The sequence below is a fragment of the Vicia villosa genome, linkage group LG6 (genome assembly GCF_029867415.1).
Source record: "Vicia villosa cultivar HV-30 ecotype Madison, WI linkage group LG6, Vvil1.0, whole genome shotgun sequence".
Taxonomy (NCBI): domain Eukaryota; kingdom Viridiplantae; phylum Streptophyta; class Magnoliopsida; order Fabales; family Fabaceae; genus Vicia; species Vicia villosa.
Genome location: NC_081185.1, coordinates 154,164,452 through 154,235,973, shown reverse-complemented (window position 1 = coordinate 154,235,973; position 71,522 = coordinate 154,164,452). Strand labels below are relative to the sequence as shown.

Here is a 71,522-nt window from a genome sequence, read left to right as displayed (position 1 = left end):
CCCAGCCAAACTTGTCTACCCCTTTTCTTATGCACCACGTTTTTTCAAGTTTGTATATAGTCCCCTGGCTGCCGAAAACTTCTTTCTTTTTTCTCCGTTTGCAAATGTTGTTCAGTTATATATGATTCAATTAGGTTAACAAATTAGTCATTGAATCTTTAAAAATCCATGATTGGAATATTGATTGCAATCACCATAGAAACCTTCCAAAATTAGCTCTAATTCCTTCTTCATTCTTTTGTATTTTAGTTTTTTTTTTAATTTAATATTTAATTGAATAGAAATTCAAATAAATATAAATAAAAGCCACAAAAATATGAAAATAGGTTTAGAGATTTTTATTTATGTTATGGATGTATTGAATCATTTAAACTAATGAAAAAAATCAAATCTTGGATTTAAAACAAATTATTTCACTTTTATATGATTTATCCATATTTACATGAATTAAAACTCAAATAAATAAAAATAAATAAAAAATAAAATAATTATTTTAAGAGTCATCGTAAAGCCTATAAACAAATTTGTAATCCACATCATATGTCCATTGGTCAAGAAAACCAAAATCACTTAAATGGAGGACCTACAATCTCTTGTACCCTTTAGATGAAATGAGATGGGCAAATTTCGGGGTATGACAGCTGCCCCTGTTCAATCTTCTTGAACCTGAAGAGGTAGAAGATGATTGGACACTGAAATGCCCTGAAATTTGCTTGCGTAGGGAAAGAGTTTTGTGGGAGATGGGCTTATAGATGCCATCTATTTGCCTGGAAGGGTATTTGTCTAAAGCGTATGCTTTTCAGACCTGGATCATTTGATTGTATCTGAGGAGAGAGGAAATAATGTCTTACATAAGACTACCTGAAGAGGTTCCTGAATAGGGTATATCGAAAGTTGATGTGAAGAAGCTTAGGCTTTGAACAATGCTTAGGAAGAATGTCTTGGAGAAGACTAACTGAGGAGTTCTTTAAAAGAACTAAGCGTGCCTTAGAAAAGAATGGATAAACATTTTTAAGAAGGCTACCTAGAAAGGCATGATATGTCTTAAATAAGACTCACCTAGAAAGGCTCCTAAAAGGATATGAAACGTCTTGAACAGGACTACCTAGACAGGTTATGGTACGTCTTAAACAGGACTAACCTAGAAAGGTTCTCGGGAATGATACGATGCGCCTTAAATAAGACTATAAGGTTAACTTGGATATGTCTCAAACAAGACTGACCTATAGAGGCTCCTGGAGAGGATAAGGAGGGATTGGATACATGTCTTTAAGAAGATTACCTAGAAAGGAATGATATGTCCTAAACAAGACTAGCCTAGAACAGTTTTTGGAAATGGTGTGATGCGTCTTACACAAGACTCACCTAGAAAGGCTCTTAGATAGGATACAGGATATCTTAAACAAGACTTACCTAGAGAGGTTCCTATAAAGGGAACGATACGTTTTAAACAAAACTATCTTGAAAGATTCCTATAAAGGATATGGTATGTTTTAAACAAAACTACCTATAAAGGTTCCTATAAAGGGAATGATATGTTTTAAACAAAACTACCTAGAGAGGTTCCTATAAAGGACACGATATGTTTTAAACAAAACTACCTAGAAAGGTTCCTATAAAGGACATAAGACGTTTTAAACAAAACTACCTAGAAAGGTTCCTATAAAGGACATGAAATGTTTTAAACAAAACTACCTAGAAAGGTTCCTCTAAAGGACATGAAACGTTTTAAACAAAACTACCTAGAAAGGTTAGGATATGCCTTAAATAAGACTGCTTGGAAAGGTTAGGATAATTATCTTGGACAAGACTACCTGGAAAGGTGAGGAATTCTTAGATTGCTTCTGGATTGCCTTTGAAGAAAGACTTGGAATGAGCTATTAGAATTATATCTGTTAAGATTTAATCGTTGACACGATCATATTTGCACCATATTTGGATGATAACATCCTTTTGATTATGAAGTGACCTGAAAAGGTAGCGTTAGTTTTATGCAATGTCATGATGCATGCGTCATGTAATGAGATTCTCAAAATAAATGAGAATTATGCATGTATGCCTATCCCACACTGCGGGATGTAAATAGTACAGGCGTGGGAAGATCAATTACGCAACAATGCTCTTTGTGTGATACTAGTGTGACTTCCCGAATATAAGAAATTTGGAGACGTGCCCCTTTATCTGAAGGAGGAACCTTTAGAGAGAACTCGAGTTTCACCATGTCTTGCCTGATATGCCTTGCCCCAGTGTTTGAATTCTTGAAAGATATGCCCCAAGTTCATAGGATCCTTGATTGTAAGTATTGATTTGAATGTGAAGCGGATGCTTTTCAGAGTGAGTCATGCGTTTTGGTTGCGTCCTGACGGACAGTGATTTGCTGAGTACTCAGAATGAGATGATGTCTTCTATAAGACTACCTGAAGAGGTCCTTGGGAAGAATGGGAAATTGTCTTAAACAAGATTACGCTTTAAACAAAGCTCAAAGGGATGTGTTGTGCAGAGGGTCAAAAATATTCCTATAGAGGATAAAGACTGTTTTTTGTGATGTTTTAAACAAAACTTAGGAAAAGACATCTTGAAGAAGATTACCCTAGAAAGGATGGTGAACTGTCTTAGAAAAGACTCGGTACTTTAAACAAAGTTTGATAAGGTTCTTGGGAGCATAAGAGAAGTTTTGAACATGTCTAAAAAAGACTAACTGAAAAAGTTAAGAGATGTCTTACAGAAGACTACTTAGAAAAGGTTCTTAGAAAGGAATATGTCTTAGAGAAGACTGTCTGAAAGGGTTTGAAAATAGAAAGGATAAGAAGGTGGGTCTTTAAAAGACTGTCTGAAAAGGGCTCCTAGAAAGGGTAAAAAGTATTTGAACATGTCTTAAAGAAGACTATATGGACAGATTGAGAAGTGTCCTATAAAGGTTCCTGGAAAGGACGTGAGAGTGGCATTGACGCCATCTGATACTAAGCGATCTTTGCAACGTGCCCCCAGGTGATGGGCTTGCCCCATGGGCTATTCAGCATCCTTGAGAGATTCCATGGATCTTGATTAGATTGCCCCATGTAAATGGGATAATGACGGGTTATGCCCCGTGTACACATTAGCCATCCCAGTCATGCGTAAGGGATGTTTCTTCTTTTGACGAGTTTTTAAAGCTACTTCGTCAGTCAGTAGGATTTTTAGCCGTTAGCCATGCCCCATGCAACTTCTCCCTGATGTTAACATTTAAATCTATATAGACAAGTGTACTTTGTAATGAAATTCATAAGATGCGAATGCATATGTCTGTCTTGAAAGTTTAAAAACATTTTTTGAGTAAAACGGAGTTTTTTTTTTTTAAGAAAGTGATATCAACTCAAGAGTTATAGTAGACCTTAAGGAGTCGGGATACCTTTGGTAACGGTATGCTTTCGAACTAACCATGCTTCAGTTAGGACTTTTAAGGGTTGTAACGTGGCCTGGTTCACGGTTTAAAGAAACAAAAGATAGAGGCTCAAAGTTCATTTGTACCCATCCCAATCTTCGTGATGTTCTCCAGTCCTATGCTCAGTTAACTATGCATTTAGTCTCCAAAGGAATTTGGGGAATTATGACATTGACATTTATGATGGTTCAAAAACCAAAGGTTTATCTGCAAAGGCAGTCATTCTCCTTTTTTTGTAATATCTTTCCTTTTGTCGAAGGTACACAGTGACCTCTTTTCGACTTTGTTATCCTTAACTTTTGCCTGAACTGTTCATTTTAAAACTACAGTCAGCGGGATGCCCCAATTTTGCCTAAGTCTCCTTAATAGGTTTTGACTTAGCAGGCCTTGTGTTGTTTTTCTTTTTCTTTGCGGACATTGACTGCCGGACTTAATTGATGACGGAGAACCATCAGCGATTATGTTCAAAGGAACAATTTGGAATGATTAAGTTAACTGAGCAGCTACCCTACCCCAGGTTATATATGAAGGGTTTTATTTTATATGAAGGAAAACTCCTACTTCTTTAGGCTCAAAGGGGTTGACGAGGGATTAACATCCTTATATCTCCATTATTTAGGAATTGAACAAATGCCTGTACATCGTCAACATGGTCTGTTCGAAAGCGTAGTGTATGAAATTGTGGTATCGTTTTCGTCATTCTCCCTCAAAAGGTGTACGACTTTAATCGAGAGTTGAATATCACAAAGAAGAAAACCGAGTAAAAACACGGTTTTAAATATAGTGAGAACACTAGGAATGAATCAAGACAAACGTAAGCAATGCATTAATGATTGTTGTAAAGTACATAGCATATGTCATAAGACTAATGTTTAAACAAACGGAAAGAAATTGCGAATGAAAACAAAACTAATGATCTAAGAAATCCTTCTTCTAGCCACCTTGATTTGTTCACTGTCCTTGGAGTCTTCCCCAGAGTTAGGGATAGACTGTTATGTCTGAGGTGTTTGGTCTGTGTTGTCCACCTCTTGCATACCGTATTGTAGATCCAGGTAATCATCATCCCTAGGGACATTGCTAGCAGGAATGCGAACTATGCGGGTTGTCCCTTTCGTTTGTGGAGTGGGGACAAATCCTTCTTGGGAGGTCTCTCCTTTCTCTTGGAACTGAATAGCTCTCCTGACAGATCGGGCCTGAGGTTTGTCCTTAGCTGGGCCAAAGCCTGAAACAAATCCTAGCAGCGGGTTTTCGTCGTTAGGGATCTCATCCTGAACCAGGGTATCCCCAGACTGAACCTCTTTTGCTTTTTCTTGTTTATCCAGGAGGGCCTTCATGAATCCTAGCATCTGAGTCATACCTCCTTTAACTTCTTCCATACTAACCTTTAGTTGATCCACCTCCTCACGAAGAGCGGCTTGATTCTGTTCCAGCTGATCCATTGATCTCTCTTGCTGAAACCTTATTTGATAACACGGTCGGGATGTTAGGTTATTCTTCCCAATGGTCCCTTGTTCGTGAGATAGAAGAGAAATCTTCTCTTAATGCCATGAAAATGATGTGTATGCCATGCATGATATGCATGATATCCTTTTTTCTTTCTTTTTTTTTTTGAATAAAATATGATGCAAGAATGCCCATGATGTATGATGCATGAAAACACAAAGATGTAGCAACAAACAAAAACCAAAAACAAATCATATAAGGCAAAGATGCAAATCATATCATGATATTTCAAGAAATCCAGGTTCATAGGTTCGACGTAGCGGCTCTTGGGAGCCAACCTTTTTTATGGGGGTTCTAGAAGGTCTCATGGGGTCGTTCGTAGCCTCCGAGACTTTTTGTCTCTTCGGATTTTGGAACAACTCATTTTATCCATGAGGTTCGAATTTTTGGGGTAGGTTCCCGGAGAGATCAGCTAAGTATCCAGTCCAGCCCTCCACAAAGTCAAGCTTCGTTTCGGACCTTTCCAAATATCTAACCCACTCCGAGTGGAGTTATCAGTGAGACTCGTAAGGCGATTCATGTCCCCTTTTGGTCTCAAAGTTAACTCCCACACTTAGGGTTTTAACACTACATAATATATCCAGCAGTATATAAAAATATAATAGTCAATAAAAAATATAAATATATTCACATAAGTGATCAGATATAAACATATCCTGAATAATTAAATATTTTTTAAATAAAAATAAATAAATAAACAAATTTAAAAAAAAGAAATAAAAAATAATTACAAACCCTGAAAAAGGCGCGTTAGCCAAACCCTAAAAAGTTGCCAAACCTAAACCCTGCCAAAGCCTAAAGCCTATAGGAGCATAGTAATTCACCGTTATAGTTATCCCCAGCAGAGTCGCCAGCTGTAGCAACCTGCCCTAAAAATTAAGCTTTTAGAGTCGCCACCTATTCTGAAGGGCGAATAGGAAACCCTACGCAGTATAGAGATCAGGGTAAGATACTATATTCAGGTCGAGGGAAGGTGTTAGGCACCCTCAACCCTTTCCTAAAGGCTAACATCTCAAAGATAAAGGTGGCAAGGCTTATAAAGAAAGGTGACAGACAGTAAATAGAGTTAAAGGCTAATTATTTGAACATGAATAGAGTTTGGAAGAGGGGGACTCGCCTTGTTGCCAAGTGCCTACGTACCTCCTTAGGGAGGATCAGAGTCTACGTAGTTCGGGCCACAGGATTGTACGCCTTAGAATTAGAATTGAATGTATTTGAATTTGTTTTGAAGTTGTTTTGAAATGCGAATGTTCGAAGGTATTTTGAGTTACCTTATCGTAGTTGTGAACATCCAGTGTTGAAACACCGTAGTATCGTGGTTTAGTGTGTTTTGAATGTTTGGGAAGTGTTTTAGGATATGGGCGTACAAACCTGATTTGATTTAGCACTATTAACCGCAACGATCAATAGATTCGATCGCCATAGTTAACAGATTTTAAATTGCATCACTACCAATTTTAATCGATTGATTCGATTATCACTAATAATGAATTAAGGTATTTTTTAATAATTTTATAGTTTAATTTGTATGTATCGTTACCCCTCGTAATCGATTGATTCGATTACAAATGATAACGAATTTGATAAAGGAAAATGCTAATCATCGTAACCAATAGCTTTGGTTAAAACCATTTAGCAAAATAAATATTATTTTAACTTATAGGATTTGATTAATTGAATTAATCGATTATTAACCATTGCGACTAATAGATTTAGTCGGAACGAATAATAAATTAAATCCTAATATCTTTGCCGAAAAATTAATGGGATTGGACAAACCCTAACGTATGTAACTTTAATAGGGTTTTTATTGTGATTTACAATTAAATATTAATTAAATTAATTAACTCGAATAGTCGAGTAATCAAAAAAATCGGGAAAATAGTATAAGCCTAAACCTAATCCTAATTTGATTATATTTCCCTAATCCTAATTTAAATAAATAGATTGAATTAAACCATATTTAATTATTATTTAAATTCTAAACAATTAAATAATAATAATACAAATTATATGAAGAAACCTGGCTGTGATCCTATGTGGTACGCTCTCGAGGATCCATGGTGGAGCCTCATGCTGTGAAGCGTCAGATCTGGTCTGCGTGAGATCCGGTGGTCTTGGCGTGAGGGTGTACGAAAGATGCATGTAGTCTCGTTACACCAGATCTGCAGGTGTGAATTCTCAAAGAAAAATAGAAGAAAAAACGCGTCCTTGGTGAGGATCGATCCCAGGTCACTGGGGATAGGTACACGCGCCTTTTGCCATTCGGACCAGATGCGTCTGTTGTCAATCTCATCATCGTAAACGTAAATAAACGAATTTAAACGGAATGAAAACAAATTGAAAAAAAAACCAGCGCCCAATTGCTCTTCTTCTTCGTGGTTTTTTTTCCAGAAAACACAGCAGCGTCTTCTTGTGACCATATCACCTGTAACATAATCAAATGTTAAATACGGATTATAAATTAAATTGAAGGGCATGGATCAACTCGGTTTGATCCCATGAGCAAGATAATAGCCTTGGTTTCATCCAATTTAACCTGTATTGAATAGCCCCAATTTAGAGCTACAAAACCCTATCTATGGCAATTTCTGGTTCCTGCGGTTAAACTCCGATTGAAGCATTACAATAGCTTCAAAACATCATTCTAAGCACAGCCACACAATCAAATCGTATCAGATACGCGTATATATATGAAATCGACACTAAAAAAAAAAGCTTAAACCAAGAGTTATGGGATTCGCTTCTGGGCGTTTCAGTCAATGATGATGCTCCTGTTGGCTTCAGAATACATCCAGGCACCTGACTTGATCCTCAAAATCGCTTGAAACCCCAGCCAAACTTGTCTACCCCTTTTCTTATGCACCACGTTTTTTCAAGTTTGTATATAGTCCCCTGGCTGCCGAAAACTTCTTTCTTTTTTCTCCGTTTGCAAATGTTGTTCAGTTATATATGATTCAATTAGGTTAACAAATTAGTCATTGAATCTTTAAAAATCCATGATTGGAATATTGATTGCAATCACCATAGAAACCTTCCAAAATTAGCTCTAATTCCTTCTTCATTCTTTTGTATTTTAGTTTTTTTTTTAATTTAATATTTAATTGAATAGAAATTCAAATAAATATAAATAAAAGCCACAAAAATATGAAAATAGGTTTAGAGATTTTTATTTATGTTATGGATGTATTGAATCATTTAAACTAATGAAAAAAATCAAATCTTGGATTTAAAACAAATTATTTCACTTTTATATGATTTATCCATATTTACATGAATTAAAATTCAAATAAATAAAAATAAATAAAAAATAAAATAATTATTTTAAGAGTCATCGTAAAGCCTATAAACAAATTTGTAATCCACATCATATGTCCATTGGTCAAGAAAACCAAAATCACTTAAATGGAGGACCTACAATCTCTTGTACCCTTTAGATGAAATGAGATGGGCAAATTTCGGGGTATGACACTTTTAAGGTACCTCATGCCTCGATCAATAGCATGACATTGCTCGTTACTCGGTCTACTCGTAAATTTGCATAGCAATTCTACGACATATGCAATGTCGGGTCTAGTACAATCAGTGGCATACTTAAGACTGCCAACGATGCTCATATACTCTGTTTTTCTTACACTTTCACAAGTGTTCTTAAACAGTTTCACACTTGGATCATATGGTGTGCACACAGGTTTACAATCAAATTATTTATATTTCTTTAAGATCTTATCAATATAGTGTGATTGATCCAAAGAAATTTCTTGCTCGATTCTCGTGATCTTGATACCAAGAATCACACTTGCTTCTCCGGGATCTTTCATATCAAATTTATTGCACAATAATGATTTCACATCATTAATGGTTTGAATGTTTGATCAAAATATGACTAAATCGTCTACATAGAGACATATGATAGTGTAAATGCGATTATCAGATTCATAATAAACGCATTTCTCACTTTCATTCACTTTATACCCATTTGATATCATTAAATTATCAAAGTTTGCATGCCATTTTTAAGGGCTTGTTTTAATCCATACAGAGACCTGTCTAACTTACAGACCTTGTTTTCTTATTCGTGTATCACAAGTCCTTCTAGTTGTTCCATATAGATTTCTTCTTCTAAGTCACCATTTAGAAAGGTTGTTTTAACATCCATTTGGTATACTATTAAGTTATAAATAGCAGTTATTGAAATAAGTACCCTAATGGATGTAAACCTGGTGACTAGAGAGAAGGTGTCAAAGAAATCTATATTTTCTCTGTTTAAAACTCTTGGCTACAAAGAGAGCCATGTATTTATCAATAGTTCCATCGGGTTTTAGTTTCTTTTTCAAAAACTCATTTACAACCGATTGGTTTGCAACAAGGAGGCAAGTCTACTAAATGCCAGGTCTTTTTAGATTCTAGAGATTCTACCTCATCATTAATAGTTTCTTGCCATAAATCTACATCCAGAGATGACAAGACTTCTTGAAGATTTATTGGATCTTCTTATACATAATCGGGCCCATAGTCTTTAGAAACTCTTACTCATTTACTTCGTCGAAGTTCTATTTCTACATTGTCGTTGCTTTTTGTGCTTCTTATCACAGGATTATGACTCGATTGAGTACCCCCACTATTTCTCGATTTGAAAGGAAATTCGTCTTCATAGAAATCAACATCATTTGATTCTATGATCACTTTTACATTCAGGTCATAAAACCTATATGCCTTACTGTTTGTTGCATACCCGATGAGTACACATTCATATGCTCTACTAGCAAGTTTAACTCGTTTTGGCCAGAATTCTGACATAAGCTAGACATCCCCAAGTTCTCAAATAAGACAAGTTTGGTTGTCTTTTCTTTAATATCTCATAAGGAGAGATATTACTTTTTGACTTGGGAACTCTATTCAGGACATAACAAACAGTCAATAAAATTCCCCCCACTAGTGAGGTGCAGCACCAGAATTCATCATAATTATAACAACAAGTTCAGTAAGAGTTATATTCCTTCTTTGTGCTTTACCATCCATTTCAGGCGAATATGGAGCAGTCATTTCATGTACAATTCCATGTTGTTTATATAAATAATTAAATAAACTAGAATCATACAGTTTACCTGTCACTACAAATTCATACTAAATCATTTTCAAATTCTTTACAAAGTTTTTAAACTTATCAATTTCATTCACAAAAATATAATTATTTATGATGATGGAGTACAGATCTACCCTAATAAACTGACTAAATCTTTTCTTATTTATAAGAAGAGAAAAAAAAACATAAACATGATTCTTTATAATCTTAGAAGTATACTTGACATCCTTCAAGATTAAAGTCTTTTCATAGGTGGACCATGTTCCACTTCTCCAATATCGACAATATTAGTGGTGTGGACATCTCCTAACAACACTTTATTATATTCGTGTATGTTTTAAACGTAACACGATCATAACAAACACGACGGGAGAAGCTAGTGTTTGTCCACCAACCATCAGATTCATCAACCATGTTGATTTCAGTAATCATAATAATAAATTGTCCATTAGCCAGGTTAACCTAAGCGTTATGGGCTACACCAGTTTCAAGGCTGCTTCTACATCTCTTAGTCATATGACTTAGTTTTCCACAGTTAACACAAAGGGAAAACAATGTCATTTCTTTGAGGTGGTGGTTGTTGTCTAATTGAAGCAATTGGGGCCATAAAAGGGTTCCCATTCTTAATTTGGTTCACAATATTGCAGTTCTAATTCTTAAATGATTTGCCAAATGGCTTCAGAACCACACCAAATTTCTTTTTGTTGTTTAAAACAACTAAGACTTTTCTATTTAATCATGTCTCTGATATTCTTCTTTAATGAGAATAATCAGTCTCTCAATTAAAAATTATTTTATTTTGTAACAAAGCATAATTTTTAAAAACTTTGAAACTATGGGCAGTTTGTCAATAATAAAAGAAATTCGAATTGTTTTTATAAATACATACCTTCAGAGATGATCTTATGAGAAATCTTTTGAAGTTTGTGACTTTGGATTTCTACGGACCTTTCATCTACTATCTGATACTTCACGTAGCTGCTAAAATCTTTCTTCTGTTCTCTAGCTTCTTCAATGTCGTACTTGTTTTTTAGATCCTCTTAAACATATTTTGAAATATCGCAGTTACTGTAATAGTCATACATATCATTTGCAATTCCATTTAGAATGTTATAATCATTCTTTCTATAAGGTGATTTCTTTCCTAAGCTATAAATTGTCCGCTTTATTTGTGCAACAGATTCAACTTCAACACTATTACGTGTTCCTTTTGAATCCTCAGATTCTTACAGTTAGTTTATTCGGTTGATCCACAAGGAGCAAAAAAAATTCCTCAGTCAGAATGTTAGCTATCTTTTTCAACATTAAGAAGAAAATCATCATTTCTTAACAACATTTGAAGTGACATCTCTCAAACATGGACGGTTTGTCAAAGAAAGTATCCGCAGAAGTACCAATAATTTCTTCAGTAGCCATGGCAATTCGAAACGTCTTAAAATTTTTGGATCACGATTCTAAAAAGTTTGGCACCGAAGAAATTACCGGGTCAAGTCGCGGACTAGGTCGCTCTCTTTAAGACATTTCGCGGTATTGCCCAAAATTATGCAAAGCAGTCGAACTACCGCGTCGCCTCCAGGATAAAACAGCCTAGTTTTATACTGTACGATTATTATTTGCACTATAGATAATCGGTCTAGAAATACACTTTCAAATGGTACTAAGACCATTCAAATATGATATAAATACCATCTTAGTATCTGGTATAACGACCAGTCATAGTAATTTCTCAAACCAAGAGAAATTTCAATATTTCTCTAAAGAGAATACAAGAAAAAACTATACTTGATAATTCCTCAACTCAAACGAGGAGAAATTAACATTATTCTCTAAGGAGAACTCAAGAAAATACTCGGAAAATTCAACGAGTAGAAAGAAAGGGGGAGAAGTTGGCGCTTCGACAATTCGAAAGACGCGGATTTATGAGAGTGAGGAAGGAAAAACTCAAAATAAGTTTTTGGTGTATTTTGGAATGAAACAAGTGACTTCCTTATATAATGAAGTAAACTAGCCAAAATTTATAATCTAAGCAATGTGGGACTAAGGAGTTTTTTCAACTAACATACAATGTGGGACTTTAACTTTTTCAATTCATCTCCCAATATTGGAATATATTCATAATGTTCCAATAGTTTTCAAGGTCATACTCCGCCTTTTCACTTACAAATGAATGTTAGGAAATAACTTCCGTAATTTCCCTCCTCCGTAAACTCAAAAATAGGCATTAGCGAAAATGTAAAATATAAGCTTAAAGATACGAGTAAATTTCAGCGTGAAAAGTCGTCTCAATATGAGAAAGGAAAAATCACGGAACTCTTATAGCATAATTATCGGTGGTTGCTTAATAAATAAGGCCACCCACCCAATATCATAAAATAATAGTATTTAAATAAAATGGTTATGATATCAATAAACCACGTTTCCTTATGCAGCACGTGGCTTTCGCAGGTTTTTGCAAACTTTTTTTCCTTTTAACCAATCACAAATTGAATTGGAGTATACTGTAGTATTAGTGGGACCCAATTTAAAATTTTAAATGAGTTTATGGATATTTGAAAGATGTATTTTAATGAATTAAATAATTGAAAACTATAAAATAATATAATTTATTGAGTGGGATCCATTTATACCATCTAAATTGAGTGGTATGAATGTGGATGCTCTTAGGCCGCTTAAACTTCCACTATAATGATAATGGGAATACAACAACTTCACCCTTAGGTGGAACTCACTACAATGTATCTCTCAATTTACAAGAAACACTCTCACAAAGAAACTCTATGAAGAACAATTTTCTCTCATGAGCAAGGCTCTCTTTCTCTCTTGCTTCTTGTTCTTCTCTTTTGGGTTGTGATTTAAATGCTTTTATTATAGTCCTATTTATAGGAAAGCAAGCCACAGGTACCTTACATGCATTAAGACACTTATCTTTTGCCTTCCATGCAAAACACCAAGTGTTCTTAGCAAAACATGTACCTTAACAAGTGTTATTTGCAAAGCATGCACCATAACATGTGTACACCATAAACCTTTCTACTTGTCATCACATGAACCTTCTATTTTGTAAAATGTATATTGGTCATGTGGAAATGGTTGGACCCCACAATCAAGTGATGTTTAATTAAGTTAACCTCACTCATTATGTAATTTATGTTTGCACCTGAGATATCTCAACAAATTGTATAAGAAAAGTTTTAAAAAATATTTTTTTAAATGAAATATCTAGTATGTTAGAATTTCTATTTTGTCATAAATGTGATGAGGAATGTGAATAGGTTAGATCGGCCTACATAGGCTTATAGCTTGACCTACTTAAGGACATGTCTAATCTATTTACTAAAAAGGTTATGTGTCTTTTTTAAAAGTCTATTGTTTTACACTATTAAATAAGCATATGAAGCCTTATAATTCGGTCTATAATTCATATATATCAAAAAAATAAAAATAGCACAAACATTTCAAAATATAGATGCTAACCCTCAAAAATCTTCTCCTTCCCTCCAAAATCAAACTCCCAAACGGATCCTTAGAGAAGTGATTGGATCCAAATGAGCTCTGAAATTGCAAGAACTACGCTACAATATTTAAGCTTTAGTGTTAGAGTGAGAGATAATCGGTTGCGTCTATGTCCACCAAGAAATAAGTATGTGACCTAAAACAAACAGACTCTAGAAGTGTAATGTCTATCACCAGGTTCAAACCCCCAATAAATATCACTGAGATATAAGGGTGTGTGGTATGTGCTAGATGAAGACTCTAAGATATGACGACCTTAAGAAATTTGAGGATGTGTTTGACAACATCCTAATTAGGGTGTTGTCATGAACTGACATACTTTGTTAACAGCAAAGAAAATGTCAAGTATAGTGATGGTAGCATATTCTAAGGCTCCAACCACAGACCTCTTGTTTGAGACAAAATTAACAGTAGGAAAACCAACATAGGTGAGACATGAGGAAGCTTATGGTTGAGGTGACAAACTTAGAAAATTTTAAAGGCCATCATTGCCCAACCCACCAAGAAGTAGGACTTCTTTAGTGGCATGTGGTTTAAGAAGGCATGTGTCGGGATTAAATTCCAATAAGACTTTGTTGTCTTTTGTAAATTTACTCACGCTCATTAAATTTCTTGTGTTAATAGGTACATAGAGTAAATTATGTAAAATGAGTGTAAAGGATGTGTGGAGTGGTGAGGTAAACTTAAAAGTGTCAATCGAAGAAATAAAACAAATTTTGTCCATTGCCAACATAGATTTGATCTAGGCCTTCAAAGTGAGAGAGTTGTTGAATGTTGCCACCATTAGTAGTTACATGGTTAGAAGCACCATAATCTGGATACTTATTGGTAGCAGAAGTAAGATCTGAGTTGAGATACAGTGCCTGAGGAGCTGGTGTGAAAGCCATAGGATTTGTGTAAACATGTGGAGAGGTATGGGTTGCACTTGATGTGAATTTAAATGGAAAAACCAGACTGTTGAACTAAGCGTTATGCAGGATTCATGTAAAATGGATGAGGTGTAGAGTTTTGTGCAGTGTTGTGAGGCATCATCAATTGAGGCATATCTAGAAGTGACATAAGGGGATATGGCATGTGGAATAAGGCCATGGCGGAGGCTTAGAGTGAGCATGTGGAGTAGGAAATTGTGTGTTATCTATTTTACAAGGAGACCTTGGGATGACATATGCTTGTGACTTCTCTTAAAAATTGGTAGGGAAGAAGTCTCTGTTGAAGCGATGATAGCATATGGATGTCTCATGGCCAAATTTTCTGCATACTTGACAGTGAATTGTGCCACCTCTACCATGGCAACCTCGATCACCGTTGCCTTCACGTGATTCATTGATGTGAGGGTTGAGTTCGCCTGATCAAAGGAATTAGAGTTTGTCGTAATGAAGTAAATTTGAGGATCAACTGATTGAGGTGTGTCATTCGGAGTAGATGACTTAGATTCGCAATCGCAATTGTGTTCTTGTGAAACTGATTCAGTCACGACTCATGACAATGAGTTTCAACTTCTTCGAGGGAGACAAAATTGAATTTTATTATGATGAAGTTGATTATATATTTGAAATCTTGAGGTAATCCTTCGAGGATAACATCAAGGTGTTTATGTGATGAAATCACTTCACCAAGCCTTGGTATATCCAATCAATATTTAAACACGATGGAAGAACTCAAAAATTGTGTTTTTTTTTTCAGTTTTCTAGCTTCGTGTGCCTAAGTTCAAATTGAAGTTGGTTGAGCTATGTCGTTGTGTGTTGTTGAAAGTATGCATGAATGTTGTCCCAAAGCATCAATGAACTATTGCATCCATTGACATGATGAAGTATATCAAAAGAAATAGTTGATTGCAGTATTTAAAAAATCGGACCGAGCCAATCAGACCAGACCGGGAACCGGAGTGGTCATCAATTTGGTTTGATTGTTGGACCGAGTATGTTATTGAACCGGTGAGAACCAGCCAAAACCGGTCGAAATCAGGAAAAAAATCGGTGAACCGACATTTTTAGAAAACCGACGGTTCAAATGCGTGTTATTTATTCAACACAAAACGACGTCTTTCTCATAATTTTTATTAAAAAATATAATGAAAATATAATTAGACTTTATTCAAAATGTATATGAAACAACTTTTCCCCTTTTTGCGATTAGACTTAGTTTAAAATTTATTTAAATTTATATTTTGTATTATTTTATTGTGAGTGATGATTATTTTTAGAATTTGGATGTAAAGAATAACCATGTGAAATTATGATATTTTGAAATTTTAAACTTTTGTAGGTGTCGTGACATTTGTTAGAGATCAACCATCAAGTCATCTGATTCAATTTATTTAATAAATATATAGTTTTACAATAGAGATCGGGTTATTCAACCAAGTTAATGTCTCAATACTCTCACCGGTTTGATGACCGGTCCGATTTTTAAAACACTGATTAATTGCATTCAATGTGAAGAGTAGTTGATCTTGTTGTTCCCATAGTTCAAATTTAGGAGAAATTCGATTCTGAGTCATATCATCAAATGGATCAAACTTGATTGGAATTGTTGGATTAAGCAAGAATCTTACCGAGATCGTAAGCTTTTGATTGCATGTTTTACCCGTTGGCACTACATAAGAAGCTTTTGATTGCATGTTTTACCCGATGGCAGTAGTTCTCTAAATCAAGCTTTTAAGAGATGGTGTAAACTTAGTGTTGGGGGGAGAAGGTGTAATATGTTACACTAGCGTGAGACGACCAGAAACCTCTGGATAAAAAATTTGAAAGCATTTTATTAGAACAAGACAACTTGTATTCTATCAGTATTAGGGATGCACGTGAGAGAATCCAATTCCGTGACAACATTGGGAAAAATGCAAGATTGTTTAGTGGACTCATTCCACTGCAGTTGTTCAGACGGTGAGATTGATTCTTTCAATCATAAAGAAGCAAAACTTAGCCAACAGCGAGTGTTTTGGAGGGTTGTACCCTTTCCATCTATCTCACTCTCACAAACACACCATGTTCACCCTAATTTTCTTCCCTTTCTCACTTCTCTCAATTAAAATCGCCTAAAGAGGGGTGATAGAAAGATAAAGGATTCATTTCACATCTACATGCAATATGATAATGGCAAAGCTAACTTAAGGTCAAATGTCATTTGGTCTGTAGAGCTGAGCAGGGCAAGATACTTAAAGCGTTGGCAAAAAGAATTATATAAAACAAAATAGTAATTCAATTATATTTGATGAAACAATGTTTTCGTTTAATCTCCTTGAAAGGTTATAGTACAGAAACTACCAACTCCATAGAGAAGCTGGATTTCTTTGTTATCAGAAACATAAACCCAAAAATTGTATGTTACAACTACACGGCAAATTAAAACTACTACAACTACTCAATAACAAACAGAAACCCTAAAATTCTTGAGAAGCAGATCCAATTTCTCCTTTCCCCTTTCCAACCTTCTTAGGAAGTAAAGTCGAGTGAATATTAGGCAAAACACCACCATTGGCAATGGTTACAGCCCCCAATAGCTTGCTGAGTTCCTCATCGTTCCTAACAGCAAGTTGAATGTGCCTTGGAACAATTCGGTTCTTCTTGTTGTCCCTAGCAGCATTCCCAGCCAATTCCAAAACCTATATCACAAAAATCGAAGAATTGAGACTACAGTTTACAAATACATCAATAAACCCTAAAATTCAAAAACCATAAGGCCCGGAGATATAATAAAATGAAACATACCTCAGCGGCAAGATATTCAAGAACGGCGGAGAGGTACACAGGAGCACCGGCACCAACACGTTCGGCGTATTTTCCAGCCTTCAAGAATCTTGCAATTCTACCGACTGGAAATTGAAGACCGGCCTTTGAGGATCTTGAAACAGATTTGGAGGCCTTTGGCTTGCCCCTTCCACCCTTGGTTGTAGAACTCATTTTTTCTGTTGATTGAAAAAAGCGAAACCCTAGAACTTTAATTCGAGATTGGAATTGAGAAGACGAAAATACTGAAGAAGAGTGAGAAAGCAATAATAGATTATTTGGAGCTTCGCTTGTTAATATATAGGAGTCCTTAGACTGTGATGATTGGTTGAAAATGTGAGACACGGATTGCCAGCGTGTCGTTTAACTCAGCCTCGCGGGAAACTATTTCCTTACATTTTATTTTCAGGAACTTTCGAACTAGCCGCGCCCTATTATTTCCTCGGATGCGGTTTTAATTTTTGAAAATAAATTACGACTATTTTTTTATTGAGGTGAAAATTAATTGAAAGGGTGAGTAAATATTTAAATTTGCTCCCTTAAACTATAAGATAATAAGAATATCAATATTATCAATATTATTAGGGAAGAGTCTAATATTAGAAAATAGTTGTGACTTTTCCAAATTAGCGAAATTGGTCTTTATCTCCATTTCTCCCCTTCAAAAACGGTGATGTGGCAAACAAAACACGTATATGGCAGTGCTTATTTGAAAATCACATTTTAAAATTTAATCTCATATTTCATAAAATAAAACATTTGAAAAAATATGAAAATTTGATACAACCCTAATCTCTAAATTGGTTCATAAACGTTGTTCCCACCCTCGTCTTCCTTCAGTTCTCCAAGTTAAGTCGTCTTCTTCAAAAATGTTACTATCCTCTTCAGAAACGTTGTTCTTCATCCTCGTCTTCCTCGTTATCTTTGTCTTCATAAATGTCACAAGCATATTATGTGTCGAGTAATAGTTGTGCTTCACGAAGATGAGAACTTAGTTGCTTATGTGACCTTGATTCACCTCTCACTACTTCGTGGACTATTGAGAATCCTGGGAGGAGGTTTAATGGTTGTGGGTTATACAAGGTAAATTCAGTTGTTAGTTTGTTTGTGCATGTGATGTCTGGGAATCTGGGCGCATTTTAACAATGTCAATCTTGTTTGTGAATGCAGTTGCAGGGAAGAAAGTGATGTAATTTCTTCAATTGGTACGACGAAGAAATATTTGTGCGTGCAAATGAGGTTATTTTGTCACCAATTAAGAGAATTACTGAACTTAAGAAGAAGGATGATATGAATCTGAAACAAGATGAGGATTTGAAGAAGAAACTAAAGTTTTGCCAAGGATTGGTTGTTGCATCTGTTGTGGTCACCGTGGGATTTCTCTGCATTGTTACCTTCAAGAATTGAAGGATGCTATTTAGATGGTCTTGTTTAGGTGTTATGTTTAGTAAGGATTGTTTAAATATTCTGGTCTAGGAAGGATTTTTTAGATGATCTTGTTTAGGTGTTATGTTTAGGATTGTTTAGATGTCCTAATTTTTAAACCCTGATTTATAAGACTTGTTACATGCCTGAATGTGTATTTCAGTTGCTCTTATCTTCCCTTGGATGTCATGTTATTCTCTTCACTCGTACTTGTTACAACATTTTGATGGAAGGAAGGAACAAAGTTGTTACAATGATTGAAGAAAGTGTCTTTCTCGGTTCTATGGATCGTATTTTGCAGGATGTCAAAATGGTTTAGGGTGTTTGTGAAATGGATTTTAAGGATGTTTTAAGGTATTAATGAAATGTTAAATTGTTAAAATGTTTTTCCCATAATTAAAAAATAATTATTCTAAATTTTAAAATGTGATTTTCTAAATAAGCACTGCCATGTATGTGTTTTTCGGCCACATCAGCGTTTTTGAATGGGGAAAATAGAGATAAGGACCGATTTCGTTGATTTGGAAAAGGCATGACCATTTTCTTAAGTTGATCAAAACACGAGGACTAAGAGTATATTTAAGCCAAATAAATAAGGTTAAATGGAATTTCGGTCCTCCTATTTTCAATTTTATGAAATTTTAGACCTTATATTTTAGACCTTATCTCACTTGGGATTTTTGTGGTCCCCCCTCCATCTGAATGCTTCATTAATGGCATGGCAAGGGATTTGTGCAGCCGCGTCAAATATGTTTATTTTTTATTTTCAAAAATCCATTATAAATATTAAAATTCATTCTCATTTTTTAAAAAACAATTTTATTTATTTGTAATTGACTTAAATAGAAATCTAGGGTGAGAGGACGATTTCATCACTTAAACCTAAAACTCTTTCGTTTCCATCAATGTTACAGGCTTCTCCATTTTGCACTTAAACATTGCATCTAGGGCACGAGGACAATTTGGGGTGAGAAACTAAGAACCTTAATCCTGATCCTCTTTTGTTTCCATCAATGTTGCAAGCTTACACATTTTTCAACCGAAACGATTAGAGGGAGATTGAATATCACTAATGGACCAGTAAAATTTTGCTTAAGGTATGTTTTCATGTCTCTTTTGGAATGTTATGCTTAATGTGGCAGTTATATATTGTAATGTATGGTCCACCGTGTTTATTCGTGTTGTTTGTGGTCCACCGTGTATCTTTGTGTTTGTTTGTGGCCCACCATGTTTCTTTGTGTCTTTTTGTGGTCCACCAAGTTTAGTTATGTTTGTTTGTGATTTAACTTATTAAAATTGTATTTCAAAATTGTTATTTCGCATGCCAAGTCAAGAGACTAAAGTTAGGTTAAGACTTCACCGTATGGGTAGATTTTTAACAGAACCTGTTAAGTTGTATGTTGATAGAGAGGTAACTGAAATGGATTGGAAGCGAGATGTTGATTTCGTGTCATATATGGATCTGGAGGGACTGATTTAAAGTTATGCTTATGTAGACATTAATAATATATGGTATAGGAACCCCATATTAAGCTTTACTCATGGTCTTAATCCATTAAACAATGATAAGGATGTGCCCCAGTTTGTTTTTAGGCCAGAAGGTGATAGATGTTTATGTTAAGCACAATGTGTATACACCCTTTGAGATTGTGGATCCAAGTGAATTGGATAATATAATTGTTAATGATGATGTAGAATGTATTGGAGTGAATGTGTCTAATGATACAGTAAGTAATGATCAAAATGTTGTGAGTGAGCCTAACTACGAAGATGGTGATGACCAACCTATTGTGAGTGAGCCAAATGGTGAACATGTTAATGACCAATATGATGTGAGTGAACCTAACTGTGAACATTTTTATGACCAACCTATTGTAAATCAGCCTAACTATGAAGATTCTAATGCACATCCTACTGTGAATGAGTCGAACTGTGAAGATGAGCTTAGTGAAGATAATGATTTTTGTGAGGATATGGATTGGACCAAAGTTCCACCTCCTGGGACATTAGGTGAGGTTTCTAGTGGAATAAATTTGCAACATGAAGACGAGGATCATTTATACACACCCCCTAGAAGTGACATTGAAGAAGATGTATCAAAGTTTCCAACATATAAGACTGGTGAGGGATGTGCTTTCAAATTAGGAATGATGTTTACAAACAAGGTAACAATAAGCGATGCAGTCAAAGAATATGGAATGGAAAACAAAAAAATGTGTTCATTAAGAAAAATGATGTTGAGAGGGTTGCAATTAGGTGTATGGGTGGTTGTAAGTTTTACATAAGGATCAGTAAGAGGAATGGACAGCAATATTGGCAAATTATTAGTTATCATAGTGAGCATACATGTTGCAGAACTGTAGATAATATGAATGCAAAGAAAAATTGGATCGCTAAAAGGTTTGCACATGTGCTAAGGCACGGTCCTTATATAAAGCCAACTAGTTTAGTGGCTGAAGTACTTCAGAGGTGAGGAGTGAAGATATCATCAGATCAAGCATTCATGGTTAAATTAGGCCATTATATCTTATTCAAGGTGTTGGTTTTGACCAATTTAGTCATTTGAAAATTTATACATAGAAATTACTGAAGTCAAATCCCAATAGTACTGTTGTAATAAAATTTGCATAAAATAATGGAAGTCGTGTCTTCGAGAGAATATATATTTCTTTTGATGCTTGTAAGTCAAGATTTGCCAACAATCGTATGCCACTCATTTACTTGGATGCTTGCTTTTTGAAGGGGTAATATGGTGGCCAATTGATGTCAGTTGTAGGCAGAGATGGTAACAACCAAATATTTTCAATTGCATATGCAGTGGTTGAAGCAGAGACCAAAAATTCATGGGACTGATTTTTGCATCTTCTTCTAGAAGATTTAAGTGCATTCAATCAAAGAGCTTATGGCTTTATTTTTTACCAACATAAGGTATATGACTTTATTCATAATGTCTTTTGTAATTTGTTGATGTAATTTTTTCTCTGTTATTAATGTTGTGTTCCATTACATGTGATAGGGGTTGTTTCTACTATCCAAAACTTATGTTTCCATGTGGTGCATAGACTTTGTGTTAAACATCTTTATGGTAATTGGAAGCATAAGCATCCAGGTTTAGAGCTAAGAAGGAAAATACTACACACTCTACAAAGAAGCAAAAGACTACAAAGAAGGTGTTGAGAATAATTCTCGATAGGTATTTTTTTATCGTACCCATAGAGATTGAAGTCATATTACCTCCGTTCTACAATTTATAATGCTTTAAGTGAGGGTTTCGTTTGGTTTTGGTTTGGTAAAAGTAACATTCATAAAAGTTTGTAGCAATAAGTAAATTTATAGAAAGATATTTTAAAAGGCATATCAAGACTATATCTCATCAACCTATTTTGTATGTATTCGATTATTAAAGCATATGAATTTGTTTATAACCAATATAGCCACGTATCTCTCATCCATACCGCTTATGTATAAGACGTTATTGTGATTTTTATTGTATTGTTTAATTGATGATATCTCAATCTATTAAACAACACAAATAACATTTACGAACCTATGCAAAGTGAATATTAAATTCCACTTTCATATCTAGACTTGGTCTTTGGTAGATACTAACATTTATCAAGACCTAAAAGATATATCTCACAATCCTTTAAACCATAAATATTCAATAAAAGAAAATATTATCATCTATATTGATTATCAAGTTGTTCACACACAAAAGATTAAAGGAAATACATACAAGCGAAGTTTGATTACATTTAATCTTTATACAAGAGAAGTTTAGTTATCCATTGACATGGTAGCTTTCTTGACAAGGAAAGGAGAAAGATTCACAAGCATCAAATTCGAAGGATCGAGGATTGATGCTCCAAATTGTTGATTCTGATTTCCTATGGTCTTTCTCAAGTGTATTCACAATTTCTTTAGAAAGAACACCAACCATCCATTGTCTCACCCTCCACAAGAGCAAAAGCAACTTGGAAAATATTATTGTTGCCATCTTGTGCTACCGCCATTAGTAGAGTACCCTTGTACTTACCATACAACCAGGTACCATCAATCTTAAGTATAGGTTTTCAATATGCAAAGCCTTTTATGCATGGTTGGAATGCCCATAATAGTCGGTATTTATTTCCCATTGACAACAGTTTTTTCATCTGTATATATGGGAAGTGTTTGCAATTTAACCACCGTACCAGGAACAAATTTCTTAAGTGCTAACAAGTGATGTGTAAGGTCACTATATGATTTCTTTCAGTTATCGCATACCTATTTAATTGCTTTATTCCTTGCAATCCATTTTTTCTGCACGACAGAGTGAATTTGAATTCAGAAACAATTTTACTGATAAATACGTTCACCTTGGTTGATGAATCCTTATCTACAAGGAGCATTAAACGTTTACACATCAGTTGAGAGCTAAGTTTTTGATGATCATGATTAAAGATAGTTGTTGAACAACTGTGCAGGGGGTTCATAATGCTTATCTCCCATAGGTCATTTCTTTTTCTATAGGACGCCAAAAGACGAAACTTGTACATAGGGTTTCTATAGCATATTTGATATCTCTTCTTGTTATAAATATTCACCTTGAAATTAATACAGTGTTTCATGTGATATTTAGAGATGGACATAACACAATTAGCTTTGTTTTTTTAACTAGTTGCCCACGACTATGTCACCCTCCATCGGAAGACGGGGATTGCATGGCCATTCAAATGATGATTGGTTTATAGTTAAGCACAGTATTGTCATGCGTGGAGGTGGATAGAATACATTCCCAATTGGAATGTGTTATTCATCTTTATTGATTGCATCTGGCTTGACATGGTCGCCTTCTTCGAATAAATAAGTAAACAAATCATCAACTTGTGCATCAGTTTCTTCATCATCGTCTTCAACATATTTGTTGGGAATTATTTGTGGAGTCTCTTCTTCTCATTCATTCATAATATGTGATAACTAAGATTGTTGACATTGTTGAAATTTTATGTATAAATCAATGAAATAAAAACCAGATAATTCATGATTCCCAAACATTGTTTCGACATCATCGTCGTCTCGGACCATCAGTGGAACATATTTCACATGATTATTTCTTAAATGAACAAAATTTCGACAAATAATTTGTGAAATTCATCCAGATTAAAGCTTTTATTCTATCCTACCCCTCAAGTATTCAAAGTTAACATTTCTGCTTAACTTGAAATGACAAATTTTTGTATTTTCAAATATAACGCCAACATCATCAGTTGTTTGAATCTCTACTTTGTGATCAGTATTCACTACATACTATAGCGAAATGATGTATTTTTTCAACAACAATACTGAAAATTTGTTGATCTGGTGAATTGTGTGAACAACTAAGGAAAATGTATTGATCTGATGAAAAAAAATTGGAGCAAGAGTGTATATTAAATAGATGCGTTGTCTTTTGAGTAAATGATAAAATACTATTTCGTATGCTGGTATTAATTCCATTTGCACTACTCCGCCCAACGCAGTTTTGGAAATCAGAAATTTTCAACACCTCGACAATGCAGTAGTGAAAGTCAACAAAAATTTAATGCTTCCGCGCATTACAGGTGCGGACTACGATAAATGCTCAATAAAAATGTCACTCTTCCTCCCATTGCATGAGCGAAAGTCATAACAACTTTAATGCCTCCGCCTATTACAGGTGCGGACCTCCCTACGACCAATTCATGCAATCAAACACCATTAAATCCCTTTATTAACTTCTTCAACAAACTATTTTTATTTTTACCTCTAAAATCCCCCATAAATACCTTCCTCATTTCAATTTTTACTACACAACATTTTCTTCCTACACAATCATCTAACATTTTCTTACCTACATTATATATATTTGCAATCATGTTGAGAAAATGTCTTTGTTAACTTATGGAGAAGAGCATCGAGGAACACCAACAGACACTGCCGCATATTTAAGTGTCTTTCTTACTCATAATTTTTAGTTTATTATAATTTTAAATTGTCTAATATTTTTTTTCTTTTAGTTTTATATATGTTTCATTGTTAATTTTAATTTGTCTATGTTTGTTATTTTTTTAATGATAAAATGCCACGACTTGTTCTAGTTGATTAAAATTGTCATTGTTTGTTATAATTGTTTTTAGGATGAAAGAAAATTTCAACTTTGTTCACATACATTTGTGCCAGTCAATGACATGATTTGTTCGTATTTGATACAAGCAGAATTTGGTCATGTTATCAACATAACCTTATATGGTGTAGATAAAAAATTTATTCTCTTCTTATGCAAAAGGTGGAGACTAGAAACACACACGTTCCATCATCCAATATGTGAATGCACAGTCACACTAGAAGATGTCCACATGATGTTGGTTTTACGTGTCAATGGTATCGAAGTTGTTGACCAAACAAGTGTGGCCTATTCTAAGGCTGAAGAACTATTGGATGAAAAACCGACGGACGCATAAGAAAAGGCCAATTCATTAAAATAACTTTGCTCTGGAAAAATGTGACGCCATTGAGTTAGACACTAATTCCACAGTCAAAGAATTACTTAGGAAAGCTAGATTTTACATTTTGTTGCTTTTCGCTGGTTTATTATTTCCTAATATTAATGGTAACACTATACATTTTCAGTATTTACCATTATTATCCGAGTTTAATTAAATAGGTAAGTATAGTTGGGGAGCTGCAACTTTAGCGCATCTATACAGACACTTGTGTAGATGCGTTAAAAAGATACGCATAATTTTGCTGATTGTGCAGTCTTACTTCAAGATTGGGGATGATCGAGCATGCCAAGACTGGCGCCAATGAATCCTAACCCATGCCAAATTCCATATTTTCCAAGTAAGTTTCAATCATTTTTTAATAAACATGTTTATTATGCATATTTTTTAAGTAATAACTATTTCTTTTTTAGGTGGTCCGCATATGGGATGAATTACGAAAAAAAAGCTCACTATCATTGTGCTCCTGGATATCGGGTGTTCATCGATCATTTTGAGTCGGTTGATGTAATATCTTCAAGACTTAACTTAATTAATACTTATAATTTATATTATTTTTTAACTAATCATTTGAATTTATGTAACAATTTACATGGAGGCCCTATCCCGGACTTGAAGATTTGGATCTAACTAATAATGACGTGTGAAGTTCAATTTTTTTTATAATTTGCTTCACTTTTGTTGAAATGCATCATTCAGATAGGGTTAAACTCCAATTTGGCATTCAACAAGACATATCGGGTCCTCCAAAGTACATGGATGAGTATCATGGAAGTTAAGTGAACGATCAATGGCAATTCAGTAATTGGAAAAACCATTACAAACAAAAGCATCGTCCATCGCAAAATCGCCATAGCAGTGTTTTACAAGGCAAAATCATGTCAGGAGAATATAAACCTAGCAGATAATACATGGAATGGTATGCATATGTGTCAAATTTGTATCCATCACAAAATAGATTCTTATTCTCATGCACTAATATTTGTTTTATTTTTAAATTAAAATTTGTTAGGATATAATAACGATTGTTATTCTCACCGTGGTGATAAAATCCATCTTTCATGGGTCCGAACCTCAGTGTCCTAAATTTTTTAATCCTTTAACGTTAAGGAGTGAATTTTCTTTTTTTATTTAGTTTAAAAATATATATAAAAGGGATATCACTACGATTGGTAATGAAAACCGTTGTGACAATTTTACCTATATATAAGCGAATAATCTTTCCCTTCTGGACAATATCGCCGTATCTTTGACAGCAAAATTCTAGTACTCATTTTTTCTCTTATTCGTCATTATCTTTCCTATTCTACTGAATAAACGTCCATCTTGTTCTTCATACATGAAGGTATTCTTCTTCTTCCTTATACTCCCGTTTTCGTGAACGTTGTTGTTATGTTTCATAGGATTTTCATAATATTTTTCTCTTCTTTATTGTCATTAGCTTTGATGTTGTTATATATTTATGTTGATAAATGTAGATAAATGTTTGTTGACATGATTTTTTTCAAATTCGTCTTCATCACCTTAACAAAGAGTGTGCGTGGCTATAGTACATATGGTCTGCGTTGCTATAGAAACAAAATACAAGAAGTATGAAGTTATTGTGGAAACTTCATCCACCTTGTATTTCTTTTTTATAACATCACAAACTAGATGAACTTCTTAATTTGTTACAGTTCCACAATCATTTTCAATAAAAGGTGTGTTGTTGAAACAATTTAGTATATCTTGTGATGTTGTATGCTATTATTGTTTTGTTTATAAAATGTATGTTTTTTTTTATGTTGTTGCATGTATTTGTTGTGTTGTTGTTGTTGTTGACAAATGTTCTCAAAACAAGAATAAAACATTGCTAATTCACAAGAAAATAGGCTTTTTGTGACTTACCAATATTTTGTTCTTTTAATTTTTATACAGGTTGACAATGAATGAAGTATAGTTTATTATATGCTGCATAAGATTGTTTGTTTCATTAATCTTTCACTGGAAATACATTCATTTAAATTGAGATAGAAACTTATAATCTGAAAATTAAGTTGTATTTGAAAACCAACTTATATAAATCAATGTTATCTGAATTGCATCCTTCTCATCATTTGTTTCACGCCCTTTAGCATTATAATGTGAATCAAAGGCTTGATTCCTTCATTACATCGATATCTTCTCTTATAATTTAATTAGAATAAAATCTAATTTATTGACTAAATCTACCTCATTGTCATCGCTTATCATCGTGATTGTTATGATGATAAGTCATCATAACAATCACGATGATAAGCAACGATAATGATGTAGACCCAGCCAATAAATTAATGTTGTTCAAATTAAAGTAGAATCGAAGAAATCGATGCAATGAATGGATAATACCATCGAAGCACATTTTATGTGTTATAAAGCGGAAAATGAATGATGAGAGGCATGCAATTTAGTAAATGGTAGTTTGTTTTAAGCTGGCTTTCAAGAATAGTTTAATTTTCATATTATATAATTCATCAATTTGAATGGTTGTATTTCTTTAATGAGGTGTATGGAAAAACAAGCAATCTACTTAGTATATAATAAACTATGGGTACTTACCACAACTGTTATCTAACATAATCGTGATGAATTGTAATTTATGTTCCGAAAATGTCGCTGCTGAGAATTGAACTTGAGACCATTAGGTCTATCACAACGGTTGGATTAAATAACCGTTGTGATATTGCGCACGCTTTTCTATAATATAACAACGGTTCCAAGACCGTGATTGTAAGTAACTCATTTACAACAACACTCTACATAACAACGCATGGACCCGCGTAATTATATTTACTTTCCAATCGTTGTTAAATGGATTTTCCGTAGTAGTGATTTGACCCTTGTAACTAACCCTCATCTTCAAACTTCCAACAAACTCGACAACCTTTCATTAATAATATTCAATAACCATTCACGAACACCCAACAACATTTCTTTAACACCCAACAACCTTTCATTACAACACAACCAACTTATACCCCAGGTTAACACCATCATCAACGAAACTCATATACATCATACACCAAACCATAAACACCATTTCCACAACCTCCCACTATCCAACATAACCCATCTACATGATACATTCAACCACAATACCACAACTACCAAACACTAAAACACACCCAAACACAACCATCCCCTATCCAACATAACCTATCTACATCATACATCCAACCACAATACCACAACTACCAAACACCCCAACAACAAATGTCTTTTTTTCAGTCACAACAATTTACCTCAAGTTCACCAAAAGAGTATTATGTCCTCATGCAAAGCCCAATGCCTACCAACCACCACCCACCAAAACTAGAATAACGAGGAAACCAAATTAAGTTATGGCAGTGCGACGACGACTGACTTTATCGGTGAAGAAATGGTCGACAAATTGTATGATCGTGGATATGATGTGATACATTCTACTTAGCCATCAAATGATGAAGTGTCTCATAGAATGTCTACGAGAATTGGGCTCGAACCAATCATTTGTTACACCGACCAGGTCAAAATCGCCACTAAATATCGTATCTTATTTTTATGTAATAAATAAATAATTTTATCCATAACTTTTTTGTTTTAATTGAATTATTATTTTTGTTTTATTTATCACATAAATATATGTTAATTATATAAAATATTTTTATTATAAATCATTAAAAAGACATTAAATTAATTATAACTCATGTTTATTTAAAAAATATTAAATTAATTATAATTCATATTTTATTTTAAATATCAATATGAATTTAATTATTGATTTTAAAAAAGTCGTGTTTAAGAGGCTTCAGTCATATCAATGGACCGAGTCTTTTCTTTCAACATTTATTTGGCGGACCCTATTTATTATGGGTGCTCAAAACGAATCCGACCCAACAGAAAACCGCAAAATCAAACCTAACCAAACCGAAACCGAAAAAATGCATTTGGTTCGGATGTTTTTGGGCCATTTTTTAACAAACTGCGCGGTTTGTATTTTACAAACTGAACCAAACCGTATTATGTTACAACCTCAAACTTCAATTAACTTATATCCAACCAAAACACAATCCTATTATGCCTTAGCCTTTACGATTACGAATATTTTCTCTTCCTCTCACTTAAGGTTTCAATTTAAGTCTTCTCAAAGCTCTCATATCGATATTGCGCCTTCTTCTCATCTTCTTTTCTAAGTACACATCACTTATTCTTTTCTAGTCTTTCATCTTTTAAATTCTTTCTTTTTCATCTATTATTTTTATTCTACTGTTCTCTGTTACAATTACGTTTATAATGTTCCTCTTATTTAATCTCTCCTCTCTTCTTCTCTAATCTTTCATTTCCTCTTTTTTTCTATTTCATTATAATTTTTTTTTTATATTTTTTATGCTACTCTTTTATGTTTTTTATTTCAATTTTATCTAATATTATTTTTGTATATTGAATGGAAAGTTGTTATCCAAATATGATAAGTTTTGTTATTATTTGATAACCCATAAATGACTAAATACAAAATTATGTTGTAATCTATATGTGAATGTATGACTCAATAATTTTTGATAAAAAAACCGAACCAATTGAACCAATTCAAACCGCATTAGTTTGGTTTGATTTTATTTTATTTCTAAAAGTTAACCGAACCAAACCGAACCACACATTTTTTCTCTTGCGATTCAGATGATTTTTTAAGTCAAAACTGTCCAAACTGTACCGCAAACACCCATACTATTTATTTTACACTCTTCCATCCATCCTATTGGTGGAGATTCTTTTATTAACTATTGAAACTTTTTGAAACCATAGTATTTTGAAATTATTGATGAAAAGAGTGGTAGTTAAGGTAGTAGGTCAATAAAAAATTCCGATAATGCTGCGCTTTATTTTAAAGAAACTATAAACTCTATTGCAACCTCTATTTAAATTAGATTACTTTTCTTAAAAAAAGATACGTAGACATTGTCATAAATAAGCATTTATGTAATTTTTTAATTGAAACTTGTTCATTAGAAAAACATAGTAATCCTACTAAGAATTCATTTTTTTTTTAAATTAATTTCTCTATGAAACATTTTTCAACAAGTGTGTAATGATAAATTAGTGCCAATCTAAGTTTGTGAAATTCGAGTACACGTGATATAGATTAAACCATAATGAAACCTTAAAAAGAAACATTCATATATACTCCCGTTTTATTATAAGTCGTTTTAGAAAAAAAAATTGTATTTAAATATAAGTCGCTTTACAATTTCAATAAATAATTAATACTATTTTTCCTATTATATCCTTAAATATTTATTATTCTCTCTCCTTTCAATTATATAAATTTATCTTCCATATGTCATTAATGAAGGATAATTTTGTAAAAATTTTCATACAACAATTATTATTTTTCTTAACCTGTGTGAAAAGTCTAAAACGACTTATAATAAAAAACGGAGGGAGTATTTCTTATTAAGATATTCAATTATGGTCCCATAGTTTTTAATACAAGTTTAGCGTTCGTTCAACAAAATTATTATTTTGGCAGAATTTTAACATTTAGAATAGACTTTCAATTTACTTAAGAACAAAAATATGTTTTAAGTTGCTTATGATATTTTGTCAAAATAAAACTATGACTACTAAAAAAACACAGAATTCCTAAAATTCTTGAGAAGCAGATCCAATTTCTCCTTGTCCTTTTCCAGCTTTCTTAGGGAGCAAAGTGTTATGAATATTGGGCAAAACGCCGCCATTAGCAATGGTTACAGTTCCCAAAAGCTTGCTAAGTTCTTCATCATTCCTAACAGCAAGTTGAATATGCCTTGGAACAATACGAGTCTTCTTGTTGTCCCTAGCAGCATTCCCAGCCAATTCCAAAACCTAAATCACACATAATTGAAAAATTGAGATTCCAATTTTCAAACACAATAATAAAACCCTAATATTCAAAACATTGCAATCATAATTGATCTAATCTAAACCAAAAAGAAACATACCTCAGCGGCGAGATATTCAAGAACGGCGGAGAGGTAGACAGGAGCACCGGCACCAACACGTTCGGCATATTTTCCGGCCTTCAAGAATCTTGCAATTCTACCTACTGGAAATTGAAGTCCGGCCTTTGAGGATCTTGAAACAGATTTGGAGGCCTTCGGCTTGCCTCTTCCACCCTTGGTTGTAGCAGTGGAACTCATTTTCAATTGATGGAGAAAAGAGAAAACCTAAAAATCTTTGAATTGGAAATTAGATTTGAGAGAGCGAGAAGAGTGAAGACTGAGAAGACGAGTACGGATTGAAAAATCAATCGGTGGAATTTTATTAAATAGGGCGAAATACTCTGCGGTGATTGGTTGAGAAAGTGAGGCGCGGATTGCCAGCGTGGCATTCCCACTCAGATACGCGCGAAGCTATTCTTAAAGTTTTAGAAAATAAAACTATATATGCGCGCCATATTATTATTTACTTTTTGATAGTTGCTATTTCATTTTAAATTTTAAGGGGAAATTACCCATATTTTTGTATTTTTAAAATATCCATTAACTTTTTTGGAAGCCTATACAAATAATACCAACACCTTCTATAGTTAATAGTGAGCCAAACACCATATTTGTAGGTGGTATTTGGACTTTTTTTTTTCTTTCTTGTCACTAGAAATTTATGTTGTTATATGTAAATTTAAAGGAGATAAGAGCATATATTTTAACAAACCTCGGATGAGGTAAATGTAGTTTTCGAAATTTTAATAAAAACGCTTGATGAACAAATTGCTTGGACTTCTTTACTAATCGGTAATAAATAAATTCATTTTTTGAATTTTTAGTATATAATGATAAAAGTATCAATTTTCATATTGGTGATTTGAACTTTATGATTGTTGAAACTTGAAACCAGTGGCAGAGCCAACACCTGGTTAAGTGGGGCAGTTGTCCATACTCGACCGTCTCGAATCACTTTCATGGAACTCTTCTCTCCCTCAACACGATGAACAAGATGACAACTCTTTTCACTGGCTCTAAATCTCTAATGAACTCAAAGGAGGTTTGTTTCGTTTTAATTTGATAGATTTCATTTTACCAATCTTAGCTTTCCAACACAATCAATATGACAGTTTCTACCCTTAATAGGCTTAGATCAGATCATTATCCTCTTCTCCTTGAATTTAGTTTCTCCCAGAGTCAACATTTTTTCAATTTCAAGTTTTTAGAAATGTGGACTCTTCATGAAAGATGCGAGGCTTTCATTGCTAAAAATTGGTCTGTTCAAGTCATTCGTTGTCCAATGTATGTCATGTCAAAGAAGTTACAGTTGCTCAAATTTGATCTCAAAACTTGGAACAAGGATGTTTTTGGTAATATTCATGTCCTTGTTAAAAATGCTTATGCCTCTCTTGCTAACATCCAACTCATTGGAAATGGCACCAACAAGGATATTAAGGATCAAGAAATTTTGTCTCAACATGAGTTAGAGAAAGTTCTTTCTATGGAGGAAATTTTTTGGAAAGATAAGGTTAAAATCAAGTGGCATATGGAGGGTGACAAAATTACTTCTTACTTCCATAAATGTTCTAAAATCAAAAAGGCCAAAAACACCATAACCCACATAAAAACTGCTGAAGGCACTCTTCATGATCCAGATGAAATGGAAGCTCATGTTGTTAGTTATTTCACCAACCTTTTCCGTTTTAAAACATGTACTCCCAATGACTTCTCATTAGTGGATGGGGTGATTCCTAACTTGATGGATGCTAATATGAACAAATACCTGGCCGATATTCCCTTTGAAGATGAAATTAAGAAAGTTTTTTCAATTTCAATAAGGTCGGTGCTTCTGGTCCTTATGGTTTTTGTGGGGTTTTTCTATCATTCTTTTTGGTCCATCATTGAGAAGGAGGTTATTGGTGCAATCATTCAATTCTTCAGGTCCGATGGATTTTGCCCAAGTATAATGCTAATAACATCATTCTCTTGCTTAAATACAAGGATGATGATTCTGTGAATTCTTTTCGACCAATTGCTTTGGCCAAATTCAAATTCAAGATAGTCACTAAGATCTTGGCAGATGGGCTTGCTCTTTCAATTTAATTTCAAAATAACAAAGAGGTTTTATCAAAAGAAGATGCATTAAGGATTGCGTCTACACAGCTTCAAAAGCCATTAATCATTTACACGGCAAAATTTTTGGTGGCAACAATGCTCTCAAAGTGGACATTACTAAAGTTTTGATACTATTAATTGGAGTTTCTTGTGGTATGTTTTGCACAAGTTTGGCTTCAACTCTGTTTTTCGTAATTGGATCCAAAATATTCTGCCTTTCTTTCAATTTCATCAATGGTGCCTCTAAAAGTTTTTTCAACTGTAAGAGAGGGGTTGGACAAGGGAAACCCCTTTCCCCTCTTGTTTTGCCTTGCGGAAGAGGTTCTTAGCACAATCCTATATAGGCTTGCAACCAATGGTAATCTAAAGCGCATAAAAAATTAGCTGCAACAATTATATTCCTTCACATGTCATTCTCTTTTTTTGCAAAGCAAAATTCTCCAATATTAATGTGTTGATCATTCTTTTCAAAAGATACTTCCTAGCATCTGATCAAATGGTTAACTCTTCCAACTTTGTTTTAAATTCCATTTATGGTTTGCAACCTTTTATTATTCATTCGATTGTGGGGTATCATTAATCGATAGAAATTTCCTGATTTCTCATATACAAATTGAATATAAAGGAAGTTCGAGAATAAACGATAATGAAATTCTGTAATGCTCTCAATTTTCTTAAGAACAAAGAATAATTTGTAAATAACATTATGATATACGGCCAATAAGACTAAGACTAAAATTGTTGAGAAGCAGAGAAACCCTAAAATTCTTGAGAAGCAGATCCAATTTCTCCTTGTCCCTTTCCAGCCTTCTTAGGGAGCAAAGTGTTATGAATATTAGGCAATACACCGCCATTAGCAATGGTTACAGTTCCCAAAAGCTTGCTAAGTTCTTCATCATTCCTAACAGCAAGCTGAATGTGCCTCGGAACAATACGAGTCTTCTTGTTGTCTCTGGCAGCATTACCAGCCAATTCCAAAACCTAAATCACAAATAATTAAAAATTAGAGATTCCAATTTTCAAATACATCAGAAAAACACTAAAATTCAAAACAAAGAAGGAATCATACCTCAGCGGCGAGATATTCGAGAACGGCAGAGAGGTAGACGGGAGCACCAGCACCAACACGTTCGGCGTATTTTCCAGCCTTCAAGAATCTTGCAATTCTACCTACTGGAAATTGAAGACCGGCCTTTGATGATCTTGAAACAGATTTGGAGGCCTTTGGCTTGCCTCTTCCGCCCTTGGTGGTAGCAGTGGAACTCATTTTCAATAGATGGAAAAAAGAGAAACCCTAAAAACCTTTGAATTGAAAATTAGATTTGAGAGAGCGAGAAAAGTGAAGACTGAGAAAAGTGGGATTTTATTATATAGGACCCAGCACTCTAAGCTGATTGGTTCAGAAAACGAGACACGGATTGCCAGCGTGGCATTCCTATTTAGATTTGCGGGAAACTGTTGTTTCAGGCGATCAAATTAAGTTCTAATTATGCGAGCCATATTATTTTGCCTTTTTCACCACAGTGGATTTTTTTTTTTTTGGATAAGGTGGGCAAAGCCCCCCACAAAATATATCAAACCAAAATGAAGATACAGGGGAAAAGAGAATGAGAATGGGGGACCAAACCAAAACTCCTTAATGAGTAAATTTATAGTTGGGAAGACCAATAGAATTTCTAACAAGTCCATTAGAATCTCCTTATGAGCAGCATCCCACCAAATAAAATCATTTACATATAATCCTATGTTAGCCAGCCTATCCGCACATTGATTCTCCTCCCTATATATATGTGTTATCAAAAAATTAATCGAGTTTGTATGGTGAAGCACATTCTCCCATCTATTCTGAAGTTCCCATGGAACAATACCAGGTTTAGAGAAAGCTAGAACCACTAGCTTTGAATCCGACTCGAGCCAGAGGTTGCACTAATTATTCTGTTTTGCAATTTCAACCGCAATAATAGCTCTGCTAGAAAAGAATTACCAACTCCAATGAACTTGGAGAAACTACTTTTATGATTTCCCACATGATCCCGGAAGATACCACCACAAGCCGCACGGATAGGTATTCCCGAAGCCGCAAATAAACCAGCCTAATAATATATGGGTTACGATTTAGTCTATATAGGCTTAGATCAACCGAACTTCATTTTTAAATAAAAAAGATTTAGACTATTTTTTAAGTCTATTTAATTAAAAAGATTAGACCACAAATTATTAAAAAATCTTTTAAATCTATCTAATACCTATTAAATAAATATAAATAATTTTATTATTATTATTATTATATTGTATTTGTACTTTAAATAAAAATACAAATATAAAGTTTTGTTATCTTGAAAATTTTAGAAAAATAAGATAATTTTTTTTATAAAAATATCAAAAATTATTTTTATAAGTTCTCTCAAATAAATATTATCTCAAACTTATGTTAATAGGTAAACATAAATAAATCAATGCAAATAAGAATTTAGATTCTTTGATCTATGAATTTCTTAGTTTATTTAAACTTTAGTTGAATTTCTTATTTACAAATGTTCAAATAAAATAGACTTTTATGTAGGCTAATCAAACTTTTGAAAATGCAGACTCAAGCCTAAAAATAAGCCTATGATAAGCCGTAAGCCAGATTTAAACTTTAAAATTTTCAAAAGGTCAGATTCAAACTTGACAAAGTCTAACTCAGCATAGCCTAATTCCAATCATACTTTTCACTGATGCTATTTTGTTTTAATTTTTAGATATAATTTTTTGAGTTTATTTTATAATTTTTTGCGTTTTGATATGAATGTTTAAGGTGAGGATTAAGATGAAGAAAGAAAAGTTGAAAGAAGATGATGAAATGTCAAAAAAAATATTAGGTGTTGGTGGTTTATTGTTAAATTCAATAGAATTTTAATATTTTTTCAAAAAATATTCGGTGTTAGTGGTTTATTGTTAAATTCAATAGAATTTTAATGTTCAACTATTTAATATAGAAATAAATAAATACATAAATATTTAATTGAATTACTATTAAACTAATTGATAACTATTTAGTTTGAATTAACTAAATAATTTTAAAAATTAATTGATTAAATATTTTAACAATTAATTGAATTACTATTTAATTAATTAATTATTATTTAATTCGAATTAGTTTGAAATAACTAAATATTTATTTATGTGTTATTTAATTTCAATTAAATAAAATATAATTTATTTCTATTTGATTAAATATATAATTTTATTTTTAAATTTGTGTATTATTTGAAATTAGTAAATATTTATTTGTATGTTATTTGAAAGAAGTAAATGTTTGTTTTAACTTATTAAGTTAACTATTCATCATTAAGAATATTAACAATAGAAATTGATCATTTGTCTAGTTGTAGAGTGATTATCATTTAATAGACTTAGATTCGAGACCCCACTTATACAAATTTTGTAATTTTTATTTTAAATTTAGAATTATTAGTATTACTAGAAATCATGAAAATTATTTGTCATGAATGGATATTGATCAAGTGGTAAAGACTTAAGACGCTGTTTAAAAGTCTTGTGTTTGATTCTTTATAAGAAACAATTTTGGCTTTTTTTGATATTATTAAATTAGTATCCGTTTTTTTATATTATTAAATTAGAATCCGGTTAAATTTTATAAGGGATTAAATCAATTTTTTTTTGTGAGAGACTAGTTTGGATTGTGTAATTTTTGTAAGCGGTCAAAATGGATCTTCACTCTTTAATATATTTTAATCTGTTCAAATGGTTAAATCTTTTATAAAAAATAGGGTCTATGATAAACACTCAATAATATTGCACCACCTTACACATTTAAAGTTGAAATTTAACAAAATGAACTAAATTTATTAACATGCTTAAATTTAAGAGACTAAAATATAACGTTTATCAACCAAGGACTTGGGCTTCAGTGGTAAACGAGTTCCTGCTAAGGGACGAAGGTAATATCGAGTTCGATTCTTGGTGGGAATAATAATTGACCAGTGTCGTGAAACCAGAGTGCGAAAAAAATAAATAATATAACGTTTGTTAACTAAGAGATCAAAATGAAATCATAAATTAAGTTAAAGGACTAAATGTCTAATTAAGCCTAAAAAATAAATTTGTTTGAGCTTTAAAATAAAAAATAGTATTAAATATTTCGCTTGATTTGTGTCAAAGTTTTTAATTTAATTTTAGGTTTTACTTTAATTTTTTATCTCATAAACATTGTAGATTAGTCTCTTAATAAGAGTTTTGTTAGTTAATTTAACCACTTGTGTTAAATTTTGAGAAAAAATGTTAACTCATGGTGATGTGGTATTAGTGACTCAACAAACATGTTATATCAATATTCTATCATTAATTCAAATAAACTCGTTCGTTTTCTTAAGTTTATAAGATTTCATATTTATCTTCTTCAACCTTTGTATTCTTCCACTTTCATCTACATAAATATTCTTCTTCTTCTTCTTCAGAATTTAAATGTTTTAATGTCAGAAAAATTCAACACCTCTTCAAACAATCAAAATTGTAGGACATTTAGATTTATGCTTAGAAGAAATAAGAGGATAAGTGTTTTTGTTAAGAGGTGTGTGTTCTTCGTACAATTACAAATATGAACAATGTGAATGTTGGGAAAATAGTTTTGAGTTTGTAAAAGTTATGGAAATCAAATAGAAAATTGATGTAACTTTTTCAAGTGATTGTGAGATGAAATTGTTAATGGAAGGGATATGAAGATTGAATGACAAAAAAAATAAAATTTTCAAGTTGGAGAATGAGTTATGAGATGTTTTAGATTGAGATAATATATTTTGAATTTCCACTATTTTGTTTTAATTTAAGAATTATGTTGTAATGAGAAAGGTGCGACACAATGTCACTAAATTTAAATTATGATGCCTCCAGAATAATTGATGTTTCAGTATATATTTGATGCATCCGGAAATATATTTTTTTTATGTGGTGCGATAGAAGATTGGGAGGTGTATTAAGAAACTCTATAGGCCCATTTTTTTATGCAAACTCTATAGGCCCATTTGTTTCACTATAAAAGTATCAATTTTATCATCAACTCATGTCCTCTTGATTGAAGGAGCAACCTTACATCCTTCCTTTTCGGTTTCATCGCATATGCTTTGTTCCATCTTGATTTGCGGTGAGTCCTTTTTCTTTTTTCTTGTTTTGCTTGCATCTCCTGCGTTCTTTATTGCAAGACTTTTCTGTTATTTTTCCAATTATTTGCATTTTCTATTCTTTATTTTGTAAGGTTAGCTTTTTCTTTCTTAAATATTGAGGAATCTAAACCAAAAACAAAAAGACAAGCTTAACTGAATTTATTTATTTATTTTTGTTGAAATGATTTAGATCTCAATGATTTCTTACTCATGATTTATGTATGTTTAGATCTGTGATATGTGATCAAACATATTCATAAATAATATTGTTTACAAATAACATAAATTAAAATATGATGGAATTTATTTCATCTAATTTAATTAGATCCTCCAATTTTTTTATTTGATTTGATGCAATTGGTAAATACCATTTAGCCTATTTTTGATAGGGTTAAACAGTGTTTTAAAAATCGGATTGGTTATCAAACCGGTGAGAGTATTGAGTCACTGGTTTTATTAGTTGAATCACTGAGTCATTGGTCGAACCGCATGAATAAATCAAAATTAAATCGGATAACTCAGTTGAATAAACTGGTCTCTATTGCAATACTATATATTTATTAAATCGATCGAACCAGACGACTTAGTTTCAAAAAAATATCAGAACACCTACAAAATTTTACAATTTTAAAATATCATAATTTCACATGTTTATTTTTAACATTCAAATTCTAAATATAATCATCACTCACAACAAAATTATGCAAAATATAAATTTAAATAAATTTTAAACCAAGTATAATAGCAAAGAGGGAAAAAGTTGTTCCAAATAAGGTTTGAATAAAGTCTAATTCTATTTTAAAAGAGTATCCACTTGAACCACCAATTTTCTAAAATTGTCGGTTCTTGTTTTTTTTTCTCTGGTGTTGACCGGTTTTCTCCGGTTCAATAGCATATATAATTCAGCAATTAGATCAGACCGGTAACCCCTCCAGTTTTCAATTTGATCGGTTTGACTGACCGGCTTGATTCGGTTTTTAAAACACTAGTGTTAAATATGTTTTTTGTCTCTTAAAATTATCAAATTAGACTCTTATTCCTTTTATTCCTTTTAAAAATATCATGTTTTATTCCTTTTAAAATTATCGTATTTTCCTTTTGTAAATGGGAATTGCTTGTAGGTGAAGTGCTTGAGTCTCAAGTGGAACAAAACGTGAAAAGTATGCTTTAGAGTTGTGGATGGTAGAGATACGATGATATGATCAAAAGAGACAACTTCCAAACCTTGTGATAAAATTTCATCACATCTTAGTCTTTAAAATCAAAAGCACCAAGTTCCCATGCTATTGAATTCTAGTTCTAAAAATTCACAGGTATGTATACGTATTTACTTTTCAACGATCACAATTGAGTTCCTTTAATCTTCTCAATATTATGACACATTGTAATCAAAATTGAATTCAATCAATTGGTTTGATTGGTTGAATCTCTTAGAACATAAAACTTGAACTTGTGAATCAATAGAGGTTTTAGTGTTTGTGGAGAAGATAAAGTGAGAGAATATGAGAATATTAGACAAAATTATTGAAAGTGAGAAATTAAATTTTCATTAACTTTGCAAAGTATATAACAAATGGTATTTAAACAAGCATATTACAATAATTGAGATTCTGAAAATAAGCAACTAAACAAGCTGAAAAACATAAAACGCAATCATGTAACCAGTTACATCATCTCATGTAACCGTTACCACTGTAAATAACAAACTAAGAAATTAAATTCGTGATCATGTAACCGGTTACATCATCTCATGTAACCGGTTACCACTGAACCAAAATATTTTATTAGCTTTCTAGAAGTGCTTACTTCAGAAGCTGAAGCTTGCAATCCACCTCAAGTAGTCTATTACATGCATTTGAATTATTATAGTCATCAACTAACACACCACCTTAATTCATATGCTCCAAGTTCTCCACGCCCATGCTCCTTAATCTTTTGAACACATCATTTGTGACTCCCTTTGTCCAAAAATCCGCAACTTGGTCTTCACTTCTACAATATCTAAATCTTAACTTGCCTTCACTCATTAGATCCCTTAAGTAGTAAAACCTCATCTCAATATGCTTGCTCATCCCATGGACAATTGGATTCTTAGCAAGATTAACCGCCGAAACGTTATCAATCAAGAGTGTGACAGTCTCACCCTCATTGTTGCCCAGCTCCTACAATAGATTCATTGGCCACACGGCTTAGCACACACACAACGACGCGACAATATACTCGGCCTTACAAGACAAGAGTGCAACTACATGTTCCTTCTTAGAACACCATGAGACTGATGCTACTCCGAACATAAAGATGTATCCAGTTGTAGACTTGCAATCATCTTTATCTCTGCACCAGTTGGAATCGCTAAAATCGAGTAAATTGTATTTCTGCCCGTATCCGTCGTGGGAAAGAGAATTTTGCAACCAATATACCATTTTACGTATCTTAGAATTCTTTTGATTGTTTCCAAGTGAGACACCTTCGGTGTCTCCATGAATCTACTTACAATACCGACACTAAACACCAAATTTAGCCGCATATTGCACAAGTAACATAATGACCCAATCAATCTCCTGTATTGAGTTGGATCTACATCCTGCTCATCCTCACCTTTGGACAATTGTAGCCTTGCTACAGCCGGTGCTATGGCAGCATTACAATGCTTCATATCACACTTCTTCAAAATTTCTAGAGCATATCTTCTTTGATGCATTAGCAGTCCCATTTTTGACTTGTGGAACTCTATGCCAAGGAAGTACGTCATAATGCCAAGGCCACTCATTTCAAATTCTTTCATAAGTTCACTCTTGAACTTATAAATACTCAACTAATTGTTGCCCGTGATCAACAAATCATCCACGTATAGACAAAGTATGATCGCACCTTCACTTGTATCCAACTTCACATAAATTCCAAGTTTAGACACACATTTCTTGAAACCAACATCAACTAGGAAATCATCTATCCATTTGTCCAAGCCCTCAGAGCTTGCTTCAAACCATATAATGTTGTTTTCAACTTGTGGACCATTCCCTCTTGATTCTTCACAACAAAACCAAAGAGCTGTTCTACATACACCTCTTCCTCAAGCGGACCGTTAAGAAATGCAGATTTCACATTCATTTGATAAATGGACCAATTGTTGTTATTAGCAATGCCAATAACTAGTCCAATGGCTCAATCTTAGCATCCGGAGCAAATATCTCATCGAAGTCTATACCTTCTCTTTGCAAGAATCCCTTTGCAACTAATCGAGCCTTATGCTTGATTATTTCACCTTTGGGATTTGCCTTCACTTTATAGACCCATCTCACACCGATTGACTTCTTTCTTTCCGGTAGATCGACCAACTTCTAAGTACTATTTTTCTCTATAGATTCCAGCTCTTCTTTCATTGCACAAACCCACTTTGGATTTTTTCACAACAATAAGATTTTACCAAGGTTCAACCATAAGCTTTTATTATTTTGGCTTTGAATTTACTCACGAAACACATCCAAGAACTAACACCGAAATGAATACTTTTCGAATATGATATAGTCCTATTTGAAGAGTTGATGGAGGATTTAAATGAAAGGTTACAAGTTTTGAGACGAGACTTAGAAACGTATCATATTTTTTCAATTAATAATGTATCAGATACATATCATTTCCGATACTCATATCTTGTTTAGGGATGTAAATGGATATCCATGGAAACAAATACTATGATATTTGTGTCTGCCCCGTTGAATAAATATGATATTTGTATCCGCCTCATATTCGCGAATATTTACAGATATCCATGGATAACAATTTTTTTCTATTTTTTTGTCCAATCCATATCTTTTTTTCCTTCTAAATTTACAAGTATCTGCGGGTTTTAGCATACATAAAAAGTTATTATCACACATGATCCATACAATTCGCTTTCAATTTAAGAACCAAATTTTATCACATTATTTTCCTTCTTTTTCACCAACACATAATATTCATATATTTCATTTTTTAACCTAAATAAATAAAAGATACTCCCTCCGTTCCTTTTTAAGTGTCATTTTAGCAAAAAGCTCTTCAACCAAGATAGTAGATTGTTATCATACCCTTATTTATTTTTCTCTTTCCAAATAAATTCAATCATACACTCTCTTTTTCCAATAACTAATTGAAAAATGTGAGGTGAGGTTATTGAGAAAATAAGGGTATAATTGACAAATTATAACTGATCGTAACCTGATCAGAAGGATCGTCAAGGCCTGCTCGGAACTGGGTCTTTGAGAAATGAAGGGGGTGTACCTGCAAGGCACTCCGATAGCAAAGTAAGAAAACGAGCAAGGGAGAGCAAGTACAAGCTAAAGGTTAAAAGAGAATGAATATCTGACCCTCTAGTGAAAGAGGGTATTTATAGCCCCCAGCGCTGGGCCATGATCTCGCTACTGGGCGGGATTCCCAGGCCCAATTAGGAGACTGCCAGGTTTCCTAGGCAGAAATATCGGAGATGCGTGAGTGCTCTCCGTCCTGATCAACCACTCTGAAGTTCAAGGGGGACGCGGTCTTTTAGGGACTACGTGGACTCCGTATTATTCGGGGGGTTGGGTGTGAAGGGACCCTGCGAGGAGAAGAGTCCTCGGAGGGCAGGTGCTCGGAGGAGCACTTGTGCCGGGCATCAGATGGCTCGCGGGGAACAGTTATGCCGGGCACGGAGTAAGGGAGCACTGCTTGCTCTTTGTGGGCCATGGGTGGTTTGGACTCCCAAGGTTAAGTGGGCCGAAAGTAGATTGGGCCGAATCTTGGCTCAGTCCAGAACAATAACATTAAATTATAAAACGACACTTAAATAGGAAAAAAAAATCTTCTAAAACGACACTTAAAAAGGAACGGAGGGAGTATTGTGATTGCGAATTATGGTAGAAGAACGGACGATGAACGAGTAGGAAGGGAGGCACTAGTTGGATAGAGGAAGGGTGGTACTTGTTGGTTGGACGATGAAATTGTTGAAGTGAAATATGGAGTATTAAAGAAATTTAAATATGAAATTGTCAAATAAAATTTGTATGAAATGTGAAAGGTTTTCTTCAATTAAAATTTCAAAAAAGAAAAGAAAGAAATATAAAAAGACAAATTTTTTAAAAAAAAATTAAAAAGTCAGAGTAGTAAAACTAATAATATTGACTTAATTTTATAATTTATTAAGATATACAGATATCTGCGGACACGAGTATCATTAAACCTGCATCTAGGGGTGTTCAAAACCAAACCAACCCAATAGAAAACCGCAAATCAAACCAAACCAAACCGAAACCGCAAAAAACCGCATTTGGTTCGGATTAGTTTGGGTCATCTTTTAACAAAACTGCATGGTTCGGTTCGGTTTGCGGTTTGTATTTTGTAAACCGAACCAAATCGAATCAAACCGCATTATGTTACAACCTAACTTTTACTTAAGTCAATTCCAACCAAACTTAAATTTATTATACCTTAGCCTTATGATTACGAACAATTTTCTCATCCTTAGACATATAATTTCAATCATGATCTTCTCAAATCTCTAATAACATTATCGCACCTTATTTGCCACATAAAAATTCCCTCTTCTTCTATAATCTCTACTCTTATATTATTTCTTTTTCACCTTCTCATTTTTATGTAAATGTTTTGTATTTTAGTTTCGTTTTTATCGCATATCTTCTTCTCTAATCTCTCAACTTTTTTTTTTCACCTTCACTAATCTCTCGTCTCTTCTTTTTTTTGTTTCATTATAATAATTTTTATATTGTTTTATACTATTATTTTATGTTTAATATTCCACTTTTGTCTAATTTAATTTTTACATATTAAATAGAAAATTATTGTCAAAATATGACAAGTTTTGTTGTTATTTGATAGTGTATGAATGTCTAAATACAAAATTATGTTCTCATCTATATGTGTATGTATGGCTCAATAAAATATTTGTAAAAAACCGAACCTAACCAAACCACATTAGTTTGGTTTGGTTTGGATTTTTTTAAAAGCCAACCGAACCAAACCAAACCGCACGATTTTTTTTTTTGCGGTTCAGATGATTTTTTTCGTCAAAACCGTCAAAACCGCACCGCGAACACCCCTACCTGCCTCTGTATTCATTAACAAACAGGTATTTAAATATTTATTTATTTATTTTATCCGTGAATATCTATTAAACTATCCGCCCCATATCCGTGACGGATTTTATCCACAAATATTTGCATATACGGATTTTTTGTCATCCCTGATTTTTTTCTTACTTCATTGTTGCGACAAAACACAACATACGTACCCACTGAAAACCCAAAATCTTAAACGCTGACTGTAATTTAAAATCTTACATATTGATATGAATGCTAACAACACTTTGTCTTACACATACACTTTTAAATAATTTTTTATTCGATAAAATTTATATGGGTTGTACCAAATTTATACTCGGCCTCTTTATTTAGCGATTCATATTAATTTCAATCAGTAAAAAAATAATACAATAGTGAGTGTGTTGTTAATAGTATTCATGTTGATATAAGTAATTGTTTGTTTCCCCATAGATTTTACTAGATTTTTTTACTCAAGATCTTATACTAGATATGTCCACTTTATATAGTTTTCATGCTCTTATAAATAATTATTTACTTTAAGTTGAAATTATTTGTTGAAATGCAACCGAGATGAAATTTAACCTAAGGACTAACTTATGATAACTCTATCATAAAGACTCAATCAAAACTTGATATAACTATCTAAGATGTTGTATAGGTTCGTAAATAGTTTTTATGTGTAATAGAGTCACAATTATTTTATTTTATTTTTTATTTCAGAAGATGCAATGTAACCAATACATAAATGGTAAAAAGAAATATGGTATTGATAATGCCAAAGATCAAAAAAGAAAATCACCTTCTCCTCCTGTCTTATGTTCAATACCATCAGATGGAAAAAGGACTAAATATGGTTCCCCTGATCAAAATGATAGGGTTGATTTTTGTTCTATTTCTAGACAAGACTATTCTCACCTAAGTGACGTTGAAGATTATGCAAAGCGACCAAATTATCTTATGAATGAAGAGAACTTTTACATTCATGCTGGGGATTTAATGGATAATAGTTATTCTTATGATATCGCGACATCAATCAAAGAGAAACTAAAAGAAGAAGACATGGAATTCGCTGACTCCCGGAAGAAATTTTTACCTTCTAGGGGTAGCCATCTTCCAAGACCATTTATTCCCATAGGACCTAGGTTTCAAGCTGAAGTTCCTAAATGGGAGGCCTCAACTAACATAAAACAATATGATAGTGATGATTGTTTGAGGTGGTTAGGCACCCAAATTTGGCCAATGCCTTCTTTATCTAGAAATGATGCAAAAAGTATTGAAAAAGGTAGGTCCGACTCAAGCTCGGGCGAGAACCTTGAATCAATTGATCGTGTTAAAAAACATGGTGAAGCTAGAGAATGCTTAAAATCGAAGGTTAATGACACTTTCTCGAGTTGGAAGTTTGATATCAAGAAAGAAGATGTGTCAAAATCATGGACAATGGAAGAGGAGAAGAAATTTGAATATCTAGTAAAGTTAAATCAATTATCAAGCGATACAAAATTTTGGAAGCTCACCATGGAGTACTTTCCATCCAAATCTATTGAGTGCATGAAGAATTACTATTACAATGTATACATCCCTAGATGCATGAGTATAGAAAATAAGATCTCCCTTTAGCACATTTGATGGTGAATCAAAATGATAACTAAGAGATTGAAGGTGCATGTTCATCTAAAGGTATGTCTATGACTTCAATTGTCAAAAATTTGAAAATTGCAATATTGAAGGTGTTAGGAGCTCGATACCTAGCTCATACATCTTCAATATCAATATCATTTAGAAGAATGTGTTCTAAATTCTTAAAAGTTAAGTCTCTATAGTTATGCATAGTTGATATTTTAAGAAATTTTAAGAAAAATTGGTCCACATTTTGTATATCAATTAATTGTTGGAAATTGTGCTTTTATTGTAGTTTGTCTTTAGCTGTCTAATTGCAGTATTTGAATTGTTTTATTGGAGTCATAGTCTACTATAGATCTCTTATTGGACCTCTTGCATTGTACATGTCTTCAGCTGCGTTTGATTTGTTAAAAAAAAAAGGAATTCAATAAAATAACTTTGTTTGTATTCTGTTTGATGTAGAAACTAATGGGACAGAACAAAATATATGATAAGAGATTGGACAAAAATATGAATTCTTGTGTCTTACTAAACTATAAGACAATTTTTTGTTCCAAACACAAATTATAAAAATAAAATCACAATATAAATTAATCTCTCTATTTAATATCTTTAGGTTTAAATATGTTTTTTTGTCCTTATAAATATCTCAAATATTAATTATAGTTACTACTAAAAAAATGATATTTTTTTATCCTACAAAATTTTTATGCAGGTAGTTTTAGTCCCCCTTATTTTCTACAATTTTGAAGATTATTTAATTACCTTTTAATTTTTAAAATAAGAATTTTTTTAAATTTAAAAGATAATGATAAAAATTATGAAAATCTCAAATTAAAAATAAAATTTTGAGTTTTTTTTTTCAAATAACTTTTTATAACGTTCTAAACATGTCTACAAAATAATTATTCAAAAATACACATTGATTTAACAACATATACTTAAACTACGTACATAATAATTTTGTAGAACCAAAATATACCAATTTTTTTTAGGAATCAAAAGCAAAATTTGATCATTTATAGAGACCAAAAACATATTTAACCCATATCTTTATTCATAAATATAATTCTCATTATTTAATATTTTAATTTATAAATATAATTTTAATATTTTATATATCAATAAATAATATTATAGTAAAACTTATATAATTTTTGTCTGCTGCATTGACATATCAAATAAAGTCAAGTAAAAAAATTATCTCTTCATCTTTTCTGTTTTCCTTCTTATTATTTAATATTTTAATTCATAACAATTAAAAATTTTAATATTAATAATTAATTATATAGTAAAATTTATATTATTTAGTCAAATACATTGATATATAAAGCAAAATAGAGAAAAATGTGTCTAGAGTATCGACCATCAAACACAGTACAATACAAAAAGTTATCTTGTAGTGTTCTGCATTGTCTAATACCGTTTTGTTAAAAACTTCTTATTTTACAAATCAAACGCACCTTTCAAATTTGTTTAGGCCCAAGAGTGTCAGAGTGCCGTGGTGGAAATTCTACCTTGAAGTTTGTTTAATTTTTCAATTTTGGGAGAAATTTTTACTATGAAAAAATAATCTCTCTATTCAAGCCGGTAGATTATTATGGGAAATTCTTATTTCACCCTATGCTTTTCTAGTCCACCACATGAAATTCTACAAATGTCCCCTCAAAACTAGAAGTATATTTTCAATACGCACCAAAAATTGAAAAACTCTAGATTGGAACCGGAGATATATTTTTGATTTTGTATCGGAGATATAAATATGGTTTTGTTCTAGACAAAAACCAGAATAACATCAGTAAATAACACCATTATCACAACAAGCAAACATTACATAAGGAATTGTAACATAAACATAGGAAATAGGAATTTTAACAACAAGCAAACATTACAAATCAACGTCCGCGTGGACGTTGCAACATCATGATAATATCATCGACCGATCTTGAAATAGTCACATCTAGCTCGATTAGAACTTTCTCCTCGAAACTGGTATAAGTATTCCACATAGTCCGCATATCAGCGATGTTATTTAGGTCACGGTTGATGAACAGAAGTTTCCCCTCTGTATCAAGAGATGGCGAGTGGTACTTGATCTTTTCAACTTTGCGATTGTCGCCATAAGGTACAACTTCCTGCAATGTTATATGCACTTCTTCAATTGGAGTATACATGATGATCTTAAATTCCCGTGATGATGTGGCGCCGGTAAAGTGGACAACTCCAACATGCCATTCGATGTTCATTTTCATGTTCATTTCTGGTTTTTGGTGTTGTGTTATGAAGAAATATGACAAATGAGGTTATTTATAATAGGTGGATGCAAACATGAACCATACAAATCATATATACTTTTGTCAGAGGGAAAACTAGAAGTGTAACTCCAGTTTAATATCGGAAATATATTTCAGGTTAGTGCCATAAAGCTGATAAAACAGAACAGAAACAACAACATTAGAAAATAGAATTCATGTATTGAAATATTATATGTTGGCCAAACTACAAAAGTGACTATATTTCCACAGCATAATACATGAACAAGATGACATTTACGATAAAATGAGATCTAACTACGCAAATGACCCGAAAAAATTTTTGTCGTCCAAATCCACCGGAGGCATCCCTTTTGACTTTTCTCTATTTTTTTCTATTTCCATTTTGTTCAACTTGTTGTAGTCTTGCATTCTTTCAATGAATTGGCCCGGCCAAGTCTCGGATGGTATGATCAAAAGGAGACCATGCTGGTTACTGTTTTGGTCTATATATAGTTGCCATAATATTGAAAGTATACTTCCAGTAATATATAAATAACAAGGTGGTATCATTTCCCGCTATACTAACCGAGAATATATTTCCGGTTCTAAATCGGAGATATATATCTGTTATAGTTTTTTACATTTTGAGGAGCCAAACCCAATTTGGCCTATTTGTGTCAAATATGGTGCGTACCGAAAATATATTTCCCGTTATTACAGGGGCAGAAACGGAATTGCACGGGATCTTTCTTAGGACTATGGGGTGGAATAAGAATTTTCCATTATTTCTTCCATTTCTCTTTCCTCCAAATTTGAGAGTTTGAAGAAAATGATAGAAAAAGTAGGGAAGAGTATTGTGGAATATAAAACTATTTTCTACAATTTTTTGAAAAAGTATTCTTTTTAAATGACTTTATCATTAATATAATTTTAATTTTTTGAATTTAAAAAATTTATCTAATTTTTTAATGAATTTTCTAAAACTCATACAAAATTTTTGTTTATTAATTTTTTTTGTTTTAGTTCATATAATTTTATTTTTTTTGTTTCGATCATTTTGTTTTTGGTTATTGTTCATTTGTTTTAATTTCTCTAAAAAAAACGAACTCAACCTTTTTCTTTTACTTATATTTTTTTTTTTGGATTTAAGTGTGAATGTTCGGTCTTACATCGATTATGAATCAACAAAATATTAAGGGGAAATATTGTATCAAAATCTCTTGTAGTCTTGAATCATTGACTCATTATTGCTTCGATGTTTTTTTAGATTTCCCCAACAAATATATATGAAGGTAGTCTTCGGTTACCATAAGGTCTACGAAGTAGAGTAGAATGGCTATCAAATTGTCGGAGATGGGGCGTTTGAAGCCCAATGCATTGTTCATGATTCATCAATGTGTTGATTAAGCGAACTTTGAGAAGAATTATGGTGCAACAACTTCCAAGGAGGTCTTTGATATCTTGGAGAAAAGCTGTGAAGGAGCCGAGAAATTCAAGAAGGTGAAGCTCCAGACGATACGAAGGCAATATGAAATTTTGCAGATGGAGGAAAGTGATATTGTATCATCCCGATTTTTATTAGTTATTTTATTAATTATATTAATTGGTGTTTTTATTAATTATTTTATTTATTTAATTATTATGTGATATGATAATTATTTAATTATGTGTGTAATTGTGCCATTAGGTTAATTAAGTTATTAGGGAGATATAACTAATTGGGCCTAAGTGGTAGAAATATAATATTAGGTGGATTGGTGGATTAAGCCCAATTAACTTAAGAGAAGATAGTAGGAAAATAGGGTTTTAAAGGTTACACTATCTTTTTGGGAAAGGAGAAGAGTAGAGAAAAAAGAGGAGATTTTGGGGATTCTTGAAGAAGAAGGAGTTTGATTCAAGGTAAGGGGGAGAATTCCATTATCTTGATTATATATGTATGCAATGTGTAGTAGTGTGATAAGTATTTATTCCTAAACTTCATAGAGTTCATAATGTTAGGGTTTGTGTTGAATCAATGAGATTTTATGATCTTGTCATGTTTAATGTGTTATATGGATGACCCATAATTAGAAACAAGAATAGGAACCCATAACATGTGATAAATTACTGTTGGAATGAGTTTTCATTGGTAAAAATCAGAGTTGGGTTGGTGTTGGATGTGCTGAAAACGCACAGATTTTTCTGGTTCTGGTGTTGTTCGTCGGACGAGCATATGGCTTCGCCGACCGAGTGCACGTTCACATGTGTGCGCCAAGCGAGCGTAGCGGGCGAGGGGTGGCCAAGTTTCTGTCTTGGAGCACCGGGCGAGCGGGGTATTCCGCCGGGCGAATATGCCATGTTTTGCAAAAATTATAACGTGCATAACTTTTGATCAGTAACTCCTTTTTCTTGTGTCATTCGAAGCATTAGGAAGCTAATGTAAATATCTATATGATAGGATATAAATGGTTAGCACTTGATGAATTAATTATGATGTTGTTGTGTGAATAACATATGATTATCTTTATGTTCTTAGTGAATTAGTGGACTGTGGATGACAATTGTTGGCATGATAAATGTGGTATGATATTCATGATGAGTGTGGATGAATATATGCTAATTGATGTGCATCGTTGTGATTGTTATATGATAAGTGTGTTTTGTACAATTGGTGGATAATTCATTGCGTGAATTATTGTGGTATGCGATATGTTAAGATTGTATGGATGATCTTAATTGCATATATTTTGTGATAATTGTACATGCATTCATGGTGGCTTTGATCCTTGTGTGGAAACAAAAGTGGGTAGCTTTGATCCTTGTGTGGAAACATAGGCGTGGCTTTGTCTCCTTTGTGGATTTGGGAGCGGTGAACTAAAGGTTCATATTTTGAGGGCTCTGATCTTGTCCGGATCGGAAGCGTGGCTCTAATTTATAATCGGGAGCGGTGAGCTTGATACTCACATTGTACCACATGCATTGAGTCAAAGTAATTGCATTCGAGTCGGAGTAACATCATGCTTTACAATGCTCCAAGACTTTTTAAATAATTTTGAACCAAAGCCATCTACACCAAGGGCTTTGAGATCTCTAATACTCTTCAAAGCATTTTCAATCTCTTGTATAATAATAGATGTGAACAACATTGATATTTGGTCCATTGTAAGTTGTTTCCCATCCCTCTTTGCAATAATGTCATTACCTTCCATGTTTAACTCGGTAATTCCCATCAACTTTCCATAAAAATCCAAGACTTCTCCTTCTATTGCTTCTTGAGTGGCAAGGATAGTCCCATAAACTTTGCAAAGGTTTTTTCATATTAGTTCTCTTTTGCTTGCTCTTTAGGATTGCATAGAAATATGAGTTATTCCCATCCCCAACCTGATCCAATCAATCTTAACCCTTTGCCTAAGAACACACCCCTTTGCCTAAGAACTCACCGGAAACACCAAAGAAAAAAAAAACAAAGGTCTATATATTAATTGTAATATGTGTATTTTAGTCTACCCAATTAAAATCGTGCTTAATATATGATAGAACATCTTATGCCCAAGTTTGAGGTTTGATAATCCATTATAAACTACATTTCATTTCAATTTCCACGATTTTGTTAAAAAAAATTGATTAGCATAACCTATATAAAGAGACACTTATTGAATGGAAAATAGCATCAAAACAATTTTTTTTGGAACACACCAAGTTTCTTTCATTCATGATAAACAAATGTATTACAAAGAAACATCGACAAGTCCTCCATGTATCCAATAAGACTTTTCCAAAAAAATCATTATTTGACGTGATTTTCCAGTGAACAAATATTTTCGAAAGCAAGATTCAACATGTGAAATACACCATCCAATTTAGTTTGTGTCATCTATCACTTGATCAAAACCAGTGCAACCAATTTGGAGTAACGAACCATGTATTTTACAATTGCTGCAAAATAAACCCTAGAATTCTTGAGAAGCAGATCCAATTTCTCCCTTTCCCTTTCCAACCTTCTTAGGCAACAAAGTCTGGTGAATATTAGGCAAAACACCACCATTAGCAATGGTTACAGTTCCCAAAAGCTTGCTCAGTTCTTCATCGTTTCTTACAGCTAGTTGAATGTGCCTTGGTACAATACGATTCTTCTTGTTATCCCTAGCAGCATTCCCAGCCAATTCCAAAACCTAAATCACAAACAATTGAGAAATTCAGATGCCGATTATCAAATATAATGAAAAAACCCTAACATCCAAAACATTACAATCATGATCGATCTAAATGAAAGCAGAAAGAAGCATACCTCAGCGGCAAGATATTCGAGGACGGCGGAGAGGTAGACGGGAGCACCGGCACCAACACGCTCGGCGTATTTTCCTGCCTTGAGGAATCTAGCGATTCTACCGACGGGAAATTGAAGACCGGCCTTTGAGGATCTTGAAACAGATTTGGAAGCCTTTGGCTTGCCTCTTCCGCCCTTGGTTGTAGAACTCATTTTCTGATCGGAGAAGAAACCGAAACCCTAAACCCTAGTTTGTGAGATTCAAGAGACTGAAATTTGAGAAGGCAAGAAGAGAGTTTAGATAATGACTTAACTAGTGGAATATTGTTATATAGTACCCCCAACCTTTGCGTTTATTGGCTGATAGGGGTCAGGCACGGATTGCCAGCGTGGCACTATTTACTTTGAATCGCGCGAAAGTATTCATTCCGTTTTTGGGTATTTTCGAACTACACGCGCCATGTTAATGTTTTTTTTATTGAATTGGTAAAGTCATAAAAATGCTTTAGTATTTTTTTATCGATATCTTTATTATTAAAAAAAATTGATTCTAGCGATCTATATGAGAATCATGAAAATAATTTCATTGAAGTTTATTCCATTCTGTGTATATTTGTAGGTGTCGGTGCTATAATGTTACTCAAGTATATTGTTCATTCAAAATTAGTTGTTTCTTGAGTTGTTTTTAGCTTATAGCAGAACAACTAAACTCTTTTTCTCTCTTAAACTTAAGGGTCCAATGGTGTTAAGTTGTACAGAAAAGGTCAACATTTTTGTTAATGTAAAAACTTATGGCAGCGTATCATTGTCTATTAATTTTTAGATTTACAAGTCCCTGCAATAAATGTTGAAGCACCTAAGTCATCTTTGATGGATCTGTTTGAGAAGTGTCAAGCTCGCAAGTTCTTTATTTATGTCCAAGATTATGAGGCAAAATAATCCCAAATCTCATGAAGGACTTGATTTGAACCAAGTTACACCAAGACAGTTGATTTCGTATGTATCTACAAGAGCTTGCAATTATTCAAACACCATTTATTACCTTCATTCAATTTATTTTTCTATATTCTTAATGATTTGACCAAATGCAATAAATATGGATTGAAATATGATACACCTGACTTTATTGGTCATGCTTTGGAACTTCATCTTGATGAAAATAACTTGGATAAGCCAATCAAGAATTTTGTGGGCAGAGTTAAGGTATTCATTTGCAAATTATCCTCATGACCATATTCTCGTTTGGCTTATGTTGTTTCTTCAACTAAATTATAGGCATGTAATGTTGTTTGTTTTGTATATGTATGTAGAATCGCTGTCAAGGAGGTTCATCTTATCAAAGTTAGTTTCGTAAGTATGTTAAACTTAAAAGGGGAAATAGATATGGAAAACCTGAGGCAATTCATAAGAAATAAAATAACTACAATTAACATTACAAAGTTATGTCTTTCGACCTCAAGAATGTTAACACCACATATTAAAAGTTGATGGACGAGGTGTTTTCAAATAAAATTGGGGGAACCTTGAGGTATACATAGAAAGACATGGTTGAGAAAACTCTTGATGAAGGAAACCACTATGACGACCTAGAAGATATTCTAAGCTCAGTTGGAAAATACAACATACACATGAGCCCCAAATGAAATCCTAACATGATGACAAGAAGATGGATATAAGAAAGCTCAGACAAATGTCAAGCCATAAATAACATGATGAGCCCGACCACAATCAATGAAGTCAAATAGTTAACAAGGTGTCTAGTTTCTCTCTCCTCATCTCTATCCCCCCTCTCTAACTCTTCCTCTTATACGATGAAGATAAGATGTTCCACTTCTTCGCCACTTTGATGAAGAAATAATGATTTGAATGAATAGATGAATATGAATAAGCCTCTCTTAGACTTTGACTTTTTTGGTGACTCATTTGATATTAACCCGTCCCAAAGAAGAGATGTCCTTATTTTTATACCTATTAGTGATAGATAATTAGCTCAATATTAATCCAAGATTTGGAAGGCAAAAAATTACCCATTTCCTTGTGACAAAGTATTTAAGAAGAGTGAGTTAAAATACTAGAAAATAGAAAGACGAATGTTAGCAACAATGATTACTGCAAAGTAATTGAGGCCATACATTTATGGGCATATAATCATGGTAAAATGAACGTGTCATGTTGAAGATATCTTTACATGTTATGAATATTAAAAAAATAATTCTCGCAATTATACATAACCCCTCTCTAACGAGGTCGAGGACGCGCATGTCCTAAAAAACTTTCAAGTTGCCTTTGTTGGTAACCTTCATCTAGAAGATTTTCCCGTATGGACATGTTACCATCATCAACACTCATATAGCGATAATATGTGCCACTAACTCTCTAAAATGCAAACTTGTTTCCATAACTTTGAAGAAGGTAACATAAAGACGGTGCATGAGCCTACCCAAGTTTTTTGTAACCAACTACAAATACCTCTCTAAAATGCAAGCTCATTTGCATAACGTTGAATGAGAGGAACCATAAAAATGGTACATGCGCCTACTCAAGTTTTCCGTAACCAACTACCAATACCTCTCTAGGAAACTGATTCACCAATTTTCCATGAGAAAAAACCATAAAGTATCTAAGTCCATTATGTTTAATGTTCTCCGAGGATAATCTGAGTCCTTGAGAAATTATTTGGCGTGATTTAACGTGCCAATCATTAAAGTGATGTAAATGTTAGAAAGCACACACGCAGAGGTGAGGCGGCGATAAAACAACTGAAGGAGAGACAAGATGCTTTGAAGACGCTTGCCAATGGGACAATCATTCAGGTTTGCACTTAGCTTGCAAAAGTGGAGGGTTTGAAGCAATTGATTGAGAAAACTCGTGATACCCAAAAAGGTTTGGAGGAGCGGATCTCCTTGCTTAAGGACGAAGCTGTGACGATCTCTTCCATCATTTTGAGATCTAAACGTCTCAAAATACCCTATAATTAATTCTAGACTTCTAAAATTGCTTTTGACTCTTACAAAAACCAGTTGAAACATGTTATGCTATTAGGGCAACTCTTCCTAAGTGAACTCAAAGCTCAATCCACATTTTAGATCTATCCAACTTTAAAATCAATCTCGCATACAAACCCACATATGATAGACACCTCTTGCATCTTGCTATCATTGTTCTCTTACTAAAGCATTAGTTTTGCATGTACCCACTCTTTAGTTTACATTTCAACCATTTTCTATATTCACGCATCCTCATCATATCACACACACGTATCTTGACTTCTCATCGTCGAAACCACCGTGCGATTTCAAAATACCAATTAAATCAGAATCACCGATATCTCCAGGCAGCGCCACCGCAGAAACGATGTTCGTTAAAAACAACACTATCCAATTCCCCACTACCAGTTTTGCTCAACACCATAGGTATTCACTCATTCACAACTAACTTTTTCATTCATAACTAACTTTTTCTCTGTAGTAACAAGACTCGAGAGATTAGTCTATGCGGTTGCGAGCTGATGATAACGGGTTTATACATGGATAAAAACTAACTAATCTCTGAATCTCTTTCCTACTAAAAGGATAGAATCTTCTAATCCTCTTCTATTCAGAGGAAATGCCGAATCGCAACAGCGTAGTTCCGATGATGATGATGACGGACAGAAGCAGAAGCAGAATGCAACTTCTTCTTCTATACCATCACCGACTCTCACACTTACCACTCTTGTAGCTGTTTTTGGTTCTTACGTTTTCGGAACCGCGGTAAGCTAATTCACTATTTTCTTTCAACAAAATGCATTAAGAAAATCTCAATCAATGTTTTGTTTTGCAGGTCGGATATTCTTCCCCTACTCAATCTAGAATCATGATTGATCTTAATCTCGGTGTAGCGCAGTTTTCAATTTTCGGTTCAATTTTGACAATTGGAGCTATGATTGGTGCCATTGTCAGTGGTACAATAGCAGATTACGCTGGTAGACGTCTTGTAAGTTTTGCTTCGGTGTTTATTTTAAATTGAATGTTGTGTTGTTTTCCACTTTAATTGAATTTGGTTATTTTGTGTTATGGTGAGCAGGCTATGGGATTCTCACAGCTATTCTGTATTTTGGGATGGCTTGCCATAACAATCGCAGAGGTATGTAGTTCATTTCTTCCACTCTATTACCAAATTCCATAGTTTTCGGTTGTGGCTTCAGTTCGTGAGAACATCCCTACTGAAAAGATTGATCCATTAGGTGTGGAAGAGCCTCATGGCTTAAGTATCACATTATGCTTTCTTTTTTACTTAATGTTGGAATTATAACATTTTCTTTATGCTTGCGGCGTTCATACTAAATGAACATGGCTAACGCAAGTACACAACTTATGTTTATTCCAAGGAAGGGGTAAAGGACTTCCATGGAAAGGATATTGCGTTGGATGTGTGGTAAGATTGTATGTGATAAGATTAAAAATGAGAATATTAGAGAGAGGCTTGTGGTAGCACCTATAGTAGAAAAGATGGTGGAAAATAGGCTTAGGTGGTTTGGGCATGTAGAGAGAAGACTTGTAGTTTCTGTTGTAAGGAGAGTAAATCACATGGAGATGATTCAAACAACTAGAGGTAGAGGAAGACTTAGAGAAACAATAAGAGAAACTATTAATAAGAAAGATCTCGATATTAACAAATTGGATAAATACATGGTATTTGATTGAACATTATGACATAATTTGATCCATGTGGCTGACCCTACTTAGTGGGATAATGTTTGGTTGTTGTTGTTGTTGGAAATTTGAAGTATAAGTCATGATATTAACTAGGAGAAGTTGCACTTAGCTCTTCTATTTTTTTAAACAAATACTCATCTGGATCCTTATTTATTGAAGAAATTGCTTTCCCCTCCCTTTAGGTTTGTTTAACTGACACCCTTATTTTGAGTGTAATTGAGGGGACATCACTGTCATTTACAAAATAGAATGACACCCTTATTCTGAGTGTAATTGAGGGGACATCAATGTCATTTACAAAATAGAAACAGATAGACAAAGTTAAGCTACCAAACGTGACCTACTAAGATTCTATCAGTTGAATGCTCTTCTTATTTCCACGGGTTTCCACAAGTTCAGTTGTTGACATCTAATCTTTGGTGGTGCTTGTTTGAAGGATGCTTGGTGGCTTTACATTGGAAGACTGTTGGTAGGATGTGGGATTGGCCTGCTATCTTATGTGGTAATTTTTGTGACATGTTATTTGATATCATTGCAATTAAAACAATTTTCAGTCACCGAAAGAATACAAGTAAACACTTCCCTTTACATAATAGGTACCAGTTTATATAGCAGAAATAACACCAAAGAATCTTAGAGGTCGATTCACTGCAGTTCATCAGGTGAAGCAATATTGTAATGTTATAATATCAATTTGCTCTTTTTTTTTGGTGTACCTTGTATTTTTGTATATGTCATTGTATCACATTTCAAATCTATATTTGATTTTATTTTGACAGTTAATGATTAGCTGTGGGATGTCATTAACTTATCTTATTGGAGCATTTGTAAATTGGCGGATTTTGGCTATAATTGGTAACATTCTTCTTTCTAGTGTTCTTTTCACAAAACAAAACCAAGTGTTTGTTATAATTCTCATACTTTTCGTCTCTATCTCAGGAATTGTTCCTTGTCTTATACAGCTTCTCAGTCTTCCCTTTATCCCGGATTCTCCTAGGTGGCTGGTGAGTTGTGATAAGCCTAGGCCACCCATCACCAAGTTTTACACACGCAGGCAGCGACTCCCAAGGAGTGCAGAGTCAGGAGATGCGAATCAGGGGGCGTGACCCTTGGTGAACAGACACACCCACCCGAAAGGATGCAACCCTTGGAACCCAACAACATCAAATCTAACAGTTATAACCCTTCAAATTAATTGTGCCAATTAGGAACAGATGTAAATACAGTATAAATAGAAGCAAATCAGAATTAGGAAGGCATTCAGAAAAAATTAGGAAGAATTTGAATTGTGGAGAGACAGGCTCTCGAAAACCTGTGTTGTAATATTCCAATATTATCTACATAAATTTCAATTTTCATATTTTCATTTCTGTTCCATTTTTTGGTTCTTATCAATTGGTATCAGAGCACCGTCCAGGTGCTTTGCTTCCAACTATGGTGACAACTCGATCTAATCCCGAAAACCCAGACACGATGGAGAGAATTTTAGAAATGTTGATGGCGGACCGACAAAACCGAGATGTAGAACGACAACAATTCGAAACACGCTTTGCACGTCTAGAAGCCATGGTGGAAAATTTGTCCAAGCATTCAGAAGATGGCACACCCAAAGGTTCCATCAATGGAGAACGTTCAACCAAGGTCCACACCGGAGAAAGAAAAACAGAACGATGGAGAAAATTGGCAATCCCCATATATGATGGAGAATCCGATGCTTATGGCTGGATAAATAAATTGGAACGCTTCTTTCAAATGAGAGAAATCCTTGAAGAAGAGAAAATTCAGGCAGTTATGGTGGCTCTAGAGGGAAAGGCACTATCTTGGTTCCAATGGTGGGAAAATTGCAATTCTGATATTGGATGGGAAGATTTCAAACTTGCCATTCTTGAAAGGTTCCAAACTTCAGCCACTCTCAACCCTTTTGCTGCCCTCCTTGCACTTAAACAAGAAGAAACGGTGGAAGAGTACGTTGAACAATTCGAAAAGTTTGCTGGTATGCTGAAAACTATCGATGAAGAACATTTAAAGGACATTTTTGCGAATGGATTAAAGGAAGACATTGGGGCAGAAATTAAACTCTACGAACCACCCACTTTTTCAATCATGGTCAAGAAGGCATTAATGATCGAACAAAAAAATAGAGCAATTTGGAAGGTGGGACCGAATGCTCCTTCTAACTCAAATTCAAAATTCAACAACTCGTATCGAAGCCCATCCTATTCGAAGACTATTACTTATGGTGTTAGTCAGAAAGGTGGAGGAAAAAGTAATGGCCCTTCTAATTCTTTTGCGGGAAGTGTATCTGTGAACAAACCAGAAAACAACAACCGACCCAGAGGATTTCAACGGTTAACCGAAGCAGAACTTCAAGAGAAGAGGAAAAAAGGAGAATGTTTTCGTTGTGAAGAAAAATGGAGCACTTCTCATGTATGTAGAAATAAACAATTTCGGATAATGTTAGTAACAGATGAAGATGATGTTGAAAACTCCGAAGAGGAGCCCGAACCCGAATTTGGAGAAACGCCCCAATTATCCATGAATAGTATTGTGGGATTTACTTCTCGCCGATCCTTGAAGGTTTGGGGAAGTATTGATGATAACAAAGTCATAGTACTGATAGATTGCGGTGCCACCCACAACTTCATTTCAAAGGAACTAGTGGAAAAATTACAATTAGAAGTGGAAGACACTCCATCATACGTTGTAGAAGTCGGAGATGGTCACAAAATCAAATGTAAGGGAGTATGCAGAAAGGTTCCCTTGAAAGTGCAAGAAGTACAAGTACAACAACAGTTCTTCTTATTCGGCCTTGGAGGCGTGGATGTGGTTTTAGGCATGGAATGGTTAGCAAGCCTAGGAGAGATTAGTGCCAACTTTGAACAACTGACGTTGGGCTTTAAGATTAATGGAAGAAAGGTAATTTTAAAGGGAGAGCCAGAACTTTCAAAGAAAGATGCCTCACTTAATTCTATGTTGAAAGCTTTGCAGCAAGGAGAAGGGTTCTTTATCGATTATCGTCATATTCAAGCAGAGATAGATTGGAAGGATTCAATCCCGTCAGAATTAAAAGATGTGCTACATGATTTCCCTTCCATCTTTGAACCCCCAGAAGGACTTCCTCCTCATCGGCGTCAAGACCATGCCATTCACCTCAAAGAAGGAGCCCAAATACCGAATATCAGACCATACAGATATCCTCACTATCAAAAAACAGAAATTGAAAAATTAGTTGCAGAAATGTTAGAAGCGGGGATCATCCGACCATCTACGAGTCCTTATTCTAGTCCTGTCATCCTAGTCAGAAAGAAAGACGGTAGTTGGCGGTTTTGTGTAGATTACAGGGCCTTGAACAAAATCACTGTTCCCGACAAATTTCCCATCCCGGTGATTGAAGAGTTGTTAGACGAAATAGGAGGGGCCAACATCTTTTCAAAACTGGATTTAAGATCCGGATACCACCAAATCAGAATGAAGGAAGAGGATATTGCAAAAACTGCTTTTCGAACACATGAAGGTCATTATGAATTTTTGGTACTTCCATTTGGACTTACTAACGCACCTTCGTCTTTTCAATCATTAATGAATGAAGTATTAAGGCCAGTACTCCGAAAATACGTTTTGGTATTCTTCGATGATATCCTAATATACAGCCCTTCTATGGAAGAACACAAGCAACATCTGCAATATGTATTAACGTTACTCCAACAAAATGAATTGAAGATCAACGGCAAGAAGTGCTCATTTGGCCAAGATAACTTGGAATATTTGGGACATGTTATTTCTGCTGGAGGAGTATCCGCAGATCCTAAGAAGCTGGAAGCAATGACGTTATGGCCTTCACCCAAGGATGTCACTAGCTTAAGGGGATTCCTAGGCCTTACTGGCTATTATAGGAGGTTCGTTCATGATTATGGCAGAATAGCAAGGCCATTGACCAACCTGTTGAAGAAAAATGCCTTTCAATGGAGTCCAGAGGCAGAACTTGCATTCGAACAACTAAAGCAAGCCATGACCAATTTACCTACATTAGCAGTACCCAACTTTTCAAAACCTTTTGTGGTTGAAACAGATGCTTGCGGAACCGGACTAGGGGCTGTTCTAATGCAGGAAGGAAGACCCCTGGCCTTTTGGAGTACTACCCTATCAGAAAGGAATCAGAGGAAATCAGTGTATGATCGCGAATTAATGGCGGTCGTAAAAGCAGTCCAGAAATGGCGACACTACTTGTTGGGAAATCATTTTATTATTAAAACTGACCAAAAAAGTTTGAAATTTTTGACAGAGCAGAGAATGATCGGTGAGGAACAATACAAATGGATTTCCAAATTAGCTGGATATGATTTTGAAATACAGTACAAACCAGGGAAGGAAAATTCTGTCGCCGATGCCCTATCCAGGAGAAGTTCTTATTGTGCCATGACAGTCTTACAAATTCACGATTTCGAGGAATGGATTGAAGAGATCAAACAAGATGTCAAGTTACAAAAAATCATGCAAGACCTAATTATCAATCCCATGTCTCATGCTGGCTACACGTTAAGGGATCAGAAACTATTTTACAAGGAGAAATTGGTGTTGTCAAAATCATCCTCCAGAATTCCCATCATTTTAAAAGAATTCCATTCATCCTTGGTAGGAGGACACTCAGGAATCTTCAGGACTTATAAAAGAATAGCAGATCTAGTTTATTGGGAAGGGATGAAAACCGACATAAAAAATTTTGTTGCAGCTTGCGAAGTCTGTCAAAGAAACAAAAGCGATAACTTGTCACCGGCAGGACTGCTACAGCCATTACCAATTCCTACTCAAGTATGGACAGACATTTCGATGGATTTTATTGGAGGACTACCCAAATCCATGGGGAAGGATACAATTCTGGTGGTGGTTGACCGGCTCACCAAATATGCCCACTTCATACCATTAGGGCATCCTTACACCGCTATCGATGTTGCTGCAGTTTTTCTACAGGAAGTTGTAAGATTGCATGGATTTCCGTCTTCCATTGTTTCAGATCGTGATCCTTTGTTTTTAAGTAATTTTTGGAAAGCCCTTTTTAAAGCAGCAGGTACACAACTAAAATTCAGTTCGGCATACCATCCTCAAACGGATGGACAAACGGAAGTTGTCAATCGATGCTTAGAGGTTTATTTACGATGCTTAACAGGTACTAAGCCTAAGAAATGGGTCTCTTGTCTTCCCTGGGCTGAATTCTGGTTTAATACCAATTATAATGCTTCAACCAAAATGTCCCCTTTCAAAGCATTGTATGGACATGATCCACCTCACATTCTTAAGGGATCCACCATTCCGTCCCGCCTTGAAGAAGTCAACAAACTTACAATTGCTCGAGATGAATTATTGGCGGCTCTGAGAGAGAATTTGTTGAAGTCCCAAGATGTCATGCGCACAAATGCCAACAAACGCCGCCGAGATATAACATATGAAATCGGTGATTGGGTGTTCTTAAAGATGCAACCTTACAGGAGAAAATCCTTGGCTAAAAGGATTAATGAAAAACTCTCGCCTCGATTTTATGGTCCTTTCCAGGTGTTAAAAAAAGTGGGTGCTGTTGCTTACAAATTGGATCTTCCATCTCATAGTAAAATTCATCCAGTATTTCATGTCTCTCTCCTCAAGAAGGCCATTGGTGATTCTTTCCAATCCCAACCTTTACCACCTATGCTATCTGAGGATCAGGAATTACAGGTTTATCCGGACTCTGTTTTAGATATTCGTGAATTACAACCTGGCAACGTGGAAGTCTTAGTTAAATGGCAGAATCTGCCTACAAGTGAAAATAGTTGGGAATCTGTGGCTAAATTTCAAGAGGTCTTCCCAGATTTTCACCTTGAGGACAAGGTGAATCTTTTAGGCGGGGGTATTGATAAGCCTAGGCCACCCATCACCAAGTTTTACACACGCAGGCAGCGACTCCCAAGGAGTGCAGAGTCAGGAGATGCGAATCAGGGGGCGTGACCCTTGGTGAACAGACACACCCACCCGAAAGGATGCAACCCTTGGAACCCAACAACATCAAATCTAACAGTTATAACCCTTCAAATTAATTGTGCCAATTAGGAACAGATGTAAATACAGTATAAATAGAAGCAAATCAGAATTAGGAAGGCATTCAGAAAAAATTAGGAAGAATTTGAATTGTGGAGAGACAGGCTCTCGAAAACCTGTGTTGTAATATTCCAATATTATCTACATAAATTTCAATTTTCATATTTTCATTTCTGTTCCATTTTTTGGTTCTTATCAAGTTGTCCGTGATATGATTGTTTGGGGCCTTATGTGTTGGACACGGTCTGTTCAAGCAGTTGGAGTTTTTTCATCATTAGTTATGTATTTGAGTCAAGACATGTCATCAAGTGATGCTCGTGATCTTCTGTAGGCAAAAGTCGGCCGCTTGAAGGAGAGTGACTCTTCATTACAGCGCCTTAGAGGAAAAAATGCTGATGTCTATAAAGAGGCCAATGAAATCCGAGTATGTAATTACTTTTTGTACTTTAGAATACACTCCTGTGTTGTAAAAGCAAAAAGCAAATTGATTAGTATATCATCTTATGAATTGTATTTTTATTTGTAGGATTATACCGAAACCCTTCAGCAACAAACGGAGGCTAGCATTATTGGCTTATTTCAATTGCAATATTTGAAGTCACTTACAGTGAGCTGTCTAAATTAGTCCTATTCATGGATCAAATCTTAATTTTTTGCAGACTCTTATGATACTCACCTACTTTGTTTAGGTAGGACTCGGCTTGATGATACTACAACAATTTGGAGGGATTAATGGCATTGTTTTCTACGCAAATTCTATATTTACATCTGCTGGTATGTGCAGGTTCTTTTCTATGCTAATAGCCTAATACTACTTTTACTACTACACGACAAATAAAAGAAAACAAATACATGAATATTAGATTTACGACGACATGGTTCACAGAATTGCAAAATTTCTTATCCATGACAGGGTTCTCGGAGAGTATCGGAACTATAGCAATGGTTACTGTTAAGGTTCTTAATTCTCTTCACACAGTTTCATCATTTATGTTGGTCTAATTCTGTATAAGAGAATGGACTCACACTTCATTACTAACTTCTGAGTCTCTTAACACAATTTCATCATTTTGGGTTTGTAGATTCCTGAGTCTCTTAACACAATTTCATCATTTTGTGTTTGTAGATTCCAATGACAATTTTAGGTGTATTTTTGCTGGATAAATCTGGAAGACGACCACTTTTACTGGTAATACGTTTGAGATTGTATTCCTTCTTATTTTGCTATGTTTTGTAAATTCTAAATCCGAAATTTTGACTCTTACACAGTTGTCTGCAGTGGGAACTTGCTTAGGATGCTTCCTCGCAGCCCTGTCATTCTTCTTGCAGGTTCTAATATCAAAATATATGCTCTAATAAAGGTTTTTCGGATGAATTATTAATAAAGGCCTGTTTAGGTTGACTTATTTATACTTATCTACTGGTACAAGTACAAGTACTTGTGAGACTGTTTTGGATAACTTATGAGACTGTATTGGATAACTTATGAAAATAACTTCTAACATAATTTATAAAAACATTTATTTTAGCTTATAGCCTTATACACTAGCACTTGTATCCCATACATGCTTAATAAAGTTGTTTATCCAAACAACACCTAATAAGAGTTAGACTTGTCTTGTGCAGGACATACATAAATGGAAGGAAGTTAGTCCTGTTTTGGCGCTTGTTGGTGTACTGGTAATAATGCTTTTGCAATCATCCTCGTACACGTTGAATCTTGGACTATAGTGTGAAATCTCCTAAATTTTAACTCAAGCTCTTAATGATGGAGTAAATAGCTACTCGATTTTCGAGTCATTAGAATCTTAGTCAATTGCAAAATACTATTAGAATTTCTTGCAAATCTAATGAAGTTCTCACTAAAACTTTGATGATGTGCCCCATTCTCATAGATTCTTTCATTGGCTTTGTACAGTTGTGCTTTCCTTCATGTGATAGAAATGATTATTTTGTTAAATAAATGTAATTCTCTTTTTTATTTTGTTAATGACCAGGTATATGTCGGATTTTTCTCGCTAGGCATGGGGGCAATTCCATGGGTTATAATGTCTGAGGTAGATTCGTCTTAAAACAAATCCAAACAAAATAATTCCTCAGCATGTTAATGAGTGGTTATATTTCATTTTCCAGATATTTCCTATTAACGTGAAGGGTTCTGCTGGAAGCTTAGTAACCTTAGTTAACTGGTTGTGTTCTTGGATTGTATCATATGCTTTTAACTTCCTCATGACTTGGAGTTCAACAGGCATGTTTGCTTTTAATCTTCATATTCCTCGGTTCTTGAATGAGTTTAATTTTTTTAATTATGTAGTACATATATAAGAAATGAAATTGATTATTGTGTTATGTTCGGCCAGGAACTTTCCTTGGATTCGCTGTTGTATGCGGCTTCACTGTTATATTCGTAGCAAAAGTAGTTCCTGAAACCAAAGGGCGTACACTCGAAGAAATTCAAGCTTCTTTGAATTCAAATTCAATAAAGAGATGAATTCAAAATACACAAAACCCAATAAGAAGTTTCAAAAATGGAAGATTGATTCTAAATGAAGCTTCCATGAAACATCCTTGCCCATACAAAGATGGAAAAGCGCGAAAATTGCATTTGCAAGTCTCACAATTATTGTATTGTAATAGTGTGATTTTTACTTTTTTTTTTCTTGACAGAATGCGATTTACACATCCTTAGAAATAGGTCTTAAATTATGCCAAAACATCTTTGTTTTCTTTTTTGGAGTTTTATATGTATTATACTCAACTAGTTCTGTACCTTGTGTAAATTATTTTGTATTTATGTGTATTATTTTGTTCTTTAAATAACTGTTGAAAAAAGTCACATAAAATAATGAAAAATGCTAGCAACACTCTCTCTAATACTTACTTTCTTATTGGTTGAAACATGTGTGGGTCCTACCACTTTATGTGGGATCCATTTCCAAAGTGAGGGACCCACACATGTTTTAACCAATAATAAAGTGAGTGCTAGAGATAGTGTTAAAAAGAGAGTGTTGTTAGCACTCCTCTAAAATAATATCAAGTTCTCTCATTTCTCCTCCACAAATTTTGATAGCACATGCTGCATATGTTACATATACATTAAAATAACTAAATTCAAAGACAAAATGATTATATATATACCACAAATTTTGATAGCACATGGCATATGGTATCTATAGAAAAAACAATTTATCATTCAATACAATAGCTTAAACAAAATCAGTTCACGATTTCTACAACAAAACCAGAGCCAATCATTTCATCACAACATACACATTCATTTTTTCTTCTTTGACAGTATCTTAGATCCTGCTTCTGAGTTCTGAGTGTAGTTTGTCATGGACAATGGAAGTACCGAACCAATTGAATTTTCAACTCATCTTCTTTCTTCCATTCGCGAAGAAGCTAGTTCAGCACCAACTAGTATTCTTATACTTAGTACCCTTGTTGCTGTCTCTGGTTCCTATGTTTTTGGCTCTGCTGTATGTTTCCATTGACTCCATGCTTTAGGGGGATTTAACAAACAAGTTTATGATGTATACTAACACTCTCATCTTGCAGATCGGGTATTCATCCCCTGCTCAATCTGGAATCATGGATGACCTCAGTCTTGGCGTAGCTGAGGTTTGAACTTTCTTTCAATATTTGAATCAGTAATCACCAAACACTTGCTTATCTATTATTATTGGTTTCATTTGGCTCAGATTTATTAGTCTTTCTAAGTCAAACTAGTTGCATTTATGCAGTATTCAGTTTTTGGTTCAGTGCTCACAATTGGAGCGATGGTTGGAGCCATTGTTAGTGGTAGTATAGCAGATTATGCAGGTCGTCGACTTGTAAGTTTCTCCAATTCTGCGTATATTTCCTAAAATGTGACCGCAATTAATTTTAATATTGTCTTATTTATTGTTTTTTCAATTTGATATCATAGGCCATGGGATTCTCACAGCTATTCTGCATCTTGGGATGGCTTGCCATAGCACTCTCAAAGGTTGCTTGGTGGCTTTATGTTGGAAGACTATTGATAGGATGTGGAATAGGCCTTCTATCTTACGTGGTAAATTGTATCGACTTTTATTGTCATAATTACAATTCAAATGATACTTAGCCACTTCAAAGAATTACAACAAATAGGTAGTTCCCTTTCAATTTTAGGTACCGGTTTATATTGCTGAAATAACACCGAAGGATCTTCGAGGGGGATTCACTGCAATTCATCAGGTAAGTAAAGCAATACTATCCATAGGTTGTGTGACTTACCAGTACCACCTACGTATTACAAATATGATACATATAGGCTTATTTCAAATCCTTATTTTGATATGATCTTGACAGCTAATGATTTGTTTTGGAATATCATTAACTTATCTTATCGGAACATACTTGAATTGGAGGGTTTTGGCTCTAATAGGTAATGTTCTTTCTGGTTTTATTTTTTTACAAAATGAAATTAAGAAGCCTTTGCATCAACTCAACCTTTTCTTTCTATATTTCAGGAACTATTCCATGTCTCGCACAGCTTCTGAGTCTAAACTTTATTTCTGAGTCTCCTAGGTGGCTGGTGAGTTGTTCACGGCTGTTATAGGTTTATCGCTTGGGTTGGACACAATTCAAATAAGCTACTGAAAATTTTCATAATTTGCGAAAATAAAAGTGATTGTATGTAATCACAAGTGTCATTATTGTGTCAGACGTGCCTTTATTATACAGTTTCGGTGCTGCATCCAAAAAGCAAGTGATAGTTTGCAATCTTCTGCAGGCAAAGGTTGGTCGCATGGAAAGGAGTGAATCTGCGTTACAGCACCTTAGAGGAAAGAATGCTGATGTTTCTGAAGAGGCTATTGAAATTAGAGTATATAATAAACGTTTGTTCATTTGTGTTGATTTGTGGGTTATAATAACCTAGATAGGAAACAAGAAAAAAGTGTTAACATATTTTATACACTGTACTCTTATGTAGGAATTTACAGAAGTCTCTCAACAGCAAACGGAAGATAGCATCATTGGATTATTTCAATTACAGTATTTGAAGTCGCTTACTGTCAGATTTCTATGCCTAATTCATGCATCTTATCTTAAAATTTTGCAGAATCTTATGGTATTTAGTTACAATGTTAGGTAGGAGTTGGCCTGCTAATACTACAACAATTTGGAGGGGTTAATGGCATTTCCTTTTATGCAAGTTCTATATTTGTGTCTGCTGGTACGTGCAAGTTTCGTTCATGCTTCTATTAGATGACCTATGTAACCGACACTTCTCATTGAAGACGTGTGAGGTGTCTGATACTGGCACAATTGGACTATTCTATTTTCTCAAACTATCATCCGTGTCAACGTGTCTAGTGTCCGTGTCATTGGTCCATTGCATATCGCATGTAAAGAAGGTGATTACAAATACATTAGATTTATAACATGATTCTCATGAAAGTGAAAATTGTTATCCATGGCAGGGTTTTCCAGAAGTATTGGAACAATAGCAATGGTTATTGTTCAGGTTATAAATTCTCTTCATATAATTTATTTGTTGCTTTCTTCTTAATGATGACGAATAAGACGAGATATATGTCAATTTTGACAAGTCATTACCCAGTCTCTTCACATTATTCAGTAATTTCTGTCTTCATAGATACCAATGACAGCTTTAGGAGTAATTTTAATGGATAAAACTGGAAGACGGCCACTTTTACTGGTAAAAACAATCGATCTTTTGTGCGTTCCTTTTCATACTATTTAGTAAATTTCGGAATCTGAAACGTTTACATTTATACAGATCTCTGCATCAGGAACATGCTTAGGATGCTTCCTTGTATCCCTGTCATTCTTTTTACAGGACTTGCATAAGTGGAAAGAGTTCAGTCCTATTCTTGCACTCGTCGGTGTACTGGTAATGATTGGTCTGATCCTTTCTATTAGATTTTTGTATTGTACCTAACTCATCTTTACGTAACAAATTTAAAAGACGTATGTGTCATTTTTTATAAACTCTTTTTAGGTCTTATCTAATTTAATGCGGCAGCGGGACTTGAGTTTTTTCTAAATACTTTCGCTGATTTTTCGTCAACCTTAATATTTGAATTCATGAATCTTTCTCACTTATCAGGTATATACAGGTTCTTTCTCACTTGGCATGGGAGGAATACCCTGGGTTATAATGTCTGAGGTAATATTGCTCTTTCCATGCTTGGACACTATATGAAAATTTTGATTTTAATATAAGTTCTCATCTTGACTAGATAATCTTTTTTTACCAGATATTTCCCATCAATGTGAAGGGTTCTGCTGGAAGCTTAATAACATCTGTTCACTGGCTGTGTTCTTGGATTATATCATATGCTTTTAACTTCCTCATGAGTTGGAGTTCAACAGGTAGGTTCTGAGTAACTCCTGATCCCTCAAGCAAAAATAATGCTTATCAAGTGTTGAACAAGTTCATTAATATGTTATTTTTTACCAGGAACTTTCTTCATGTTCTCTAGCATATGTGGCCTTACCGTTCTATTTGTAGCAAAACTAGTACCAGAGACTAAGGGGCGTACACTTGAAGAAGTTCAAGCGTCTCTGAATCGATATCCAACAAAGAGATGAATTTGAAATGACACTGAGAGAGAATTGCAAGCATTATAAATCCAAGTAATAGTTTTAAACATGGTATATTGTAGTGGTGCATAGAGGTTGAGGAAACAAGCTTGTCCATGTTGTGTTTTCATTCATAAAATTTGAGTCATACCATTTTCAAATGGAAGTGTTTGTCATTCTTTAAATAAATACTATGTATTCCTGTATTGAACAAGAGGGCAGTCACCTGAGTTGATGAAGTCACTCCTTGTCTCTTCTGGTACAGTTCTTCTTCAAAGTATGAAAATGAATAGGTAAAGACACTCCGATACTAAAGTAAGGTAAGTTGTAAACATGATTTAATTGAGATATCAAGTGTGTATACTTGAGAGACAACCCCCTATTTATAGTGGTTTCAAACTCTGATACAGACCTATTTGAGTTTATCCTACTCGTAGAGCCGTGGCATCGTAGTCGGGGGGAACACCTCGATATGCCCAATGGTTAGGACACACCCAATTTCTAATGCTCTTATCATCAAGCACATCAATCACGAGATTCAAATACGGAGAAAGTCAAGATAGATTAATCAAAGGAAGGAAATAACATATTTATTATTAATTTAATTAAAATAGATTTAATGTACAATAAAACACGATTTTTTTTTTGGAAATAAATACATTAAGAATGATAAACAAATAAGACGCAAGACATCTACTAATTGTTATTATCATCATTTGGCTATTTCCTTTTCCAATACATGCCTCTTGATAGGGGTGGTAAAATGGATCCGGCCTGTTGGACATGTCCGTTTTACCTGCACTTTAGTGCGGGACGGACCGAGGATTTAGGCCCTCATCCTCTAATGTGTCTGCTCCGCTCAGTCCCGTTTTTTTTCGCGGACACGATTATTTACATTTTTTTTGTGTTTTTAGGTTTAAAAGATGTAGTGCTCGCGGACTTTCTCAGCTACACCCTCACTTTTTTGTAGGGTGGGCCTAGATTTTAGGCCCACAACTTCAACTATGCCAGCCTCGCCCCGTTTTTTGCGGGGTGGACCTAAGCGAGGCGTGCATGCCCGTTTGTCACCTCTACCTCTTGACGATCGCAATTTCCTTGGTCAACTCTTGAACAACCAACAGTTCCTTGAGAGATTACTAAGAGAGTTAAAAACATTCCTTCAGAAGATGATCTTTGATTGCCCTTGCTATCACTTGCTTCTATTGGAACAATCTCTAAGTTTCCATCATCAATTCAAACCTTGATCAAACTTAGAGATCTCAACTTTAACCACGAACTTGGTGATTAGACTTCCGTAGGGTAATCTTGATGAATTTCTTCTTTGGCAATTGAGCATGCAACAAATCATACTATATGCCCAATTGACTTGAAAGTTTCGAGTAAGCAACCACAAAGGTGCCACATCTTCTTTTTTGGAGTTTGTCACGACTTTTCTTTCCTAGAAATAACACATGGGTCATAAGATGATGCATGACAAAACAGGTTTCTTTCAAGAATTTCGTCTTGAGAGGAAGTTTCTTATTCCTCACTTGGTTAATGAGGAAGCTTCTTATCACAACAACATGATCGAATCTG

At 34.1% G+C, this 71,522-nt stretch overlaps 6 protein-coding genes across 14 annotated transcripts; 2 read left to right on the top strand and 4 right to left on the bottom strand.

Moving 5' to 3' along the window:
- Positions 1–16,701: 16,701 nt before the first annotated feature.
- On the bottom strand, positions 16,702–17,527 carry LOC131612844 (histone H2AX-like). The gene is made up of 2 exons (XM_058884595.1): positions 17,234–17,527; positions 16,702–17,127 (listed from the first exon to the last, which is right to left on the bottom strand). The coding sequence occupies exons 1-2, from the start codon at positions 17,423–17,425 to the stop codon at positions 16,906–16,908; spliced, it is 414 nt and encodes a 137-aa protein (XP_058740578.1). The 5' UTR covers positions 17,426–17,527; the 3' UTR covers positions 16,702–16,905.
- Positions 17,528–30,674: 13,147 nt separating this feature from the next.
- On the bottom strand, positions 30,675–31,462 carry LOC131610625 (histone H2AX-like). Its single transcript, XM_058882621.1, has 2 exons — positions 31,155–31,462; positions 30,675–31,038 (listed from the first exon to the last, which is right to left on the bottom strand). The coding sequence occupies exons 1-2, from the start codon at positions 31,350–31,352 to the stop codon at positions 30,817–30,819; spliced, it is 420 nt and encodes a 139-aa protein (XP_058738604.1). The 5' UTR covers positions 31,353–31,462; the 3' UTR covers positions 30,675–30,816.
- Positions 31,463–33,895: 2,433 nt separating this feature from the next.
- Positions 33,896–34,585, bottom strand: LOC131610624 (histone H2AX-like). The gene is made up of 2 exons (XM_058882620.1): positions 34,321–34,585; positions 33,896–34,232 (listed from the first exon to the last, which is right to left on the bottom strand). Exons 1-2 carry the CDS (start codon positions 34,516–34,518, stop codon positions 34,011–34,013), a joined length of 420 nt encoding a protein of 139 aa, XP_058738603.1. The 5' UTR covers positions 34,519–34,585; the 3' UTR covers positions 33,896–34,010.
- A 3,734-nt stretch (positions 34,586–38,319) lies between these two features.
- Positions 38,320–50,392, top strand: LOC131610622 (AT-rich interactive domain-containing protein 2-like). 3 transcript variants are annotated; one of them, XR_009286550.1, is made up of 4 exons: positions 38,320–38,394; positions 39,535–39,726; positions 45,211–46,167; positions 49,633–50,392. XR_009286550.1 is itself a non-coding variant. In XM_058882618.1 (3 exons), exons 2-3 carry the CDS (start codon positions 39,694–39,696, stop codon positions 46,105–46,107), a joined length of 927 nt encoding a protein of 308 aa, XP_058738601.1. In that variant the 5' UTR covers positions 38,320–38,394; positions 39,535–39,693; the 3' UTR covers positions 46,108–46,560. The 3 variants fall into 3 exon arrangements, 2 of the variants coding, with proteins under 2 accessions (XP_058738601.1, XP_058738599.1); XM_058882618.1 differs by lacking the exon at positions 49,633–50,392 and having other exon boundaries at positions 45,214–46,560; XM_058882616.1 differs by lacking the exon at positions 49,633–50,392 and having other exon boundaries at positions 45,211–46,560.
- Positions 50,393–51,994: 1,602 nt separating this feature from the next.
- LOC131610623 (histone H2AX) lies at positions 51,995–52,928 on the bottom strand. Its single transcript, XM_058882619.1, has 2 exons — positions 52,633–52,928; positions 51,995–52,516 (listed from the first exon to the last, which is right to left on the bottom strand). The coding sequence occupies exons 1-2, from the start codon at positions 52,822–52,824 to the stop codon at positions 52,295–52,297; spliced, it is 414 nt and encodes a 137-aa protein (XP_058738602.1). The 5' UTR covers positions 52,825–52,928; the 3' UTR covers positions 51,995–52,294.
- A 2,683-nt stretch (positions 52,929–55,611) lies between these two features.
- LOC131610620 (sugar transporter ERD6-like 5) lies at positions 55,612–70,322 on the top strand. Of its 7 annotated transcripts, XM_058882613.1 has the most exons (18): positions 55,612–56,024; positions 56,183–56,363; positions 56,434–56,586; positions 56,677–56,736; positions 57,745–57,810; positions 57,905–57,970; positions 58,088–58,163; positions 58,248–58,312; positions 63,706–63,798; positions 63,901–63,981; positions 64,064–64,148; positions 64,288–64,331; positions 64,501–64,563; positions 64,644–64,703; positions 65,001–65,054; positions 65,372–65,431; positions 65,508–65,622; positions 65,735–66,174. In XM_058882613.1, exons 1-18 carry the CDS (start codon positions 55,966–55,968, stop codon positions 65,863–65,865), a joined length of 1,512 nt encoding a protein of 503 aa, XP_058738596.1. In that variant the 5' UTR covers positions 55,612–55,965; the 3' UTR covers positions 65,866–66,174. The 7 variants fall into 7 exon arrangements, 4 of the variants coding, with proteins under 4 accessions (XP_058738596.1, XP_058738595.1, XP_058738597.1 ...); XR_009286547.1 differs by lacking the exons at positions 64,644–64,703; positions 65,001–65,054; positions 65,372–65,431; positions 65,508–65,622; positions 65,735–66,174 and adding exons at positions 69,142–69,255; positions 69,482–69,531; positions 69,623–69,737; positions 69,826–69,847 and having other exon boundaries at positions 55,614–56,024; XM_058882612.1 differs by lacking the exons at positions 64,644–64,703; positions 65,001–65,054; positions 65,372–65,431; positions 65,508–65,622; positions 65,735–66,174 and adding exons at positions 69,142–69,255; positions 69,472–69,531; positions 69,623–69,737; positions 69,826–70,322 and having other exon boundaries at positions 55,752–56,024.
- The last annotated feature ends 1,200 nt before the right edge of the window (positions 70,323–71,522 follow it).

Bases quoted from the DNA above. Each gene is read 5' to 3' on its own strand.
- LOC131612844 (XM_058884595.1), bottom strand. From the start codon at position 17,425: ATGAGTTCTACAACCAAGGGTGGAAGGGGCAAGCCAAAGGCCTCCAAA. The intron at 17,128-17,233 runs GTATGTTTCATT...TTTGTGATATAG, and splicing joins TTGAATATCTTGCCGCTGAG to GTTTTGGAATTGGCTGGGAA.
- LOC131610625 (XM_058882621.1), bottom strand. From the start codon at position 31,352: ATGAGTTCCACTGCTACAACCAAGGGTGGAAGAGGCAAGCCGAAGGCC. The intron at 31,039-31,154 runs GTATGTTTCTTT...TGTGTGATTTAG, and splicing joins TTGAATATCTCGCCGCTGAG to GTTTTGGAATTGGCTGGGAA.
- LOC131610624 (XM_058882620.1), bottom strand. From the start codon at position 34,518: ATGAGTTCCACTGCTACCACCAAGGGCGGAAGAGGCAAGCCAAAGGCC. The intron at 34,233-34,320 runs GTATGATTCCTT...TTTGTGATTTAG, and splicing joins TCGAATATCTCGCCGCTGAG to GTTTTGGAATTGGCTGGTAA.
- LOC131610622 (XM_058882616.1), top strand. From the start codon at position 39,694: ATGCTATTGAATTCTAGTTCTAAAAATTCACAG. The intron at 39,727-45,210 runs GTATGTATACGT...TTTTTATTTCAG, and splicing joins CTAGTTCTAAAAATTCACAG to AAGATGCAATGTAACCAATA.
- LOC131610623 (XM_058882619.1), bottom strand. From the start codon at position 52,824: ATGAGTTCTACAACCAAGGGCGGAAGAGGCAAGCCAAAGGCTTCCAAA. The intron at 52,517-52,632 runs GTATGCTTCTTT...TTTGTGATTTAG, and splicing joins TCGAATATCTTGCCGCTGAG to GTTTTGGAATTGGCTGGGAA.
- LOC131610620 (XM_058882612.1), top strand. From the start codon at position 55,966: ATGTTCGTTAAAAACAACACTATCCAATTCCCCACTACCAGTTTTGCT. The intron at 56,587-56,676 runs GTAAGTTTTGCT...TATGGTGAGCAG, and splicing joins ATTACGCTGGTAGACGTCTT to GCTATGGGATTCTCACAGCT. The intron at 69,738-69,825 runs GTAGGTTCTGAG...ATTTTTTACCAG, and splicing joins CATGAGTTGGAGTTCAACAG to GAACTTTCTTCATGTTCTCT.